The 72089-nt window shown below is 40.7% G+C and overlaps 5 protein-coding genes across 5 annotated transcripts; all 5 read left to right on the top strand.

The window, feature by feature from the left end:
• Positions 1-23349: 23349 nt before the first annotated feature.
• Positions 23350-42997, top strand: LOC110870534. The gene is made up of 8 exons (XM_022119714.1): positions 23350-23486; positions 26747-26807; positions 27668-27816; positions 28641-28722; positions 28812-28910; positions 29003-29114; positions 29315-29394; positions 42661-42997. Exons 1-8 carry the CDS (start codon positions 23350-23352, stop codon positions 42868-42870), a joined length of 930 nt encoding a protein of 309 aa, XP_021975406.1. The 3' UTR covers positions 42871-42997.
• Positions 42998-45380: 2383 nt separating this feature from the next.
• Positions 45381-48301, top strand: LOC110873681. The gene is made up of 3 exons (XM_022122673.2): positions 45381-45517; positions 45627-45862; positions 47923-48301. Exons 2-3 carry the CDS (start codon positions 45635-45637, stop codon positions 47977-47979), a joined length of 285 nt encoding a protein of 94 aa, XP_021978365.1. The 5' UTR covers positions 45381-45517; positions 45627-45634; the 3' UTR covers positions 47980-48301.
• Positions 48302-50776: 2475 nt separating this feature from the next.
• LOC110873680 lies at positions 50777-53142 on the top strand. The gene is made up of 2 exons (XM_022122672.2): positions 50777-51037; positions 52713-53142. The coding sequence occupies exons 1-2, from the start codon at positions 50860-50862 to the stop codon at positions 52964-52966; spliced, it is 432 nt and encodes a 143-aa protein (XP_021978364.1). The 5' UTR covers positions 50777-50859; the 3' UTR covers positions 52967-53142.
• A 7613-nt stretch (positions 53143-60755) lies between these two features.
• Positions 60756-62285, top strand: LOC110870533. Its single transcript, XM_022119713.1, has one exon. The coding sequence runs from the start codon at positions 60756-60758 to the stop codon at positions 62283-62285; it is 1530 nt and encodes a 509-aa protein (XP_021975405.1).
• A 310-nt stretch (positions 62286-62595) lies between these two features.
• Positions 62596-63198, top strand: LOC110870532. The gene has a single exon (XM_022119712.1). The coding sequence runs from the start codon at positions 62596-62598 to the stop codon at positions 63196-63198; it is 603 nt and encodes a 200-aa protein (XP_021975404.1).
• The last annotated feature ends 8891 nt before the right edge of the window (positions 63199-72089 follow it).

Genomic DNA, 72089 nt, shown 5'->3' with positions numbered 1-72089 from the left:
TCATAGAATTACATACTTATGTTTCTTTGTTTGAGTGGACCATTAGTCATGTATTGTAGAACTTGCAACTTTCGATACGTTTGAGACCATAGACCGAATACAAGCACGAGAATGATTAAGGCATTAGGTAAACCTTTTCTATTTTACACCATTTTTATATCCTTACCCAAAAAAAAAAATTTATCCCTTAGTAGCCAATGTTGAGCCTAACCCTTTCGTTTGACAACCCATTTAGCCCATAACCTTAAACCTTTTTCTTTTAAATCCGTGTGATGAAAATTCGATTATAGGAGTTAAGTTGTATAGTGGTGAATTGTTTCTTTGCATAAAAAAATAAAAAAAAAGGAAAAAAATCAGAAAATGTTGCGAAAAAAATAGAAAATTATTGAGAAAAGAACAAAAATTTGTGTTTCTAGTTGTGAAATAAAAGGCGAAAAATTGTTGCCTTCTAGTTTGATGTTGGTAGTTAGTCGTGCTTAGAATAGTTGTTTTGTAATAAAAATCGAATTTTCATCACCTTAGCCACTTTTAAATATCCTACTTCCTACCCTTAGCCTAGCCCCGTTACAACCCTCCAAAGACCTTTTGACTTGTGCTTAGTATTCGTGTTCGGTGGTGGAGAATGATTGAGTTGCAAGCCTATGCGGGTACGTGTTCTAATCGGTTTGAGTGATTATTTCAAAAGCGCTAATACATCAATTATTAGCCAATTCTAAACCGAGTGGAGAGAACATTGTGAGGGATGTGCATGATTTATTGGTTTCAAGGGCGGGTTAATCTTGGATAACCATTTTATATGTGATTATTCACTTTACCGTTAGATATTTTGTAAATTGTAAAAAGTTTGAACCGGGTATGACTTTAGACCTTAACCTTAGTCTCGGGAATGGGACGTGTGTTTCTCGTTCGACCCACGTAAAAGTGAAAAGCAGATTTGCTTGAGGGCAAGCAAATGACAAGTGTGGGGATGTGATGGGTTGGTAAGTTTCCAAAGCTTAACGTGTTTAATTTTATCGATTTATGTGAAATTGAGTTTTAGAACACACTACTTTGAGATGGTTTGTATTTTGCAGGCCTTGACATGTGTAAGGTGTATTTTGGAAGCTTAATGGAGATTGGGAATGAAGTTAGGAAGAACGGGAGCGAAAAAACGGAGCTAAACAACGAAAACCGGAAAAAGACTTCTGATACCGGCGTCCCAGACGCCCAGACCAGCGTCCCAGACGCTGGTCCCCAGCGTGAATTTGGGGAAAACTTTAGTTAAAACCCAATTTCGAATACCTAGCTAGGGGAACTCGATTCTGGACTTCCAGAGGCGATTTGGAGACATTTTTGAAGGTTCCATTTGATCCACTATCCTATTCCATCACGTCTTGAAGATCAATCATAAACCATGAGTGGCTAATCTCTTCAAGATCACCCCCGGGTGAAAGGTTGTGAGTTTCTAGGGTTTGTTTTTCATGTTTTGGTTTGATACAAACATTTGTTAATCTTTGATTGAAATTGTGTGAATCATTTGTTGGTATTGCTTTGAACTCGAAATTGTTAAGTTTTCTTGCAACATTGACGTTGAGAGATGATTGCTACCATTAAGTTGTGATTTATGCTAGGGTTTGGTTTTTGTTCTTGATTAATAAAGCATACTATTGTCTCATATTGTGATGGTTATCTTGCACCGGTTGCATATGATAGACGATTGTTGATGTCTAATATTAGGATTTCAAATTAACAAACTCAAGAAATCATTGGTGTTCATAACATAATCAAACCATTCATGGTGGATAGCCCTAGATACTTATTAATCCAAACCCGGGGGTGATTCTTTTCTAAATAGTGTTCATAACTTCATTTTAATTACCTTTTTGATATTCGTCATTCCAAATAACATCGTTAAACCATTTTCTACAAACCAATTAGAATCACATTGTTGGTTCGCACTTTTGAACACAATTTTAAAGAAAAATTAGCAAGCTTCATAATTACTTTGTACATTTTTGTAAATAGTCTAACAAGTCGAACAGGTCGTGCGATACTAACCACATGCTCTTCGTGGATACGATACCCGACTTACCCTAGCTACCTAGGTTTAATTGGGTTTTTGACTGATCGGGACGACACGGTCACGTCAATAACACTTACTCCACATAATACAACTAACGAAAATGCACACATAAAATAGACTAACTATAGTCAAAGAAGTCAATCTTGACTTTGAATTTGACTTTGACATTCGGTAACACGGGGTGTTACAGCCTCCCCTTGTTTAGGGAATTTCGTCCCGAAATTAGGCTGAAAGCTGCACAGTACCTCGAATCACCTTTTGCTACTTTCTCTCTCTAGACCCTTATTTGAACAACTGCGGGTACTTCGCCTTCATGTCGCTTTCGAGTTCCTAAGTGAACTCTGCCCCTCGTTTGCCTTCCCATCGGACTTTCACGATAGGTATGCGCGAGCGCCTTAGTTGCTTGGTTTGGCGATCCATGATTTCGACAGGCTTTTCCATGAAGTGTAGCGTTTCGTTTACTTGAAGGTCATCGAGAGGTACAATCAGATCATGATCAGCTAGACACTTTCGGAGGTTCGATACGTGGAAAGTTGGGTGGACGTTGCTAAGTTCCTCTGGTAGTTCGAGTCTGTAGGCGACTTTTCCGATCCTTTCCAGAATCTTAAAAGGTCCAACATATCGAGGCGCTAGTTTCCCTTTCTTGCCGAATCTGACCACACCCTTCTAAGGTGATACCTTTAGGAGTACGTAGTCGCCAACGTCAAATTCAAGGGGCTTGCGTCTTCTATCGGCGTAACTTTTCTGTCTATCCCGGGCTTTCGACAAGTTGTCTCGAATCTGGAGGATTTTCTCAGTCGTTTCTTGTAATATCTCTAGTCCGGTTAATTGCGAGTAACCGATCTCGTGCCATACAATAGGCGATCGATATCTTTTTCCATATAGGGCCTCAAATGGTGCCATTTGTATGCTGGCATGATAGCTGTTGTTGTACGAGAATTCGACCAACGGTAGGTATTTGTTCCAACTGCTACCAAAGTCTATGACACACGCACGGAGCATGTCTTCAAGAGTACGGATCGTCCTTTCAGTCTGTCCGTCGGTTTGAGGATGGAATGCGGTACTTAAGTTAAGCGTTGTACCAAGAGCCGCTTGAAACGTTTCCCACAATCGCGAAGTAAACCGAGCATCACGGTCAGAGATGATGTCACGAGGCGTACCATGATTACAAATGATTTCGTCGGTGTAGATTCGGGCTAGTCGTTCTACCTTGTAGTCTTCCCGTATTGGCAAAAAAATGGGCTGATTTGGTCAAACAATCAACTATAACCCAAATGCTGTCGTGACATGATGGCGTGGGCGGAAGTTTGGTTATGAAATCCATAGCCATACTATCCCACTTCCATATCGGAATTGGCGGTTGTTCGAGTAAGCCAGAAGGTCGTTGATGTTCAGCCTTAACTCTCGCACAAGTCAGGCAACTTCCAACATAGAGTGCGATATCCCATTTCATGCCCGGCCACCAGTACTTGTAGCGAAGGTCCTGGTACATTTTGTCGGCACCGGGATGAATAGAATACTGAGATTTGTGGGCTTCATCCATTAGAATCTTTCGCAAATCGGTCCGCTTAGGGATCCAAATTCGGTCTAGATAATAGAAGATCCCATCTGATTTGCTCACAAGCTGAGCTCCATCGTGATAGACTCTCTCCTTCTTCAAGGTGCGTTCATTGAAACAAGCATGTTGGGCTTCGCGGATAAGGGTCTTGAGGTCATGCTGGGCTTGAGTATTGCGAATACTGAGCAAATAACTCCGTCTGCTGAGCGCGTCAGCAGCAACATTTGCCTTGCCTGGGTGATAACGAATCTCACAGTCGTAATCGTTTAGAAGTTCTACCCATCGGCGTTGACGCATGTTAAGTTCTTTCTGATTAAAGATGTGTTGTAAACTCCTGTGATCAGTGAAGATCGTACACTTGGTACCATACAGGTAGTGTCGCCAAATCTTCAATGCAAAAACAATTGCGCCTAGCTCGAGATCATGGGTTGTATAGTTCTTCTCGTGGACTTTGAACTGACGAGATGCGTAAGCTATAACCTTGTCCCGCTGCATGAGAACGCAACCAAGACCAAGGTTGGAAGCATCACAATAGACAATGAAATCGTTGTTTCCGTCGGGCAACATGAGAATAGGAGCATTGCAAAGCATATGCTTGAGGGTTTGAAAGGCAGGCTCTTGTTCAGTTCCCCAAACAAAAGGCTTGTCTTTATGAGTAAGGGCGGTAAGCGGCACAGCGATTTTAGAGAATCCTTCGATAAATCGTCGATAATAGCCCGCTATTCCGAGGAAAGAACGGACTTCAGACGGGTTCTTAGGCGTAATCCAGCTCTTAACTGCTTCAATCTTCGCGGTATCGACATGAATACCTTGACTATTAACGATGTGACCCAGAAACTGAACCTCCTCCAGCCAGAATTCACACTTGGAGAACTTGGCATAGAGTTGATTTACCTGGAGTAGCTCGAGAACCAAACGTAGATGTTACACGTGTTCGGATTTCGACTTGGAATAAATCAAGACATCATAGATGAACACGATGACGAAACGGTCTAGAAATGGCTTACACACGCGATTCATCAGATCCATGAAAACCGCGGGTGCGTTGGTTAAACCAAAAGGCATGACAACGAATTCATAATGGCCATAACGAGTTCGAAATGCGGTTTTGGGGATGTCTTCCTCTTGAATGCGCAACTGATGATAACCTGAGCGTAGATCGGTCTTCGAGAAACACTTAGCACCTTGTAGCTGATCAAACAAATCGTCGATGCGAGGTAGAGGGTAACGGTTCTTGATGGTTAGCTTATTCAATTCCCAATAGTCGATGCACATCCTGAACGACCCATCCTTCTTTTTAACAAAAAGGACTGGCGCGCCCCAAGGAGAGGTGCTCTGGCGAATACGCTAGAGTTTCCTATTCAAATTACTTTTAATCCCAACCTGTTTCGAGCTGGGCTGGGAGCCTGATCGATCAACAGCCTGTTTCAAGCGTTCGGTGCGACGATTTCTGATATTTCGATTTTGATTGAAGACGATATGAATACGCTAGAGTTTCCTATTCAAATTACTTTTAATCCCAACCACTATATCTACATACAAGCATCTATATCTTGCACTGTCTCTTCTCCACCAATTATCATGATTCGATTTCGATTGAGTTCGATTGAGTTTCGAGTTTCAATTCGATTGAGCACCACACATAACATAAAGTAACACGCACAAGTAACACATAAGGCACACACACACGTATAATAACCCAAAGTTGCATAATTCGAGTTTCGAGTTCGAAGATGATTTGATTAGCTTGATTATTGATTGATTGACTTTATCGCATTGTTACTTCCTATTATTCACAGTCGTAATGCGGTTCGCGTCGATGAGTAAACTTTGATTAGTTCGATCACTTTGATTAATAACACTTACTCCACATAATACAACTAACGAAAATGCACACATAAAATAGACTAACTATAGTCAAAGAAGTCAATCTTGACTTTGACTTTGACTTTGACATTCGGTAACACGGGGTGTTACATTTCAGACAGAGATGGACGCTTTGTCTCAAGAATCTGGCAATCCTTTCGGGAAGCCTTTGGATCTCAACTAGATCTAAGCACGACATTCCATCCTCAAACAGACGGCCAGAGCGAACGAACCATACAAACATTAGAAGATATGCTTCGTGCATGTGTCATGAACCTAGGCGGCAGCTGGGATACTCACCTACCTTTGGTTGAGTTTTCCTACAATAACAGTTATCATACAAGCATCAAAGCCATGCCGTTCGAAGCTCTGTATGGCCGCAAGTGCCGATCGCCCTTATGTTGGGCAGACGCTGGAGACAAGCGAATGGTTGGCCCTGAACTTGTACAAGAGACAACCGACAATATTACGCAGATCGGAGAGCGCATTAAGGCGGCTCGAGATCGACAAAAGAGCTACGCTGATCGAAGACGGAAACCATTGGAATTCGAGGTGGGAGACAAAGTGTTGTTAAAGGTCTCACCTTGGAAGGGCGTAGTCAGATTTGGAAAGCGTGGAAAGCTGAACCCACGATACATCGGACCATTCAAGATCTTGGAAAGAATTGGTATCGTGGCCTACAAGTTGGAATTACCGGAAGAACTCAATGGAGTACATAATACGTTCCATGTATCCAACCTCAAGAAGAGTCCAACACAAGAAGACATGATCATCCCTGCGGTTGAAGTGCATATTGATGACACCCTCCGATTTACAGAACCACCCGTTGAGGTTACCGACTGGAAAGTCAACAAGACCAGAAGGAGCAGTGTCAAACTTGTCAAAGTACGTTGGAACTCTAAGAACGGACCCGAGTACACGTGGGAATGTGAAGACCAGTTCAAAGAGAAGTATCCCCACCTGTTCAAGAAAACTCTTGCGAGAGTTAGCTCAGCCTGAATTTCGGGACGAAATTCTTCTAACGGGGGGAGACTGTGACAACTGGCACCAATTTCCGTACACTTTAATTATTGCTTGATGATTACAATTATGTGCTTTAATGTCAACATTATCTGATTGCATACAATATAGGTGAATTCATGCACATTTTATACTACAAAAATTACATTATGCAATAATGAACTGCGTTGCGTCAGAAATACTAGTAAACTCACCGGTAAGACACATTGTGTCAACAATTCTACAGAAGGCAGTCAGACAATAAAATTGGAGCCTAGGTGTAGGTCCAACGACAAGAATACACTAAAACCCAAGAATACATACAAGGGTTAACATATAGACATTCCGGAAGCTAAAATACGCATTAAAAAGCACCCGAAACGCACTTTAAGTGCAGAATTTTATTAAATTCAGCTCAAATCAGCTTTTTAACCTCAAAATACCATGCAAAATTTACGTTTTATCATCCAGAGTACTTCCCTAAGTGTTGGGAATTAAAAGGGTTACAAAAGGGCACTTAACGGTGCAATTTAGCACCTTAATGAACCGGTATTTAACCGAACAACCGGACATAACCCGGAACATCAAAATATTATTAGAAGCATTGTGTTAATGTTTTTGAACTAGTTATGGTTCCCGAAAACCCTAACACCCACTAAAAAGCAACTAACTAATATATAGAAGCGCATTACTTGAAATCTAACTAGTCCTTACCATTTAGTTGGAAAAACTTACAACCAACCCCCCCCCCCCAACCGAATTCGGTCCCAAGGACCCACACAAATCACCACCACCATACCTCTAAGACTTTATTAAGATCTTGGTAGATTTTATTAGAATTACTTAGATTATATTTGATATTATACCAAGAATATTCCAACAAGATGCCATGGAAAATCCTTATAAAATCTAAGCAAGATCACCTACTTATCATCACCCATCTTCCTCCTATCTCTCCCTCCTTGCTCACGGCTACCACCCACCACCACACTACCACCATTTTCGGCTATCAACCACCCAATCCAAGGCTATTTCATGGTGCTAGAAGGTCGCTAACGGAGCTTGGTGGACTCGAATCTTGAAGAACCTCAACCGTTTGCTTTTAACCACTCAATTTTCACCAAAGTTCTTCCCTAGCTTTAAGCTAGTTGTAAGCATCTTGAACACTCTCATTTACTTCTATTTTTAGTGGTTAAAAGACTTGTCATGTTGAAAATCTTTAGAACATTAAAGAATATGAACATGAAACTTGAACATAAAGCTTATATACATGATGAATCTTGATGAAATAGTGATGTTTTGCTTGTGTGTGATGTTTGTTGTTGTTGTTTATTTGAGATGATGATTAATCATCACATGAAACTTGCTAGGTGATGTTTAAACACTTAATCTAGCAAGTAGGGGGATGATTATGTAGCATCCTAAAATAATCATCTCCTTGGTAAGACATGAACTTGAAGAATGAATGATTTCTTGGAAAAATATTAAACAAAACAAGCTAGTAATCTTGTGAATCTAAGATTCATGAGTGGTTTTTTTCTAAAAGAACCAAGTTTAAAGTATGATTTTTAGAAGAGCTTGGTTTTTACTTAAACCTACACTATTTTTATTAGAAAGACAAGTGTGTAAACACTTACGAAACAAGAAAAATAAAAAAAAAAATATTTTTAGAAAAATCATCCTACAAGTTGTAAATGACTAAATCATTCAAGAAAGTTATTTACAAACAAATGACCATGTTTTTAAAGGGTAACAAGACTTACTAAATACCCTAGTAAGTTACTTTTCATTTTTATAAATCTTCAAGTTTATGAAACAAAGAAATAAGTGTATGTTGTTGATGATTGCTGTTGAAATTGATTGATGATGATTTTTAAAAGAAAATAAACACATGTTTTGAAAACATGGGAAACCTCCATTTTTAGGGGAAACTCTGTCAAATTTTTTATAAATTTTGACATTAGAAAAATATATAAGTTTTGAGAAACTTATTCCCTAAAAATGTATACCAAGGAATTTACCAAGGTTTCTCTAATTTTTGAAGTTAAGAAACGATGATTCCTTCAAAATTAAAAATTGATATTAAGTATGTATGTTTTTGAGAAAAATATATATATATATATATATATATATATATTGATCACCAAATTTTGTGCTAAGTGTATGTAGTATGTACTATACGTGATAGTGTATTAGGACTTGAAAATGCACTAAATACTCTTAAGGAGTGAAAATACAAAAATACACATACAACATGCTTAGACACATACAAGAAAATATATTTAGGAAAATATATTTCTTCATAGAATAAATAACTTGGACAATGAAGCTTTAGACAGAATACATAACTCGGGTGCAAAGTGCAAAATACAAGAAACTTATGTTTATTTTTGAGAAAATAATATAAGTAAGACACATAGTTAAAAATACAAATTATTTTTAACACAAGAAAACATATACAAAAGATAGTGACTTGTACTTGTGCGATACAAGTCTAGTGACTAACGTTAAGAAACACGTATAGGTCACGATGTTAATTAAGCAAATCCGGTGAAGTTTACGACGCAAGGAACGCAAAGTTGTGAGTTCATGCTCCCCCTTTTCTTTTAACTGTTTTCAGTTTTATAACTTCGGGGGTGAAATACATGTTACAATGTTTATAAATGGTATGATGATACGAGAAATGATACGAGAAATGATACATGACACGAGAAATCGTGTCACGAATAGGGTACCATAAGCACCATTAGTCAACAATATACCTAGACCGCAGAACAAAAGGTTAGATCTAACGGGTGTCGGGCAGCCACACTCTTGGTGAGAACGAGTACCAAGCAGTGCTTTTGTGTCTCAGAATATGCCAACTAGAAAAATGCCTAAGGTTTGGTTGCTTCCTATGTCGTGTCACATGTTAATGGCCTTGCAACCCATTAACAACTTAATACATACATGAATACTTGATTTATACATGAATACTTATTTTACACAAAATACATACCATGTTTTTCATACAAAGTATACAAACGTTCAATACAAGAACTGCATGAATTCACACCAACATTATGTTGACGTTTTTTTTTCCAAAACTCATATGTATTTCAGGTAACTAGAAGTGGATGTGCGCGCGGCTTTACTCATGCTTGTGGATGTCGCTTATGTTTATCTTTAAATAAAGTTGTAAACTTTTAAGACAATGTTTCATGCTATCTCGCGATGTAAACGCTAACTTATGTTTTTTCAAATTATGAAATGTTTGGTATTTGAAGTTATTTTTATGAGCATGTAGTATGTTTACCTTTCTTATGCAATGAGAACCTTTCATGATCACATCTCGTGTTTCCGCCGCAGAAAGGGGTGTGACACCCTCTTATTTATCTTCTTCCCCAAAATCAATTAGGGTTCTTGATATTACCACAAAACCCACCTCCATCAACCACCTAGAAATCTGGAATAATAACCATGGTTACCGTTCACCTTCATAGCCTTCACCCCCGTCTCCTATAAAACCCACCTTTAACATAACTCAAGGTTCCAATCACCATCGCCATCATCTTCATATCGCCTCTGTTAACGGCCGACGACCTTCTCCGACACCGGAGATGTCTATTACTGTCGTGACGGAATCACTATTACCGCCTAACATACATCTCCTCATACAGTAAGAAGCTTCACCTTACCTGAAACCATCATCAACATCACCTCTGTTTCCGTCACTGTTCACTACCGTTCCAACCTCAAACCCTACTTGATAACACCGACTATAAACGAATAGAAACATTTATAGGAGCTCATCGGAACTCTAAACGTGGTCGGACCTTCAATCGAGTTAACTGTATGTCACACCCCAACCGATGGCGGAAACATCGGGATGAGACGAAAACGAGATTGCAAGAAACTTCATAGCACCATGTGACAATAATAATTAAATTCAAATTTCATTTCAAAACTAGATTGTCATACAAATTCAAATAAAAGGAACAAAATTGTCTAAAAAACAAACATAACATCAAAATAGATAAATTAATGTAGGCATGTATGTAAGTCCACCTAAATCTTTCTTCATCTTGTAACATCATCTCAACAGTCAACCTGCAACATGTATTAAAATATATCAACAAAAAGTTTGCTAGAGATTTTGTAACGGTTTTGAAATGAACGAAGTTTCAAGTATAAAATCACTGAAGTTTGGTGGACTGGGCCGCTCTCGCGGGCCGCCAGCATCGTAAATTTAGTTTGTTCACGAGAGATTATTATTGTTATTTATTGCGATAAACGTGCGAATTGTGTAACGGTTTTGAAATGAACGAAGTTTCAAGTATAAAATCACATATAAATTGAGATAACATAAAAGAGAGGCTCATAAAACATTGGATTGTTTCGGGCAGAGAAACCTCGACTATTCCAAAGTGGGTCGAAAGTCCTTTCGAATTTGAGAAAACGTGCTTTGGCCTACAGGTAAGATACTCTCATCGAGAAGCGATTAACGGTATCTTACCCTTCCAGTTACTACGCGTCTCTAATCGATTGAAACAATCAGGACTTTGGCAAGATTGAAATTCGAGGAATGGGACTTAATCGACAAGATGCGGGTTTCACCCCTAACTTGAAGATTTCGTATCCTAATGTGGTTGGTACTCGGCGGGTCAAATATAATTTCGACACTTTGACGAGGGTCCACTAGAGTTGAAATGGAAATTACCATTAAGATGTGGATTTCACTCCTAACTTAATGGTGAATTTCGTGCAAAAATAGAATCGGACGGAATGAGAGTCGTTTACCAAATTGTGGGTTTCACGCCTATTTTGGTAAATTCATCTCGTTTTTGTTACGAGTGTCTTCAAGTCTTCAAAGTGTATTATGTTAGCCTTAGGAAAGGCATGTAAGTTTAATAAACCAAAGAAGGAGAAATAAGAAGCAAATAAGGTAGAAAGCATGGAGTTTTAAACGACAAATAAGAATCAAGTTCCTAAAACTATAGGCTAGGGCAAAGCATTCCTACTTTTCCTAATTCCCCATAGTTATGGCTCTGATACCAATCTGTCACACCCCAACCGATGGCGGAAACATCGGGATGAGACGAAAACGAGATTGCAAAAGACTTCATAACACTATGTGACAATAATAATTAAATTCAAATTTCATTTCAAAACTAGATTGTCATACAAATTCAAATAAAAGGAACAACATTGTCTCAAGGGTAAATTACACTTTTCGTCCTTTATGTTTGTATCAGATTGCAACGGATAGCCTTTAACTTCAACAATTACAGTCACAGTCCTTTACTTGTAAAACTCGTTACAATCTACGTCCTTCGGCCCTAACCTTGTTAAAAAAATTCAGTTAAGTTGGCATGTGCTTTGCACATGAGGGTAAACTTGTAATTTTATTCATTTATTTATCTAAAATAAATTTAAATAATAAAAAAAATCAGATTTAAAAAAATATATACAATATATATAAAAAACACAAACCATCTCTCTGTCTCTCTCCAAAAAAACCCCCACCACCACAGCCACCACCACCACCGCCACCCCTTCAGGTGGTGGTGACCGATGCTTTTGTTTTGTTCAGTGGTTCTTCAGGTGTTGGCGCCAACTCCAATTCTTGCAACAGTAATTCTTTGTCACCAAATTCTTCGTTTTGACTTTCGAATTCTTTGACCGGCAAAGATTCAACGTCCAGATCCCGCTCAAAGGTTAAACTTTCTGAACCATCAAAAGTTTTTTTCTTGTTTTACATTTTCGTTTGTGGGATACTCGATTCCCTGCTCCATGACAGAAAACGTTCTGAACAATCAAAAGCTTTTTTTCGGTTGTTGTGTTTCATAGTCAGCAGAGACGATTGACTTTTCCTCTTCTTCGAGTTTCTTAACACACCCATCAACCATTGCAGGAGGGTCAAAACCCTAAATCAGTTTCAGACAACCAGATCTCAAATCACCAACAAGTATGAAGATACCTTGTTGCACAGTGTGTCAAACAAGGTACAACGAACAAGATAGGGTTCCTTTGCTGCTTTAGTGCGGCCATGGCTTCTACAGAGAGGGCAAAGAGAACAGTTGACGGTGGCGGTGGAGAGAGAACATAGAGGGCAGAAAGAACGGTGTTAGATGAATTCTTTGAGTTCTATTGGTTTGATTGAGTTAGGGTTAGATGATTTGAGGGTTTTGAGGAGGTCTGAAGAGGATTTGGGGAAAAGGTAGGTGTGGAGATGTGGATGGTGGTGGGAGTTGATTGGAGAGAGAAGTGAAATGAGATAAAAGAGGGTGAGTTGTTTATTTGTTTAAGGTTAAATTACATGTTTGGTCCTTTATAGTAGTAAATTACTAATTTACCCTCATGTGCAAGGTACATGTCATTTTTAACTGAAAATTTCAACCAAGTTAGGGCCAAAGGACGTAAGGTGTAATGGATTTAACAAATAAAGGACTGTGACTGTAATTATTGAAGTTAAAGGCTATCCGTTGCAATTTGATACAAAAATAAAGGATGAAAAGTGTAATTTACCCTTGTCTAAAAAACAAACATAACATCAAAATAGATAAATTTATCTAGGGTGTATCTAAGTCCATCTAAATCTTGTTTCATCTTCTAACATCATCTCAACAATCAACCTACAACATGTATTAAAATATATCAACAAAAAGTTGGCGAGTATACAACTTTTGTTACATAGCATAATATAGCATAAAATTGTTTAAAGTCTCATATCCAACATGATTCATAATATGCAAGTTTACAAGCATGCCAAAACGGTGGACTAAATGTTCAAACCTAAGAATCCAACGCGTTTAAAATAGCCTATCCCAAAAGAATAATGGGAGGTTAACATGTTTAACTTAACAATACCCCAAGTTTCGTGGGCGGTGCGTTAATCCTATAGCGCTATAATTGTTAAGGTAGGCTAGCAAAGTTAATGAAGCATATATCGATACAAATAATTTACATTAGCATACAAGTCTAAACAAGCATCATATAGTTTCATGTTAAGCATGGATAGAGTTTAAAATAGTTTCATGTGAAGTGTAATTTTATATAGCATACATGTTGCACCCAAAAGTGATAAAAGGAAAACGGGATCAAGTATACTCACGGTTTTGCAAGCTTTCCTACTTGATAATCTAGTGAGAGTTGGTTGTTTAGAGTGGACCACTGTGTCCTTCTACACGAGGAAACATAGGTGTGTGAGTTTGGGGAGTTAACAGAAGATTGTAGATTCGGAATTTAAATAACATAAAAAAATAACATATGAAAAGAATCATCTAGCACTCATGACACTTGTTCTTGACACTATGAAACTCTAAGACTTTAAATGTTTTCATGGAACAAGGTTCCATTAGAATCGTGACAAGTTATCAAAGCCTAAGATGATGTAACCTACTTTCTTGACATATGACCATTTCTTCATCATCAAAAGTTTGGTTTTATTGAATATTACATAAGTATTACATAGTATATATTATATTATAAAAGTCAAACATGAGGTAGGAGGATAAATCCACTATTTAGGAACCTCTTAGTATCATAGAAATCATGCATGAGGTAGGAAGAATCAAGTCTTCCATTTAGGCACCTCTTTGTTCACCACTACACTTGTTGTTATAAACAACAAGGAGGGTCATGAACTTACAAGTAAAGAATGGAATATGTACAACTAATATATGGAAAACATCAAGTAGTGTGTGGATTTTCAAGTGGAATAGCCCAAGCTTGTTCCATAATCACACATTCATCAAACTTTAAGCTTGAACACTACTTGTGGGTAAAACCCTAAACAAAACAGAAAGTTTGTGAGGTTTACACCTCTGATTTTACTTATCTCAGCCTTGTTTTTAAGCCCAACTAACTATTCAATTGATTATGAGCATAAGGACATAGGTTTGAGATGAGATGACTCAAGTTTAACTAAGGTTAGCAAAGTTTAAGTGAAAACAGAAAGTTGTAGTCCACTTTGGAGCCTTTATGGTGACATTCCAGAACTTGGTTTTCCATGGAAAACCTGTGGAAATGTCCCTAAGGTCAATCCAAGAGAGTAGAAAGAAGAATCAAAGCAAAAGACTAGGTAATGAGTGAGATATGCTCACTTGAAGTACTTGTTATGAATCTGATTATGTTCTGATTTCCAACAGCTTTGAGAGAGATTTGAGAGTGAAATGTGAGAGTTGTAAAGTGGAAAAAGCTTGGAAGAGGTGTGGGATTTATAGGGAAGTGATTATGGTTGGGTTTGATGTGTAATTAATGCAAGAAACATGTTTAAAAATCAAATAAAACACAAAATCCCCCTCAAAAACACGTCTGATTGAAGTTTGGCGGACTGGGCCGCTCTCGCGGGCTGCGAAGATGTTCCTGGGTCGGGTCGCGGGCCGCCAGGATGTCTGACCGGGTTAATTTTTGATTTTTGATATATTATACCCCCATACTTTCAAGAAACGTTGTTTAAAGTTGTAATTAGGGTATTTTAGGTACAAGAAGCATATATAAGGGTATGTTATGCAAAAGAATCAGAAACTAAACATAAAACAAGTATAATTATGTTTATTTGTCGAGAAATAGTGTCGAAATTGTGTAATTTAGCATATAGATTACAAGTTTGCAAGTTTTTACATATTTAGCACAAAGTATGAATAAAGTGTCGTATGAATGATATTTTTGAACGTATGAACATGCATAAGGCGTATATAGCATAAATGTAATGAAAACACGAATTTCATTATGATTTAAGTCTCGGATTTTACATTGATTACAACGAAAGAACGAATACAAGCGTACAAAGATACCAAAAATAGAATTACAAGCAAGGGTTTCTAAATATAGATGGTATGAAATAGCAGGCGTTACACTGTAACCATTGCCGGAATCGTTAATTGCAACCATTGCCGAAACCCATTTAAACCTTAAAAGTGTAAGGTTAACTGTAACCAACACCACTATCTGGTTCACTGTCCTGACCTCAGTGGTTGGAGATGGTGCACGCACCGTAGTGGTATCGTCGTCGGCCAGAATCCGTGCTGAAAATTTGAGGGTCCTGTCTCTTTCTCCTAGTTTCCTTTGTTCTCTCTCTATCACCCGTGTTCTCTATCTCTATATCTCTCTTTGTACTTTGAAGGTTTTGGAAAAAAAGGGGGAAGGTTGCAATGGTGGTACGGTGGTGGTTTCAGGGGTTGGTTGTGGTGGTGGGAAAGAAGATCTTTTAGATTTAGGGTAAATTGGGTTTTAGAAAAAGGAGCATGTGAATTGACTGTTATACCCTTCTTTATATGGAAGTTAACTAGCCAGACTAATGGGTTAGCCCTAAAAGATATAGAGTGTTACATAACATAATGATTTTGGACATAAACTGAAATTAAATCTTTTAAAGGGTACGTTTCATAATTCCTGATATACTTAAAGGACACAAAGTGTAATTTACTCTTATTATTAATATAGCAATTCACAAAAGTATAATTACTGTAGCAAAGGGAAATAGGTTTTTTTGGTCTTTTAGTTGTTTTTTTTTTTCTATTTGTTTTTTTTTTCTTTTTTACTTTACCTTTTCGCATAGACGAGTTTTACGTACTTATTTTTTATGCAGAGTTAAATGTCATTTTAGTCCCTATGGTTTAGGTCATTTTGCAAGTTTAGTCCAAAGGTTTCATTTTTCTTCCGTGGGTCCAAAAAGGTTTCATCGTTACCATTTTAGTCAACTGGGTTAACTTTATCCATTTTTTCGGTTAACGAGAAGGGCAATTTGGTCATTTTATATGGCCGAATTGTTCTTCTAGTTAACAGAATTACATATAAAATGACCGAATTACCCTTCTCATTTACTCGAAAGAAATATATTTATTTTTTATTTTTTAGTTCTACCCTAGTTTAATAATGATTCATTCTACTAGTTTCATTATGTGGAAAACAAATTTTTCTTTTAAAATACATGGTTGATAATACTATTTGTATATTTTTTATTTCATTATAAAGTTAAATGTCATTTTAGTCCCTGTGATTTGGGCCATTTTGTCAGTTTAGTCCAAATGTTTCATTTTTCATCTATGGTCCAAAAAGATTTCACCATTGCCATTTTAGTCCACTTAGTTAACTTCATCCATTTTTCTGTTAACGAAAAGGGCAATTCGGTCATTTTATATGTAGTACTGTTAACTAGAAGGGCAATTCGGCCATATAAAATGACCGAATTGCCCTTCTGGTTAACATAAAAAATGGATGAAGTTAACCTCGTGGACTAAAATGGCAACGGTGAAACCTTTTTGGACCCACAAGAAAAAAATGAAACCTTTGGACTAAACTGGCAAAATGGTCCAAACCACAGGGACTAAAATGGCATTTAACTCTTTTATGTATGTGGTAAAATATAATACTTGGTCTACGTTTTTAATAGACGCTAAAAATTCGAGTTACTTTACGTTTCGGTATCGTAGCAACACACGGTACCATTATTGAACTTAAAAACATTATTTTCTTGTGTGTTTATTTTTAAGTATGTTTCATATAAATCAAAGTTGGTTTACGTTTCGGCGTAACTTTTTCTCGGTAATGAGTCAGGTCCAATATTATAAGTTTCCATGTTTAATTTTATGTGTGATTTTAGTTAGTCTACGTTTTGATGTAAATTTTGTTTGGAAACGAGTTAGTTTGTATATCTAATTGTATGAATTCGAGATACTTTAAGTTTCAAACACGTTACGGGGTTAAAATACTAGTTTATTTATAAATATGCAAACTATTGTAGGGTAATTTGCAAACTTTGTTCTTGTGGTTATGCAAAGTTACAAATTATAGTTTCTAATATTTAAGCGTTTCAAAAATCATTCCCATTTAGTTTGTTGCAATGCTTTTAAATTTGGTAAAATTACTTTTTGAGTCCCTGTGTTATAGTGGTTTTAACCACTTGAGTCCAAAATCAAAATGTTTAACGCCCTGAGTCCCTAAACGCTTATTTTGTAACCCTCTGAGTCTAATTTTTTAACACCATCCACTAAGTCTGTTAACTAGGAGGCCAATTTAGTCATTTAGACACAAAGTACAACTCTTATATGCACAAAAGTATAAGGACCAAGTGTCTAATGCATAAGGATTTTAATATTATATATAAAATAAATTACATATACTATTATACACATATGCACACACAAACATCTCTCTATCTCTCTCACCCACACACACCTGTCTATCCCTCCTCCTCCTCCTCCTCTCTCTTTCTCTCTCATCTAGACCTACCACCACCGTTAACACCAACACACCACCACCATCCCCACTGCACCTCCACCACTATCACCACCTTTCGTTGACAGCTAACCACCTGCAAACAACACCCCCACCATTATCACCACCTTCCACACCGTCAACCATTACTGTCGAGATCATAACCAGTCAAGACTACCACCAAACTCACCTAACATGATAGAAACAGAAACAAAACATAAACAATCGAGATCACCACCAGAACTAGTCGGAGAGGTGGCGATGATGATGTCGTTTTAGGGTTTTAGTAGTGGCAGTTTTAGGGTTTCAGTGGTGGCAGCTTTGATGGTGACGGCGGTGATGTCGGTTTAGGGTTTTAGTGGTGGCGGTTTTAGGGTTTTAGTGGTAGCGGCTTCGATGGTAACGATGATGTTGTTGGAGGTGGGGCAATGGTGGTGGTTTATTGTGCTGATGGTGCTGTTGGAGGTGGGGCCGTAGGTGGTGTATGGTGATGGTTTATTGTGGTGATGGTGGTGTCGGGGGTGGGGCCGAAGGTGGTTTATTGTGGCGATGGTGCTGTCGGAGGTGGGCCAAAGGTGGTTTGTTGTGGTGATGGTGTATGGTTTCAGCCTGCAGGTGAGGTGGTTGTGGTTGTTAGGAGGAGGTGTTGTACGGTGGTGTATGATGGTTCTTGGTGGTGTTTAGAGAGAGATAGAGAGAGGGGGGGGGGAGAGAGACTGATGAGTGGGTTTGAGCGTTTGTAAAGTAAGATAATGTTTGTTATTTATTTATATTTCTATTTTTTAATATAGGGCATTTTAGTTTTTTATTAGAAATTAACAGAATATTCAAACAGAGTTAAAAAATTGGACTCAAAATGTTAGGAAAAACAAACGCTTAAAGACTTAGGACGTTAAACATTTTGATTTTGAACTCCGGTGATTAAAACCACTCTAACACTGGAACTCAAAAAGTAATTTTGAAATTTAATCCCTAAGTTAACTAGAAATTAGACTTTAACTCTTTTTTTTATTTTATTTCAAAGTCTATATACATTGACAACCCTTTAAAATTGCATAGACGTGATCCACTATAAAACGTTTAAGTAATATAAAAGCTTGGGATTGCCAAAAGTCTTATGATGACAGAAGGAGACGGTCGATTGAAGGCTTCAAAAAATCACTACAGGAATCTTTAAATACATTTACAAGATAAAACTTGAGATTTTGAGCTTAAAATGTGATACCTTATCTACTTGTTGCATGCCTCGACGAGGTGGGGGACGTTCCCCATACCCTATAGCCTTATAACCATCGCCCGAGACGATTAAAATTATTAGGAATCTTCAAATACATTTACAAGATGAGATCATGACGACGATATATTGGGGTTATTGATGAATATAGACCTAAAACCCACATGTTATACGTGTATGAGATATATCCATCATTAAAGGCTTTAAAACATCACTATAATGTATCTAACTTATTGGAATTCTATAATCTTTCATTAACATATAGTCAACTCACATACCAAGACAACTCCTTAAGTCTAAAGACGATTCACTAAGTCCGTACACTAACATACAATGCATCGATATATGTTCAAGTATAAAACACATATGTGATCATTAAATCTAGATTGCACTGTGACATACACATTGCTTATCCACTATGGAATAATCATGTTAACTATTTTGTAATTATTAGTTACCAACACTCACTTGTGACACAATTTCATTTAATATAAAGTCCTAACTGTTGGACTAAATAAGTTCGTTTTTCCTTCTAAAAATAAACCAAATAAATATTTAATTTTCAAATCAAATATAGTGGGAAATGGGAATTGGATGTGATGGACCGGTAACGAATCCTTACCTAATGCGTTAATCATTGTGGGCTTGAGTGCACCACCATTCACCATGTGGGCCATTTGGTTCGGACCTACTTGGGTGAGGTTAGGTTCACAAATCGGCTTTCTTGAAATAGTAAATGCAAGTGAGTATTAGACACAAAGAAGATTCCAATGAGAAAATAATAACCATGTAAAACCAAGGTTTTGGTTTTGGTTTTGGTTTCCTTTTATTTCAACTTCTGCTGACATGCAAAAGTTTAATTGACATCTATGGTATAGTGATATATTGACATGATTGGAACAATATATATACAAGACTTATGGGTGTGTAAAATTCTACATCGACGGAGAACAGTGGCGGACTCAGGAATTATTTGCTGGGGTGTAGATGAGGCGTTCAACCATATTTTCAAGGGGTGTGGTTGGGTTTTTTTGCCTAAAAGATAACAAAGAAGATTCCAATGAGAAAATAATAACCATGTAAAACCAAGGTTTTGGTTTTGGTTTTGGTTTCCTTTTATTTCAACTTCTGCTGACATGCAAAAGTTTAATTGACATCTATGGTATAGTGATATATTGACATGATTGGAACAATATATATACAAGACTTATGGGTGTGTAAAATTCTACATCGACGGAGAACAGTGGCGGACTCAGGAATTATTTGCTGGGGTGTAGATGAGGCGTTCAACCATATTTTCAAGGGGTGTGGTTGGGTTTTTTGCCTAAAAGATACAATAGTTTTTTTTTTTTTTTTTTTTTTCAAGAAGTGTGCTCGCTCACCCACGACTATGGGTAGGTCCGCACCTGACGGAGAAGTATGAGAGGCGGGGCAAAATATGTTTCGATCCAGTCTGGTTTTAAACCTTGTCAACTTTTTTGTTGGCAAACTTAAAGCATTTCGCATTGACAAATCAATGTTAGAACGATAAGAAGCAAAATGTGGTGACTAAGTTATCTATTTTCATTCAATACACAACATGATGCCACCTTTAGGGTGTACACGTTTTGGTTAAGTTTTACCTCATCATTGGAAGTTTTGGTTATTGAAATTGTATAACCAATTAATCAGTTAATTTCGGGTTTTGGTTCAATATAGAAAATAGCTCGGTTTGGTTTACTAGTGGGCCTCATTTATGAGCTTCGAACTTTAGTATAGGTTTGGGCTTGGACAAAAATATAAAAGAACTCAATGGATTTTATAAAGGACTGAATTCTCGGACTTTACCGTAAAAGAACTCAATGGATTAGAGGTGCAAAAAAAAAAAACCTGAAGGGGTATGGTCCCAAAAGTCGCGCGGACCAATCAGGTCATGCGCGAAACCATACTCCTAATACATTAATCTGACAAACCCACAGACCCCGCGTCAACTAAATAGGTAAATAATTTTCAAAAAAAACTAAATAGGTAAATCCTAGGTCGCGCGCAAGGCCCAAGCAGGGTTAAAGCTCAGATTCTACACTTAACGTCCTGAATGAAAGCCCTTACTCCCTAGACCTTGCGCCGGCTGTTTGGATATGCTCCAGAGGCCGCGCAAGGGTAGCGGCGCAGGTTCATTTCAGGTAACACGAAATGTACGAGTGGCAGAGGAATGAGCCAATTAGCGTCCAGCAGGCTGTATGCATGTATCCTATCGTGCTCCACGATCAACAATCGTGCAGGAGACAAAAGGTACACAAGGACTTCTACGTGGCACCAATCAGGGGGCGGCGACACCTGCCCCATGATCTACACTCACCTGCTGATGTCAGGGAGACAACAAGGACGACAACCCGGACACGTGGCTCCACTCAAGGTGCACCAGCTCCGGTGACCTTCTAGAAACACTAACGGTCGTCATAGAAGAGACAGAAGGGATATTCCTTGTTGTTGACTCCAGGCCCAAGACCCATCAGCCCATTTCCTTCTACACTACTCCGGCTATAAATAGGGACCTTCATACACAGGTTAATTCATTCGGTTCTATGCTCTCTCACTCTTAAACACACATTTATTTCCTCAAAACAAATACTTATTCTCACGCCGGAGAGTGGTTAAGAGGGAAACCCCCATATTCCCCTCTTAACGAGCTTAACGGGGTGTTGATTGTTTTGCAGGAAGGATCGAAGCTTTAGCTCAGGAAGGATTAAGAAGATTAACCTCTATGGTTGAAACATAAACCAAACTAATAAGCCTAAAATTAGTTACGTGTTTCTTCAAACCCCGAACCTGAAAAAAACCCCGAACCCGGGTATTAGAAAAACCGGGATTTTTAGACCCGAACCCTACCCTACCCGTAGGGTAAGGAGAATTTAAAATTTGTGATGGTACTTCTTCATTGTAATTTGCACTAGGCTTTATAATGTTTTTACTTAACTTAAGTACCGCGTTTAAAACAAGATGAAAATGCCTATGAATAGTTTCTCCCAACTGATTAAATGTTTCTTGGACCAATCAATCATCCGTCCATAGTGATCTTAGTTTCTTTTTCTTAGTTTTCATGACAACGTCATTATCATGGTTCAAGTCCATGACTTGAATATTAAAACAAAGAGAAAACAATTCAATAAGTAAAAAACGAAGAGAACAAATTACCTCAGTATATGAAAACAGGTTGTTGTTACTCCACTTCAAGCAATTTTTTTGAATGCTTGATAAATGGTAGATGGGTGTTTGATAAATAGGATTTTTTAAGGTAAGAGTTAATGGTTTGAGAAATGGTAGATGGATGGTAAAATTTGATCTTTTCTCCATATGGCTTGAGAATAGCTCTCCACTAATACCTTTGCAATTTTTACGAAAAAATGAATACATATTTGCTTCAACCTTCTGCAGTTTTCATGAGAATGGCTTCTTGGAGAAGTTGGCTTCTTTTAATTTGCTTCAATAGTTATCACCAACTTATGTACAAGTTGGCTTGTTACAATGTACAGGCATTAAAGCCCTTATGTGGATTATTAATCCACCAACAACGTCTTGCCTCTTCCACCAACTTATTAAATAAGGAGCAAAAAATGTAGATGGATATTTAATTAATAGTTGATTTTCCACCAACGTATTAATTTGTATCCACCAACTTCCACCAACTTATTAAATCCACCAGCTTGCCTCTTCTCCGAAAATCTATCATTTGCCTCTTATTAATTTTGCGTCAATAAGTTGTTAAAGTATTACAGTAATAAGTTGCCTCTTATTAATTATCCACCATTTGCCTCTTATTAATTATGTGTCTTAATAAGTTGTTAAATCCATCATTCTTTAATTTGTTACAGTAATAAGTTGCTTCAATAATTATTAATCCACCACTATTTGAGGGCAAATGAGTAACTTACACCCTTACACAAATAAGCTTCTTCAAATAAGCTAAAAAATCATTTTCAAATAAGCTTCTTTGAATTAGCTTATACAAGCTAATAAGCATAACCTTAAAAAGCTAAACCAAACACTAAGTTAAGCTTATTTTGTAAAGAGTAAAATGCACGGATAGTCCCTGTGGTTTTGCAAAATAACACCTATAGTCCTCAACTTTTGAAAATTACACTGGTGCTTCTTGTGGTTTGACATTTTGTTACTCGGATAGTCCCTGGAGTGGATGTCCGTTAGTTTTCTCCGTTAAGTGGATGTGAAATGAGAAAATTACCCTTCATCTTCTTCACTCTATAAAAACAAAACAACCCCACCCACCCCCACCTTTCTCTCTGATTGCAACCCTTGTTACATCCCCTGCTCCTTCTACGTTTGTTATCAGCACCAAGTTGAAATATGAGTTTAAAACATAAAACATACCTTCTGTAATGAATAGGATCAATTACAGCTTTGTATTGAACAATTTGCTAAAACAGAGGCTGAGAGATGTCAAAATGGTATTGGGGAGGGTTGCACCAGCCTCCATCATTGTTGGGTAATGCATTGTTTGGTGGTCAGAAGTTGGTTGCAGTGACTACTGTAGAACCAGGGTTAGGAATGGCAATGGGCCGGGCTTGGTCCAGGTATTGGTACTCCCAGGCCCGTACCCGGTTGAAATTCTTTGTCCCGTACCTGGCCCGTTACCCGTCGGGTATCGGGCATACCCGCGGGTATCGGGTATACCCGTTAATTTCATAAAAATACCATTGGGACAAATGTGCAATTTTTACTTTGATGTTTATATAATTTACTATTTTAATGACTATAACAAATGAAATGAAAATATGATTAATAACTTACATATCATATTAAGACCATATATACCAAACTAAATCAAAACGATTACTTAATTAAGTAATTGTATCAGGACTGTAACACCCCGTGTTACGAAAGTCAAAGTCAAGATTGAAGTCAAAGGAAGAAAAGATTGCTAATTGCAATCTGTCACTCCTTGCTAAATTACTGATTTGACTACTTGACTGGTAATCGAATCTTTTATTTTAATCGCTTTAGTTGTATTATGTGGAGTATCTATTAATAATCGAGGTTTAATCGCATATTTTATCGCTTTATCGCTTACCGCATCGCAATCGCATTTGCAACTCGAACTATGCGTTCTGGATATTGTTTTACGTGTGTGTGCTATTTATGTGTTAATTGTGCATGTTTATATATGTTTATGTTTGTGGTGAATAACCGAAACGCAATCGCAACTCTATCGCAATCTAATCGCAAACGCTAAACGCAAGTTATTTATGATGATTGTATGTTAGATATAGTGAGGGTTGGTCAAGTCATTTGTAGTACTATCGCATCGCACGCTCGCTTAAATGCATCGCGAAACCCAACACATGAATCAAAACGTCGAAACGCAACTCTTCGGAGCCACTCGATCGAGTGACCACTCGATCGGATGGTAATCCGATCGAGGTGCATCCTATCTGACACTTACCCTCCTTTCCCTTTTTGGCAACCTATAAATACCCACCTCTCACATCATTTGTGATGTGACAGCTCTCTCACTCGACCAGCTCGCTCAAGGCCTTCTTTCTCTCGATTTCTCGCGATTCTTGTAAGTTTTTAACCTAAATCTTGTACCTCTATGATCTACACACACTTCTTCATCTTTTTCACCTTTGAATCTTAACTTTTAACCGTGAAATCGGTGGATTTGAGGTGTTCTAGGGTGATGTCATCATGGAGTTCTTATGAACTTCAAGATTTGGCTTCATTCCACCAAGAACAACTTAGATCTGAAGGAATTCCACATGAACAAACAATGTATTCGCACAGATCTAAACATTTTTAGAGTTAAAAAGATTGAAAGATGGTTTTCCAACGTTCTTTCAACTCTTTTACACTCAATGCACTCAAAACCGATAGAATCAGAGCTCGTTCTGATCTTCTACTCTTTCCTAGTGAAGTGTTGGTTTGAGATCTGGTTTCTAACAAAGAGACAACCGATTTCGGATTAAACATGAACAAGCCGTCACGAACCAGTTAACCGGTCGAGCTTGGGTGATTCCTGTTCGATCGGGTAACTTGGGTCTTGGTGGAGTTTCTGTTGTTTAGTACGTTGTCAAACCGTCTCGAACAAACCACAAACTTTCAAAATAATCAAGTTCAAGACGATCAGATTCGCAGGGACGGATTGCCGTCCGATCGGATTGCCATCCGATCGAACTGCAATCCGATCAGATTGCACTTGAGGTTCAACACTTAACAATTTTCAACATGTTCAATGTATAGTCAGTTTCTAACGGTTTGCCATCCGATCGAGTGACAATCCTGCTGTGAACTTGTTCTCTAAGAAATACCTCGCCGAACGGATCGCCATCCGATCGAACTGCCTTTCGATCGAACGACCTGAAAGGTAGAAATACTTCTTTGTTTTCAAAATTCTACAACGAAAACTTTAAAGTCATCATACACAAACACATCCTTACCAAACGAATGTCAATCCGACCGAATGGCCATCCGATCGGATGACCATCCAAACGGATTGACATCCGATTGAATGACCAACCGATCGGATTGCCATCCGATCGGATTACCGATCGACACTTGGTCACTTTCCACCGTTTTACGCGTCGTTCTTCGCTTATGCTATCGTTAACTGTTCAGGCTAATCTCTCTCAGCGCTCCCTTCAATCCAAGAGAGTGTTTACTTGTTAAACGCTATCTGTGAGTATACTCGATCCCTTTTTGCTTTACGCACTTTTGGGTTACATACGTTACTTATTCAAATCACAATCGACACACAAACACAATTTATACGCTGACCGTTATTGCATGTTACGTGTTATTCGATGAATGCTTGTATGTTATGTTAACACAGTGATTGTTGCCTGACACCTTAGCAACGATAGTACTATAGTTTGGACTTAGCACCTGTCGTGGACAGAGGTTGTTAAGGGCTTTACTTCACGTGTCCCAGTGGGGATATGTGTTGCGCATTCTACAACTCGCAGTCATGTCTGTGCATATTTCTCTGTCGATAACCTACTAGCTTTCACTTTGCTACGTGTTACATGCTGGTTATGCATAAACTATTTCGAACTCTATTATACTACTAAACTTGTATGCTCACCTTTACACTATGTGTATTGACCTTATTCTAACGTATATGACAGGTGTTTGAGATGCTAGGATGTTGCTTGCTTTCATAGAATCGAGTAGGAGAGTCTAGAAACAAAGACAATTTATTTAAATCTGAGTTGTCGGAACATGTTTTGTTTTGAGAATATCTATGTCTGTAATAATTTGATTACTTGATAGGTTATGGTATGGGACATAATATTAACTATTTGGTAATTTAGTTGTTATGGAATTTCTCTTGACAATCTGTTTCGCTCAATGCCGCGCCCCGATGTTTCCGTCATCGGTTGGGGTGTGACAAGGACCACCTAATTGCATAAACATCCACATAATAAAGGGTGATAGCTTCCATATCCAATATATATGCTCAAAAATAAGTTATTTGTTTACTAAGCACATGCCAAATACATATCCACTTATGACTATAGAGAAAGTAATACGTAATATACTAAGTTTATTTATATGGAAATCTATAACATGATACTTTCGGGTATTATTCGGGTAAATGGGTCGGGTATCACTAAATCCCATACCCGTACCCGATTTTTTAAGCCCATACCCGACCCATACCCATTGGGCTTCGGGTATACCCGGCCTGTATGTTTCGGGTTTCGGGCATACCCGTTGGGCTCAGACTTTTTTGTCATCCCTAACCAGGGTGACACCATTTTGGTTCACCGCACACTTGATTTCAAAGCAAGCTCCACAGCTAATTCCATTGTTGAATAATGCTGTTGTGGTGTAGGTGGGATGTGGTTACTTGTGGTGTAGGTGGGAGGTGGGTGGTGGTTAATGGTGGGGGTTGGGTGGGGTTGTTTTGTTTCTATAGAGTGGAGAAGATGAATGATAATTTTGTCATTTCACATCCGTTTAACGGAGAAAACTAACGGACATCCACTCCAGGGACTATCCGAGTAACAAACTGTCAAACCATATGAAGCACCGATGTAATTTCCAAAAGTTTAAGATTATAGGTGTTATTTTGCAAAACCACAGTAACTATCCGTGCATTTTACTCTTTTGTAAAAGAAAAAAAAAGCTATAAGCTTTGTTAAAAAAGCGAGTCCAAACACACCCTAAGACTGCGGGGTATGGGGCGGGGGTTTGGGCGTGGGTGGGCTGAAAACGCCCAAGCCACCACCCCGGGTGGGCATGGGTTTGGGCGTGGCCCCTTTTTCGTGGGTTTGAAGCCGGGCGTGGGGCGGGCTAGCAAGGTGACATGGCAGGCTATCAATGGCTGTGTCAAGTCATGCCCCCAACCCAAGCTCCCAACTCAAGCCCCACCCCCAACCCAAGCTCCCAACTCAAGCCCCACCATACCCCATGGGCGTAAGTTTTTTTTTCCATTTTTTTCCCATTCCACGTGTCAACAAATGCCCCAACCCATGCCCCAACCCAAGCCCACCATACCCCACAGTCTAAGCAATTGGTTTTCGCAGGAAAGTGCATTTAGTGCATGTTTGGGGTTCCTTATTTTGAAGAAAAAAGTCCTTTTACATGCCCAAAAGTCCTTTTTTTGGGTGTTTGCCTTTCCTTTTTTAGCTCAAAAGTCCTTTTCCAAAGGCAAAAGTCATGTTTTCCTGACTTTTTGTTTCCAAAAGGACTTTTCCAAAAGTTGAAAATAAGTTAAGCCAACATGCCCTTAAACCCCCAAATGGTTTTGTAGGGTTTATTGGCTTCAAAATGGCCTTCTTCTTCATCATCATCATCATCAAAATCACGTTGCTTACAGTGCCATGATTCCACCACCACTTGCTTCAGAAACGGATGGAGACTCCGCAATGGCGAACGCGCTAATCTCTGCTATCGCTGCGCGTAAGCACCACTCTTCTTCTTCTTCTTCTTCTTCATGTTTAGTACTTTAGTGTATACATTTTCATACGGCTGGTATATACATTTCCTCAAAATTTCATACGGGCCGTATAGGATTTTAAACTTATACGGTATGCCATGGAGAAAGCCAAAATGTTTTGTGGCCGTGTAATCTGTTAGTGGCTTGATATTTAGCTCATGTAGTACGGATAGTTATTTGTTATATGTTTACTTGCGTTTGAAGTAACTTGTTCTTGATTTTAAGAGTTCAGCTATCCCAAGTCTTTGATAAAAAAATATATGAATCTAGCATAGCAGGCTAGCAGCTTTATCAGTACAATCAAACCTTACTTTGGTGTTGTTATCAGGAGTGTATATGATGTATCTTAGGGGGCGTTTGGACACATGAGCTAATGACTAAATGAGATGATAAGAAATGTTGAGACAATCTTAGTGGCTGTTTGTTTGCCTCTTAATGACGCTTTTAATGGTTCAACACTTAATGGTTTAGACTGTTTGTTTCACGACCAGATGTCTGAATGGTTCAGACATTTGCATCTGAATAGTTAAGCATTATACTGAGTCTGAATGGTTAAGACCTCTAATCTGAATTGGTCACATATTTGCCTCTGAATAGTTAAGCATTATACTGGCTCTTACTGGTTCAGCACTTAATGGTTCAGACCTCTTACTGGTTCAACACTTAACCATTCAGAAGTTGTCAAACAGCTCCTTAGTGGGGTGTTTGAATGAGACATTTTTTTCGCATGAATACATTGTTTGATTTACCAAAAGTTATATTAATTGGGACTTTTTGTTTCATTTAGTTGCATTTATGAGAATGGGAGATTCTGCGAAACGTTTCATTCAGACGATGATGGTTGGAGAGACTGTCAATCTTGTAGGAAGGTGAACAAGTTCATTATTATGAGCAAATATAATAATGATGTTAAAATATTCTTGTATAAATATATATTTTTTTTCACCATAATATGCAGTTGGTTCATTGTGGATGTGTTGTGTCATTCAATCAATATTTTCTACTGGATCTTGGTGGAGTGATCTGCAGGGATTGTTCAAAGAAAAATCTCATTCTGGTAAGACACGAAATCATTTATTTTTTTTATCTTTTTACTTATTTTTGAAATTGCAGAAATGAAAACTTACGCTATGTATTTTACTCGTATAGGCACGAAATCGGCGGCATGCGCATGAATTTCAAACAGATCCAACAAATTTGCTTGATCTTTCCAAGAAAGTACAGATTGAACCTCACTACAGGCCTGGTGGTATTGGTTCAGGTATTCATTGTATCCTCTAATTTTTTATTTTATTTTAATATTTCATTTACCATTTTAGATGGTTGTTTGGATATACGTTTAACCTGATAATGAAACCTAGCCCCTTTCTCGTTTTGTATATATGTTAGTTGATTAGTTGTTGAACAAAACTTTTTTTTTTCTTTTTTATCATCACTTACCTGTAATGTGTTTCATTTCAGTGACTTTTTATCGAGCGGAACCAGGGGGAAAGATGGCGGTTGGATATAGAAAGGATTCTGTTGTAAACTTACCTCACCAGGTATGACAAACCGAGTGGTTAATCGGGGATCACAAATAATATCTTTGTATATAAGCAGGCCCCAGGTTAGGGGCTGTTTGTTTCAGACTTTCAGCTCTTAATGAGCTCTTAATGGTTCGGACCTCTTACTGGTTCATACTATTTGTTTTGTGAGCAAATGTCTGAACTCTGAATGATTAAGCATATTAAGCATTATTATACCGAGTCTGAATGGTTGAGACCTCTTATCTGAATTGGTCAAACATTTACCTCTGAATGGTTAAGCATTAAGACCTCTTAATGGTACAGAGCTCTTACTAATTCAGCACTTACCCATCTAGAAGTTGCCAACCAGCCCCTAAAGTGAAGTGAAATTTCAAATATCTACCTTTTGATGAGTTTTATCATTGTATTTGGTCAATGTGTCACTTAACACAAATGTCACATTAGCCACTCAACAGAGATATGTTGGGTTTATAAAAATCTGGCCTCAAATCACAAATGCGCTAAATGAGGTTTGACCCCCGTGAATGCGGTCAATGTGGGGTCCGCATAATATGTTGCACCCTACTAGAAACCGTGAGATTTTCCTACAAAAAGGTCGCTATAGTCGCTTGGAGGGCGGAGATGGAAAGACTTCCAACTAAATGTGCACTGATACATCGGAACATTACGGTACAAAATAACCTTTGTGCTCTGTATGGTGATTATGCGGAAACGTGTGAGCACATTTTCGTTTCGTGCCAGCTTTCCCAATCGGTATGGCAGAACATTGCGGACTGGTTAAAAATCCCACCTATATTTGCGTTTGCTATCACTGATCTACTCGATTTACATGGTGTATCGGCGAACGCGAGGAAGAAAAAGAAAGCGCTACATGCTGTTATACTTGTAACATTTTGGTGTCTTTGGAAAATGCGAAACGAGGCGGTTTTTAAACAAGCGAGCCCGAATACCACGAAGATCATGGATGAAATAAAAACAATGGCGTACTTATGGGTCAAAAATCGATCGAAGATGGTGGAACTAACATGGGAGAAATGGTGCCGATTTGAAATCATTGGTTAATCTATGTAATTGTTTGTAGTTTTTTTCTTATTTTGGTGACGATAATCATTTGTAAGTTTGGCGGGTAGCTTCTTGCTACAATTAATAAAATTTTGTCGACCGTTCAAAAAAAAAATTCCAACAAAATATATGCATTGGGAATTCAAACACATTTGCCACAAAATTCATATGCATAAAAAACCCTAATTTAGTGACAACATTCCTATTGACAAAAGACGAATCCTCAGAATGGTCGGAAAATTTCTATAATTTTTTGTGTGAAGAGGTATGGTCCCAATTCCCTGCCTACATGGCAGGGACCACACCACTTTTTGTGCACACAAGGCATCCATGTCACCAGAACCTTCTAGAAGCTTCCAGAAGACACCTAGGCGGTTCACAGCTGACACCAAAGATGCTTTGCCCAACATAAAGGACAACACGTGTCACCATTGACAGAAGGCCACATAGGCCTGCGGCAATCCAGGGAGCAGGGCTGACACGACCAGTACGAGGTATCCAGCACAAGCGAATACAAGGACGCCACGTGTACCACTACACCCTTCGCGACAGAGCAGACCAAGAGGATATTCCCCTTGGTCGGACGGCTGGCGCGCACCCACAGCTGGCACAGCTGCTTCCTCCTCCTTCACCCTCCGGCTATAAATAGGACCCTTCATCATTCAGGTTCAGGATCATGGCTCTCTTTACTCACTCTATACACACACTGTTTTATTCATCTCAGAGCAGTACTTATTCTCACGCCGGAGCCTGGTTAAGAGGGAAAACCCCCTTCCCCCCTCTTAACGAGACTAACGGTGTTTACTGTTTTGCAGATCTCCGGCCTTTGATACGAGCAAGAGAAGAGGTTGAACCCCATAAGTGAAACGACCCTCTTGGTTATCCTTGTGTTAACCATTGTTTCAACATTGGCGCCATCCGCTTTTTTGCAAAACCACTCTCACCTCTTCTTCGCTTCTAGAAAACACTCGTGAAAATGGCAGACCAGAATCATTCACACCCAGCTGACGGAGAAATCTCTTCCTTTGAACTCGTTTCGGATACAGCACACGTCCAACGAGGTCAAAGGAACGAGACCATCCAAGAAGGTCAGCTGAACAACGAGTTTCCATCCATTTTTGGAAGTGCGTCCAGGGCTGCTAGCCAAACCACAACTGGACCCATCTTCCAAACACCAGCAAGAATCATCACTCAAACCACAAACGGGGCTGCTCTCCAACCTCCAATGGGGATATTACACCAAACACCGCCGCCGATGCAGACTGTAAGCCATGGACCAGGCCCTTCTGTGCCATCGGAACAAGCACAACTCAACTATTCTGCACTCTTAGGGCTACCCGAAGGAAAAACTCTGGCTTCCTGGTATGCCGAACAGATGGCGTCTATAAACCTCGTTTATACGCAGCTCAGCGCACAACAAGCCTTGCTCCAAGCACAGGCTAACCAATCAGCATTCGTAACTCCACAACCAAGGTCTCTGAGTACACACACGGCTCAGCAGACAAACGCGTGGAACTTACGACCAGAAAGAGAACCAGTGCAACAGGTCAGAAGACCCAGCATACAAGACACGCGCGATACTTATGCTGAAACAGAGAGCAACTTCGTCCAAACTTCCAATCTACAACGAAGGCCGATCCAAACCCGTTTGGGCGCACGCAACATGAATACAGAATGGGAAGAGGAGGAAGATGACCCAACTTACAAGGCAGAATCCACAGTGTTCAGCAGACTTCCTCCAGAACACGAGGCATACAAACCAACCAAGCGCGCGGGGTACAACCCCAAAGCAGAGCATGATTACACCTTGAGCTATCGTCCTGAGGACATGGCTGAAAATTCAAAATTTATTCCAGAAATCGCGTGCGCGGCCATCGACAAAACGAAGTTACCACACAACGTGGGTAAATACAATGGGTTGACGGACCCAGACGATCACCTCCAGGTGTTTAAAGGTGCAGGAGCAACAGGCGGATGGAACTTACCAACATGGTGCCACCTGTTTGCTCAGACATTCGTTGGCGCGGCGCGCATTTGGTTCGACAACTTACCGGCTGGCAAAATCAAATCATGGGTCGACTTCCGAGAGAAGTTCCTGGCACACTTCTCTCAGCAACGAAGACAAGCCAGAGATCCAGGTGACTGTCTGAACATATGGAGAAAAGACTATGAAAGTTTAGAAGATTTCATTACAAGGTATAACAAAGAATGTCTAGAGATCGGAGACATACCAGAGAAAATGATGCGTGCACACTTCATGCGAGCGGTCAAGTGCGATGATCTGGTTAAAAGAATCAAAGGGCGAGATGGAGGACCCAAAAGACTGGGAAACCTTCATTGAAGCGGCCAAGACCATTGCGCAGACAGATAGGCAACTGACCGGTGACGATCACCGTCAGCGCGCACACAACCATAACGATCGAAACAACAGAAGGGGCAGAAATCAACCCTGGAGGGCTTCTGGGAACAGAGAAAGAAGCCCCCCACGGGACGACGCACGCCATACGATCAATCAGATAGCCCATCGAAAAGAAGTAAAGCGCGAAAATAGAGAAAAGCAGTGGACTCCACTAACCAAAACACCTTCCGAAGTCTTAGCCACAGAGAACCATCAGTTCAAACCACCCTTGCAGATGCGCAACAAAAGGGGTCAGGACCCAAATCTCTTCTGTGAATTCCACAAAGATACGGGCCACTTGACCGATGATTGCTTTAGCTTAAAGCAAGAAATCGAAAGAGCTCTAAGAGACGGAAAGCTCGGTCACTTAGTCAAAGGAGGAAAGCGCGATTACCGCCAGATACAACGAAGAGATGAAGGTCCAGACAACAAGAAGCTCAGAAAGCTAGAAACTCATATGGTGCAAGGAGGTCCACGGCGACCAGGAAAAAACTACAACAAACGCGCGCAGGATGATTCATGGCGCGAGAAGCAAGTAGTGTTCCCAGTTGTCAGGGGAGGTCCAAGAGAAAAACGGCCAATAGTCATCCCAGGGGTGATCGGCCACTACCAAACAGATTACATCTTTATTGATCCCGGGAGCACCGCAGACATCATATATGAACAGTGCTTCAATCAATTCGACCAAGAGGATAAGGCGCGCCTAGAACCAGTCGATTACCCACTAACTGGTTTCTGCAATGAGGCCGTCTTTCCCCTAGGACAAATATCTTTCCCAGTATTGCTTTCTGATGGGAGAAATTCAAGAACCGTAGAAGTCACATTCATGGTGCTACCGGCACATTCAAGACATGACATCCTCTTAGGACGAGAATCGCAAGGAGATTTCAGCATGATCTGTTCCGCACCACATTCTGCCATAGGCTTTCCAACCGAAACAGGCATTGCGTTGATATACGCAAGCAAGGAAGTGCTAGCAACAGATGAAATCAGGCCGGCAAAAGCAAGCAAGCCCGCACCGTGCAAAGAGGCAGAAAAATGGGTATTGAATAGCGCGTACCCAGAACAAACAGTCACTCTGGGACCCGCAATGTCTGATCTAACGCGTGCGGCGCTAAAGAAATTACTGCATGACAACATCGACGTGTTCGCCTGGACACCGGCTGATATGGTTGGTGTTCCACGGCATATAGCGGAACACCGGCTAAATGTCTCAGAGGATGCAAAGCCAGTAGTGCATGCTAAACGACATCTGGGAGACATCAAACACGATGCAATGAAAGAACAAGTGTTAGAACTGCTAAACGCAGGAATCATCAGGGAAGTCCGGTACCAAACGTGGGTAGCAAGCCCAGTAATGGTAAAGAAACCGAATGGTAGTTGGAGAATGTGTGTCGACTACAAGGATCTGAACAAAGCATGTCCCCGTGACTGCTATGCCTTGCCAGACATAGACGAGAAAATAGATTCTTTGGCAACGTTTCGGTGGAAATGTTTTCTGGATTGCTACAAAGGATACCACCAGGTCCAGATGGCTGTTCAAGACGAGGATAAAACCGCATTCCGCACGCCAACGGGGCTATATTGCTACACCAAGATGTCGTTCGGCTTAAAGAATGCAGGTGCTACGTATCAACGGTTGATGAACGAAACATTCAGTGACGCCATCGGTAAATACATAGAGGTATACATGGATGATCTGGTAATCATGAGCAAGGAGGAGAGCGCGATGCTGGCAAATATTCAGAAAACCTTCAACACGCTGCGCAGCGTGAGCATCAAACTGAATCCAGCAAAGTGCTCATTCGGAACGGAGGAAGGAAAGTTTTTGGGCTTCATAGTCACTAAAGATGGTTTTAAGGTGAACCCAGAAAAGGTCCAGGCCATAGAGAGGATGCCTTCACCAGCAAACGTCAAAGACATGCAAAAGCTCGCAGGACGATTGGCAGCACTCAATCGATTCCTAGCCAACCACGCAGCAAAATCCTTCCCATTCATCAAGACCTTACGCAACTGCATGAAGAAAAACCAATTCCAATGGACTCCGGAAGCAGAAAGTGCGTTCCGCGAGATGAAAGACTGTCTCATCAAGCTGCCAACTCTAACCGCACCAAACAAAGGAGAGCCTTTGGTCTTGTACCTCTCAGCTTCCGACAGGGCCGTCGGAGCCGTATTACTGGTCGATCGACAAGGTGTCCAAACACCTGTGTATTACGTGTCCAGAACCTTAACCGACCCAGAAACCAGATACGCAATCATGGAAAAGCTTGTCCTTGCATTGATTCACGCGTCAAGAAGGCTGCGCCGATATTTCGCCAATCACGTCATTCACGTGTTAACAAATTACAATATTGGGAATATCCTAGCAAGGCCGGAAATATCAGGAAGGTTGGCCAAATGGGCGATAGAGCTAGGGGGACACAACGTAGTCTTCAGACCACGACCGTCGATCAAAGGCCAAGTTTTGGCAGACTTCATGACGGAAGTCCCGGATGACAAAGACAGAGAATGTAAGGCGATGGAGAAAGCGGAGAAAAAACAAACCGAAGAGCCATGGCTGCTGTATACAGACGGTGCATCCAACGAAGATGGGGCAGGCGCGGGGCTACGGCTAGTAAGCCCTGACAAACACGAGTTCACTTACGCCATACGCCTAGACTTCAAGAGCACAAATAACGAGGCAGAGTACGAAGCCTTTCTGGCCGGCTTGCGTTTGGCAATCAAAATGGGAGTCCGACACATTGAGGCACATGTGGACTCCATGTTAGTAGCAGGCCAAATCAATGGTCAATACGAAGCCAAGGGCGACATAATGGCACTCTATCTCAACCAAGCAAAGACGTTGCTGCAAACCTTCTATTCTTACAAGGTGCACCACATAAACCGCAGCGAAAACAAGCCGGCAGACGCCTTAAGCAAGCTTGCGTCGACAAGTTTCCAGCACCTAGCCAAAGACGTACGCATAGAAGTTTTAAGCAACCCGTCTGTTCCACTCAGAGAAGTCAGCGTCATCCAAACAGGAACCACGTCCTGGATGACACCCATAATCATGTACTTACAGTCCGGGATACTTCCAGAAAATAAAGCTGAGGCGCGGAAAATCCAGTATAAATCAGAACATTATCAGATGGCAGACGGGATACTGTACCGAAAGTCATATCTCGGCCCGCTGCTAAGATGTGTTGACGCCGACGACGCAAATTATCTGATCCGGGAAGTACATGAAGGCATCTGCGGCATCCACGCCGGGCCGCGCATGGTAGTGGCAAAAGTAATGAACGCCGGTTACTACTGGCCCGGAATGCACCTCGATGCCGTGAAGGAATTAAGAAAGTGCAGCGGCTGCCAACGGCATGCACCAAAAACCATGCGTCCAAAAAACGAGTTGGTGCCAGTAACAACCGCATGGCCCTTTCAGCAATGGGGCATAGACATGGTGGGCCCTTTCCCAGAAGCTCCGGGGGCAGTCAAGTTCATCATCGTCGCGGTCGATTACTTCACCAAGTGGGTGGAAACAAAAGCACTTGCGTCAACCACATCGGCAGTCGTTAAACGATTCATCTGGGAACAAATCATATGCCGGTTCGGCCTGCCACTCCGAATCATCACCGACAATGGTACAAACTTTGCAGCAGATGATCTCGAACGATGGTTCAAGGAACTAAACATTGAACATACCTTCTCGTCGGTCGCACATCCGCAAGGGAATGGTCAAGTTGAAGCGGTCAACAAGAGCATCGTCGATGGCATCAAAGCAAGGCTCGGTGAAAAAAGACGAGGGTGGGTCGATGAGCTACCAAGCATATTATGGGCCCATAGAACAACGCCCAAAACAAGCAATGGAGAAACACCTTTCAGCTTGGTCTATGGGTCCGAGGCTGTGATCCCAGCAGAAATCGGGCTTCCATCTCCAAAAATGCTCTCCATGAATCTGATCAACAACGAAGAAGAAAGGAGGATCGACCTGGACCTCCTAGAAGAACGAAGGGAGATGGCTGCAATCAATGAAGCCAAATACAAATCAAAGCTTGAAAAGTATTACAACTCCCGAGTCCGGATCTGCACCTTCAACCCAGGCGATTATGTCTTAAGGGACAATGAAGCGTCCAACGCAGAAAAACCAGGGAAACTGGCTCCCAAATGGGAAGGCCCATACATCATTGATGAGGTCCTCGGCAAGGGAGCATACAAGCTACGCACCATGAACGACAAAGAGGTTCCACGAACCTGGAATGCCCAACAGTTACGAAAATGCTACATATAAACATGTAATCGTATAGGGCGAATCGCCGACACATTTACTTAATACAAGAAGTGTTTGGCTACCTTTATTTCATGCAAATTTTTTGTCACAACTGCATTTATTACTTCGGGCGTACACGAAAACATCAATGGCTCGACCATAGGAAACGTTGTAGACCTCCAAGGCTCGTCACAACCAAGTGAACAGCCGGGTCAGAAACACAACCAAAGCCTACAAAACGCCAAAAAACATAACTTCGTGCCCACATAAACACGAAAATATCGATAGCAAGGCAACTAAACATTGTAATGCTCCCAAGGCTGTGATCCCAGCTGAGCTCACACAATAACCTGCAACTCAATCACTTCGTACGTCACATGCAAGCGCGCATACTTAAACGACAGAATAAAAAACGTTGTAGTAACACAACATCACCTGTCAGCGCCATCATTCATTCGTGACACCTAATCAAAGTAATTAAACATGCACATATTATGACGATTTCAAAATTTGCATAACCATAATCAAAGTAACACCATATCTGTCGAATACATAACACCACAGGTAAGAAATTTCAAATTGTCTCAAAAACAATCATTACAAACCCATTCAGGGCCATACACGGCACGCAGGCCGGAAGCAACCTATCAAGTATGGCTGGAGCCAGCACCTCCAGCAGCATCATCGCCTTCTTCTCCTAAGGCTTTTTTCAACAAAGCCACCCCATTCGCTTTATGAGCCAACTTACCAGCGGCTCGAACAACAGCAAAATCCAGCATCGAAAATTCTCGGCGCTTAGCAGCATAAGCACCCTCACAATCCTCTTTAAACAACTCAAAGTGGTAATCCTTCTCATTGTTTACAGCAGCACACCTGCCTTCAGCATACCCATTCTTGCGGCCACTATTATAGCCTGCCCCACCCAACTCAAACATGTAGCGGGCAAGCTCAGGAGAATGCAAGATACGATCAGCAAGCTGCATGAAAAACAAGGTCGAGAAAGATAGCAGAAATAAATACACAAAAGTAAAAATAAAAAGGAAGACAACAACAGAGCAAGCAAAGAACATTACCAATGGAACGCCACGGGATAGCAACCACCTACTATCAGCTGAGGCTTCCTCAGCAAGTAGCTCAGACGCACGGCACTCAGCCGTCTTCTCATCAAGAAGACGCTGAGCAGCCTCACATTCCGAAGCCTTCTCCTGCACAAGAAGCTCCAGCTTATCGATCCGCGCAACATACTACTTCTCCTTCTTCTCCGCAGCAAGACGCGCCTGATGAGCCTCTTCAGCAAGGGCCGTCTTCTCACCAGACAGCCGCACAATAGCATCACGCTGCGACTGCATCTCCGTATTCGTACGAGCACATGCGGATTCCCAATCCTTTTGTTTTTGCTCATTCAACTGCTTTTGCTCATTCAACTGCTTTTGCTCTTCGAGCTTCCGTTCAGCCTCAGTAACCCGCCATTGCAAACCTTTTTGCTCTGCGTTAAATTTTTCTTTCTCTTCAGAAAACGCCTTCTTAGCCTCTTCAAATGCCATAGTTTCTTCTCCCATAGATCGCCATTCGCGAAGAATCTCCTGAGAAGTGGCAAAGAAGTTAACCCCAGCCGTAACATGATCATCTATAAGAGCAAAGCGGCTGCGGTTTTTCTGAAACATTCTCTCGGCAGGAGGAAGGGATAAAGAGAAAAACTCCTGACAATTCTGCAAGTCAGTCATGCGAGAACCCTGAGTAAGGCTCCAACGAGGAACATGAGGCATATCATCGCAAGCCGGATTGCCCCATGAATCATCAGGAACACGTTCAAAGTGCGAGTCCCGCACGGTGCCAGAAGTAGCCCCACCCCCACCAGGAGGACGTTTTGTGTAAATGGTTTGTTGCGGAGTAGTCTCACTAGACTCCATCTCCACCTCAACACCTTTACCCTTATCGACTCCAGCAACATCACCTCCGGCACCGTCACCTCCAGCAGCGTCACCTCCCTCAAAAATACCTTCAAAAAGCCCTTCACCGCCCCTCACAGTGGCATCAGCACCATCTCGAGGAGGAGTCAAGCCAACAGTCCTCGAAGGAGGAGAAGTAGGTGGAGTAATCTGAGAAATATCCACCGGCCGCGGCTTCTTGCTAGTGTTGGTTGCTGCCATAAAACTACAATTAATAAAAAGAACCAAAGAAAAGATACCAGAAACATACACGGAAACTCAGTTACCAGGGCGGGGAGCAGAGGCAGCAAATATCTCCTCCAACAAGTTCCCTCGACCCCCACTAAACACACCCAAATCAACTTCAGATTCAGAAGGGGCTGGGGGGGCATCCTTTTGAACCTTAGCCCTCTTGGCCGCAAGAAGGGCAGCAGCTTGTTCATCAAGATGACGCTTATGATCATCAAGAGGAAATTCTTCATATGCTCAGTCAAAGTGGCCTTATCATCAGGATCTGACCCCTGACGCACCTCCCCAGGTCCTAGGCCAGACAATGTATCAGACACTACCACATAATCTAGATATGGAAGAGTAGAAGGTTGCTTACGAGAAGATCCAGCAGCTCCGCTTTCTTTCTTCTCTTCCCTCTTTCTAGACCTATCGGTCCGTGCCTTCTTTCTCGTCTCCAACTGGGAAGACGGATCAACAGAGGCTTCCGCATCATCATCATCCTCAACAAATTCATGTACCGGCTCAGCAACACCACCAGGCGCGGTACCTGCACGCGCGGAATGAGACATTAGATCTTCAACATCCCGGTCAGAACTTCCACTAGAAAGGATAACGACTTCCTCTCGACCGGAGTCGACAAAGTCATCCCAATCATCCTCACCAAGAACTTCATTCGCGTATCTGCTCAAACTAGCGTCGGTGGGATGCAGGAAACGGTCCCGTATCTGTTCCAACCACGTTGGATTCCCATCAGCCTGGATAGCCTCAACCATGGCACCCGCTGATTTAGGGTCCAAGGCATTTAACAAACTGTAACCAACTGCAAAATGGCAACAAAATAAGGACACATAGTAAACATAGAGGGAAATAACCAAAGGGTAAGACACGAAAGAACAATACATTTGCCTTTATGGCTATACGCAGGCTGACCCAGCGGATGTTTGGGCACCCACAGTAAACTCATCCCTGCACCAACCAAAGCCATCTCATCCAGTTGAGAAATCGCAGTCGGCTTAGCAGTTATCTTCCCATACCATTCTTGAGCAGCATAATCTGGCAACACATCCACTTTAGGGACCCCTTGACCCACCTGCCTATATGACATATCCGTCGGAATCACACCACGACGAATGTAAAAAAACTTTTGTTTCCAATCATGAATGCCCTTTATCGGCACTGAACACACCTGAGCAACTCCCATCCTAGCCTGAAAAGAGTAGAACCCGCTGGAATACGAAACGCTGTAGATAGCGTTGAACATCTCAAACGTAGGCTCAACACGGTACGACCTACAGACAAATTCGAAATAGGTAATCCGAGGGAGCCCAATCGCATTTATCTGAGAAATATGGAGCCCATAACCCCTCAAAACATCAGCAGTGAACTTCGTAATCGGCAACCTAAAATTACCTTCCCGGAAAAAAGCAGCGTACAACGTGATAAAACCAGGAGGGGCATCCAATGCAGTAGATCCAGAAGGAGGGTATCGAGCCCCCCACTCAGGACGAAAGTTATGCCCCCTCACAAGCATCTGGAATTCCTCCTCCTTCCAGTTAATCACAGCCTGGTCTGGACCAGGAGGAGCCCTACCTCTATGCTTCCTTTTCTTCTGAGTTGGATTCTTATCAGCCATGATAAGGGTCAAGAAGAAGATGATTTGAAAATGTGAAAGATAGAACAAACGAGAAGAAGATAGAGAGAAATCGCACTTAGAATTCGAAAGTGAGGGAAGAAAGAGATAACCACCCCATATTTATACCCATCGCATTTAATGCGATGGGTAGTGGGACGTCAGGGAACAGAAAAAGTGCCCAATAGATGACTGACACGTCACAGGAGAGAGAAGACGTCGGCTCGTTTTTCGGGAAGCATGGGCGACAGGGTCTGCTGATGTGACAGAAAGTCACTGCAAAAGCAACTGTTCGCCTCCGAAAAGACAGGGACGTCAGACGGTCACACCAAACACTTCCCCATAACCACCAAACTTCCAACAGAAGGAAACATAAGAGAGCCAAAACCCATGCGGCATGCGTCCATTTGGCTCACTTTTTCAAGAGAATCAAAACCCGTGCGGCATGCGTCCATTTGGCTCATTACTTTCAAAGAGCCAAAACCCATGCGGCATGCGTCCATTTGGCTCACTTTTTCAAAAGAGTCAAAACCCATGCGGCATGCGTCCATTTGGCTCATTACTTTCAAAGAGCCAAAACCCATGCGGCATGCGTCCATTTGGCTCATTTTTCCAAAAGGCCAAAACCCATGCAGCATGCGTCCATTTGGCTCACTTTTTCAAAAGAGTCAAAACCCATGCGGCATGCGTCCATTTGGCTCATTTTTTCAAAAGGCCAAAACCCATGCGGCACGCGTCCACTTGGCTCACTTTATATTCACCAACTTCAACGCGATGCATAGAAATCACAACTCTCATAAGTCCAGAATCCCTCCTAGACGATCAACTCAACTAGAAGGCACACTGGACTGGGGGGACTTGAAGAGGTATGGTCCCAATTCCCTGCCTACATGGCAGGGACCACACCACTTTTTGTGCACACAAGGCATCCATGTCACCAGAACCTTCTAAAAGCTTCCAGAAGACACCTAGGCGGTTCACAGCTGACACCAAAGATGCTTTGCCCAACATAAAGGACAACACGTGTCACCATTGACAGAAGGCCACATAGGCCTGCGGCAATCCAGGGAGCAGGGCTGACACGACCAGTACGAGGTATCCAGCACAAGCGAATACAAGGACGCCACGTGTACCACTACACCCTTCGCGACAGAGCAGACCAAGAGGATATTCCCCTTGGTCGGACGGCTGGCGCGCACCCACAGCTGGCACAGCTGCTTCCTCCTTCTTCACCCTCCGGCTATAAATAGGACCCTTCATCATTCAGGTTCAGGATCTTGGCTCTCTTTACTCACTCTATACACACACTGTTTTATTCATCTCAGAGCAGTACTTATTCTCACGCCGGAGCCTGGTTAAGAGGGAAAACCCCCTTCCCCCCTCTTAACGAGACTAACGGTGTTTACTGTTTTGCAGATCTCCGGCCTTTGATACGAGCAAGAGAAGAGGTTGAACCCCATAAGTGAAACGACCCTCTTGGTTATCCTTGTGTTAACCATTGTTTCAACATCGTGAATCCAAGTAACAGAGTTTCTTTAACACTATTATAAGATTCCTCGGAAATTTCCAACACAATTCCAACCCAACTTTTTCAAATGATTTTATCTTATGTTTAATCGGAAATTTCTCCCACAATTTTTATTTACCGATAATTATTATTGCTGTGTGTGAAAGAGAAAGAGAGAGAGAGAGAGAGATTGTTTGCTCACTTATGAAGTATGTACTCTAAGTTCACTACTTACAGATTGTTTAATTACCAACTATTATGTATCTTTTAACAATTTTTTAGTTCGCGGAATTGCAATCCCAAGTGGAAAGGCTGCATGCTAAACTTGACACAATGCAACAACAAAGGGATGCTAAGCTTGACACAATGCGACAACAAAGGGATGCTGAGCTTGACACGATGCGACAACAAAGGGAAACGTTGCAAAAAGAAATAACCATGTTTGTGACACAGTTTGATAATCTTCCGGGTAATCCACGAAATGCGTCATAGTTTGTTGTTTTCAACACTTGGGCTTATCTATGTAAATTTTGTAGTTCAGAAGTATGTTAAAAATGGTGTTGTAATTGATAATTTTTAGATTTATTTATTGTCTTTGTGGTTGAATTTGTAAACAGATATGATGATAATTATGTTTGATTTTTTCTGCATTTTTTAGCAGAAATAATCTGGATTTTTTTCTTTGTTTTTCTTTAAACCATTTGCAAATGCATAGCAAACTAAAAAAAAGCGTTGGAAATGCGTAGGAAAACATGTGTCTGTAATGCGTAGCAAAATAATTAGAAAAAAAAGGATGGTTGGAAAAATGTAGCAAAACTTAGATCAGAAATTCGAAAAAACTGTTGGAAATGTGTAGTAAAACTAAAAAAAAGGTCATTGCAATTGCATAGGAACTTCTGACTAGTCGATTGTCACCAAGTTTTTCAAACTAATGTTTTTGACAAAATCATTTTTGTCGCAAATGAGTGTTTGCTACGGATATCCGACCCATTTTTGCGTAGAAAACCCCCAATAGTGTACTAAGTGGGTTGTTTGGTTTATGGTTATCTCATATGGTTTAAATAAAAAGTATAGTTGAAAATGAGGAATGGATCAAAATTCGTTGAACGAGTTCAAAATTCACCAAAATAAGTTTTAAATGGATACATAATAACTAATAATAAGATCTGCGCGCGTTGCGGCGCGGGTACATCGTAAACGTCGAACGGATTAGTCCAAGCGTTATGTGATGCGTTAACCACATGAAAACGCGCTTTTCAGACGTATCCTACTCATCGCAATTCGTGGATTGATCGTAAACCCACTTCATACAAAATCACCAAATTAAATTCTACACCTTACCACGTGATTATTAGCATTAGATGGTAAAGATTCTTCATTCATGCATTGATTTCAATATCAAATTTGGTCTTCATTTGGCTTGAACTTGATAAGTTGAACTAAAGAGTTCTTTCTCTCTCTAGACATCGAGTGACACATACACACACACACTAAAGAACACATAATTTTGACTTAAATCCGCTTTTGTTGACCATTTTCATCAGTTTCCAAAGATGTCACAATTGGCCGTTGTACTTTCCTTCATTCTTTCTATTTAACCTTTTATGTTACGTAGGTTGAACCACCTAGTTAAGTTATTTCACACCATGTATCTAGCAAATGCCACATTTATTAAAATATTGGATTTCGGGGCATTACACAAGCCGATTTGCAGCTTATCACACAAGACCACTCGCAACGATCTGAACCGATGTTGGAGCTGATTTTCTAAAAGAAGCGTGAAAAAACAAATCGTGGGGATGTCACTAACTCTTCTAGGTTTTTTTATGTGGTGAAATGTTTTTTTTTTTAATTTATGTGTGTGTTTTTAAATCTAGTAAAATTGATTTTTGTTTTTGTTTTAAGTTTAATTTTATTTTTTATTTTTTTGAATGGTAGATCAACTGGATTTCCAGCTGACTCCAAAGGGCCTGCATATGCCCCAGGAGAAAACCATGAAAAACCCCTACCAACTGGGCTATATCATATTAAGTTTATTATACGAAGATCTTTTATTTTTTTTAAGTTTTATTAAAATTATTTAAATATATTAAAGTTTACGTTAAATTAAACTATTTTAGTTTTGGGAATTGTGTAGATAACTAGGATGACACAATGTTTTGGAAGAAAATAGTGAATATAACTTATGTGACACACCGGAAAATCTGAGAAAAATGGAAGGACTCCCTCTCATTGGACACGAACTATTAAGGAACATTAATAAAACAACCGTCTCTTAAACATGATATAAAAATATTATATAAAATTATATTTAGCAACGAGCTATCTAGCACAACAAATAAATACCAGCTCAACCGTTAGCGCCACACTACATCGCCCTATAGGCGTTATATATTTAGCAACGAGCTATCTAGCACAACAAATAAATACCAGCTCAACCGTTAGCGCCACACTACATCGCCCTATAGGCGTTAAGCAAGGAGGCGTGATACCCTTACCAGGCGCGAGAGTGTAAGGTGATGCGACCCACCCTCAATCAATCAACCACACTTTTTCGTTTTATCTTTTCTTTTATTTAATTTGAGTTAAATGTCATTTTAGTCCTTGTGGTTTGAGTCATTGTGTTAATTTAGTCCAACGGTTTTATTTTTCGCATGTGGGTCCAAAAAGGTTTCATCGTTGTCATTTTAGTCCATTGGGTTAACTTCATCCATTTTTTCTATTAACGAGAATGACAATCTGGTCATTTTATATGTAATTTTGTTAACTAGAAGGACAATTCGACCATATAAATTGACCGAATTGCCCTTCTCGTTAACAGAAAAAATTGATAAAGTTAACCCAGTGAACTAAAATTGCAACGGTGAAACATTTTTGAACCCACAGACCAAAAATGAAACATTTAAACTAAACTGACAAAATAACCTAAACCGCAGGGACTAAAATGACATTTAACTCATTTAATTTTTAGTTAATCCATAATATCATATAGTAAAATAATCGGTTAAACGGCGAGGAAGAGTTGCGTGAAACAAAAATCACAACGCATCTCCCCTTCTTCAAGGGTTTTAACTCTCACCCAAGAACACACCAAAGTACCAAACCCTAAGGTTTGCCAAATCGAAATCGAAGCCTTCAGGTGAGCAAAATTCAAAATTCTAATCAAGTGAACACAAATTCAAAACCCTAATTTTCAACACTCGTTCTTATTTCCGCTTTAAACCCTAGTAATTTATCACGTTTTGCAGATTCAAGCATGGAGCGATTCAATCTTCTACAGGGCAGTGGTTCGTTTAACGATCCTACGATGCAGAATGATCGTATGGTGCAGATGAAAAGTGGGGGGAAACAGTTGGGAAACGAAGAGAAGAAGGCTGCAGTTCATGAAGAAATCAAGAAAGTGAACCAGCTTCCTGCACATAGCAGTTATGCGACTCATCGAATGCGGGTTCTTAATAAAATTCTCCAGCTTTTGTCTGTTCAGGTATGGGGACACAAAGTTGTTTATTTTGGGTGATATCTGTTGATGCAATTGCGCTTATCAGATAGGTTTTCGGGTTACTAGGATCGGTTTTAGTGAATTGGGAATGGGATGTTTTGGAGGTGAATTTGGGTTAGAGTTGGAAAAAAGTGATTTGAATTTGAAATTTCGAATTCGGGTTGATTTGGGCAAATAGAATTAGGGGGAAAAACTTAGATTCGTAGTTCGGTTTGGGTTGATTTGAACAAGACACTATATATGTAATTCAAATTTTGAATATTTGGTTTCGTTCATAGCTGTCAATAGTGAGCGTCGTGATCGCTTTAGCGCGCTACGTAGCGTATAGGTCTAGGCTTGCTATTAGGGTTGTAGCGATAGATAGCGATAATAGGGACACAATTTATTTTTTTTAAATATAAATATCAATTAAATATAGCTATAAGATAGCTGGATTTTAGACTTTTGTTAAATATTTAATATACATGTAAAATAGCATATATACTAGGGTATTTTGATATAATATACATATAAGTTTTTTATTTTTTTTTCATCTAATGTATCGCTATTTATAAAATAGCTGCCTGCTATTTATCGCTATTCGCTATGTAGCATATAGGTACCTTATCGCTATTCGCTAACAACTATGGTTCCGTTCAAAACTTACAAATTCGTAAGTTGTAACTCAATTTGGAAATCGTATTTTGAATTTGAATATGTCTCTAATCCAACTTAAACCAAAAACCGAATTCAATTTCCTCGATTTTTTTTGAAGTCCGGTATGAGTGTTGACACCCCTAGTCATAATCAACTTTGTTAGACTTTTTTGCTTCAGCCTTCAAATGTGTTTTGGAAATTGAATATGTGAGTAAAAGATGCAGGAATTATAGACTTTAATATGATATTTTCAGGAATATATTACATATTTTACAATTAAGTATATAGTATCCTAAATTCCTAACAGATATAAATGCATAATTAAGCACTCAAACATCATATATTCATATGTCAACATTAGAAGCATAAGAATCATAATTAAAGCATGTATAGACCACAAAAATTTAAACCAAGTTTACTCAAATTTTAAAGCAGCATTCAGGCCACCCGAGTATCGTTTTGGTTTCGTTTATGCCAGTTTGGATAGAAATCCGCCAAAACTTGTAACAAATGGCCACTTACTTTAAAGTATCAAAATTAAAAAATAAGTTTTTTAATGTGGCGAACTTAATTATTTACATCAACCCTACACCCGTAAGTCCTTGTCTCAGTTCGCATTATTAAGGTCATTTTCATCATATGGAATGTTTTGGCCGGAACTACATAAACGAAACCAAATTTACGTGGACGGCTTGAAATGCTGTTGGATATTTGGGTGGCCTTGGTGTTTTCTGTAAACTGCTGAATACTCCTATTTATACATCACCCAATCATTCAACAACTAACCAAGGTTTAAAAGAACAGAAACGAGTTTTGAGGCGTTTTCCCCTCGCCTAACGAGGCGTAAGCCTCGAGGCGAACCGAGGCGTAAGCCTGAGCCGGAATTAAAAAATAAATATAAAAATATATATCTTATAAAAATAATAATATTAACTAAATTCATCATCAAATTCATCAAAATGATCAAAAACACACATAAAAAAGACATAAATTGCTTGAAGTTGACACAAAAATTCAAAAACCCCTGAGGCGCAGCCTTTTTAGCGCCTCAGCCCTTCTGAGGCGCACGTACAACGTAAACCCCCTGAGGCGTGCCTCAGAATCGTTTTTTGGGCGTTTCGCCTCGAGGCGCGCCGTGAGGCGCACGCCTCAGCCGTTTTTTAAAACTATGCAACTAACACTAATACACAAAACAAGGGCCGTTCAAAAAACAGTAGTATTTAGAAACGGATGGTTGATCTTCAAAAGCTAAGTGTTTGATCAAATAACAAAATAATCAAGGGTTGGAAAAGAAAAGTAATTGAAAATAGGTTAACTCGACTGTTTCAGATTTCTTTTTTCATTTGTTGAGTTAGGTTAACTTGTATGATGCAATAAACTGATGATGTTCTTTTTGTTTTTTAATTCAGAGGACCGTATCACAAGATGAGGAGCTAGAGTTGCTTTTTGCAGGGCTTTCAATCTGAACATATTTGTTTAGCCGGCCAAGCATTGGTCAGTTAGCTAAATATGTCTCACGATGCTTACGATGTAATCACATGCACACAGAAACCGTTTGCTGACATAAACAGTTGTTATGGTTCTTACTACACTCGGTAGTTTTTGTATACTTAATTGCAGCTCGTAATATTGTACTCGGCTTTGGTTTTATGGTAACGAAATGGCTTAGCTTGTGGAGGGCTGAACATTGCCAACACTTGCTGGTGAATGTAGAATATGGTGGAAGTTTGGTTTGGAAGTGTGAATGCTGTATAATATTTGTAACAAGTTACTTTTGGTTTTTTATGATGTTAATTGTTACAACAAAAGACTTGTTGTCACGCTTGATTCGGAACTTCACTTGTGTTTGAAGGTCCGGATGTCAGGTCCGTGACAAGAAACTACACCGTTAGCCTTGCGCGTGTAGGTGTGAGAGTAAGTAGTAGAAAATTTTCAAAACTATTTACCTTTTTTAAAGTATCATATTTATCCCTTCAAGTTCCCCATATGATTTGATTTCTTCATTTATCTTCTCGGATTTCGAGCCGGGGGTCTCATTGGAAGCAACCTCTCTATTCCTACGGGGTAGAGGTAAGACTGTTTACATCTTACCTTCTACCCTACCTTAGCTTTGCTATTTGGTGGGAATTACTGAGTATGATGATGATTTATTTTCTCGGAGGACCTGCAAATCGGTGCTGTGGGGAACGACAATGAAGTTTCGAGTGAGGGAGAAAGAGAGTGTGGTCGGTGGGTTTCGAGCGAGGGAACAGTGATGGTCTGGTCGGCTGGAAGGTGTAGGGTTGGGTAATATATATTTTTTTCTTGTTTTTAAATTAGAAGGGGTAGAATAGTAACTTTAAATAAATTTAACAGAAAAGTTAACGATGGTTGGTGAAAAGAACCATCTATATTGCGTATTAATTTCTCAAACTTTAAGTATCAAATTGAATCTTAGCCTTACCACACATGGACTATCCTTGTAATTTTTTCAAATCTTAGCCATAAATTCCAACTTCTATTGAAATTGAGTTTCACTATGTATCATCAGAAAGTGATTATGTAATTTTACATTTATTTATTAGCATTATATAATATTTTGTTTTGTAATAATAATATGTCATCTCACCCCTGATAAGAATGTTATAATAGTTTAATCACTTGCACAGTGCAAGTCACATTAAGAACCCATTGTTTTCAATAGAATTAAAATATTTTCAAACTATAAATTAGAAACATTTTTTTGCTTTATATACTTGTAACATATGCATTGAGAGCTTTTCAAAAAAAAAAAAAAAACAATTTGTATTTTTCACTTTCAACCCAATTGTTTTTATCTTTCACATTTTAACCCCTTTGGCTTTTTTAGTTTTAACCCAAAGCTTTTCAACTTTTCAATTTAAAGCCAATACATTTTTATTTTCAACTTTGGTCTCCTCATACTTTTCATCTTTCACAAGTTTTTCGTTTTACGTCTCGTTCTAAATTTTGCGAGTCAAAACGCAGCAACATGCATGTGAGATTCAACGTTTTTTTGCATGTTTTTCCCGTTTGATAGACCAGTCGCAACGCGTCTATTTTTCTCCATTTGACAAGTTCGTCGCAACGCACGGATCCTAGATCAACTTAGTTATTATTTTCTACATTTTACGTTTTTGTCTAATTGCTTCGCATTAACACGCCACAACGGGCGTGAGTGGTTCAACGATTTTATGTATGTTTTTTGTTCGGTCTTATGTTTTACTTTTTTATTTTTACAAGCTCTTCTGATGGTGTTCGCTGGTAGTGGTTTGACATTAGTGCTACTTGGCACAATTTTATAAACGTATTTAACCTATTAAGTTTTTTACTAATAATTTGTTTTGAGTTTACCGTTATACCTCCTTTACTTAAGAAAAACTATTTTTCAAATGTATATTTTTATTTACGTACCGGTATAAATTCGATTTGCTCTACGTGTCGATATACAGTGTTTCTTGAAACGAGTTAGGTGAAATATAATACGTTTTCGTTTAAAAAACATTTTTTACGTGCATATTTTTATGTACATTTCGGTATATATTTGAGTTGGTGTATGTTTCGACGTAAACTTTTTTAGGAAACAAGTCAGGTAATGTTTTGTAAAATTTGTTTCGAACCGAGTGAAGTCAAATTGTGGTTTCTTTTTTTTCCATTTTATCAAAAGCTATAATTCATCTCTTTTGATTATACGTGTAAGCTTTTCCATTATACCCGTTACATTTTCCATGTATGACTCGGCTCACATATAATACGTTATGATTGTACGGTATAAATGTGATTTACTTTATGTTTGATCAAATTGCAATGCTTATATAGGTTACATTAAGTTCAATAAGATACGTCGAAACACGTGTTTTCATATGGTTAACGCATCACATGACATTTGGACTAATCCATTCGATGTCTGCGATATACCGCGCCGTAACGCGGACGGATGTTATTGCTAGTTACCTATAAATAACGTTATTACCTTTTTAATAGACTTAAAATGTTACCTATAGATAACATTATTACTTTTTAATAGACGTCTTGCACACGTAATTTACGAGCATCACGTATCATTTTTTCCAGATAAAACATATCAAAACGCAACACGAGTCTTAAAAACCAAACATAAAAAAAGTCCTAGTAATTCAAGTAACAACATCCGTCTTAAAACTTACCTTGTCTTTTTTTATAAACATTTAACCCTACACGTTTCAACATTTTATAACTTTTTTACAAACTTATCTTTCAAAGTTTTTATATAAAAACCCAGACTGCTTGTGACTTGTAATAATAATAAATAATAATAATCTTAACCACTGACGGTGGATAGATAGCGAGCCAGAACCACCAACAACACCATGGGTATCTGGAACGACCTCAGATCGGTCGCCGCCCGGTTTATCAACCGGAACTCCTCCGATTCACGAAAACCGCCTGTCGAGTTGCCGGATCCGGTTCGCAGAGAGACGATAAGCCGTGTTCTAACCGGTTTTGGCAAGTTTGCTGTTGATTCTGCTGTTTATGATCCTCTCAAAGGTTAGGTTTTCGTCTATAAGGTTCTATCATTCTTAACGCTTCATGATACTGTATCGAATTGCTAGGGTTACGGAAGCTAGAGGTTGTGATTTTGTTTTGTTTTGTTTGTGTTTGATTAACTGATTGAGTTCTAGTTTTAGGTTTTACAGAAATTAGAGCTCCTGACTCTGTATGTTTCATTGATCAAATTTTAATCATAGGTTCTAAGGAAATTAGGATTATTCAACAATTGAATCTGTTTTTATGTGTTGTGTTTCTGAAAGTGAAATTAGGATTATTCGACAATTGAATTTCAGTTTTAGGTTTTACAGGAATTAGAGGTCCTGACTCCGTTTTTCTTCGTGTTTTGGAAAGTGAAATTAGGATTAGTCAACAATTTGATTTACTGATCTGATTTTAATTTTAGGTTGTACAGAAATTAGAGCTCCTGATCATGTGTTTCTTCTTGTATGTTCGTATTCAGTTGTTTTTAGGAAAGTGGAATTAGGATCAGTAAGCGAATATAATTCGTTGTTTGAATTTTAATCTTAGGTTTTACAGAAGTAAGAGGTCCTGACTCTGTTTTTCTTGTGTGTTCGTATCAATCTGTGTTTAGAAAAATGAAATTAGGATTAGTTAACAATTTGAATCATCGGTTGAGTTTTAAATTAGGTTTTACAGAAATTAAAACTATTGGCTTTGTTTTTCTTTTTGTGTGTTCGTATTCAATTGTGATTAGTAAAGTGAAAGTAGGATAAGTCAACCATTTGATGCACTGATCGAGTTTCGGTTTGTGTGTTCGTATTCAGTTGTGTTTAGGAAAGAAATTAGGATTAGTCAACTATTAGATTCACTGATCGAATTACAATATGAGGTTTTACAGAGTTCGTGACTCTGTTTTATATTTTATATGTTCGTATTCAGTTGTGTTTAGGAACGTGAAATTCGGATACTTAGACAACTTAGTCAACAATTCGTTCCCCGATGGACTTTTAATTTTAGGTTTCACAAAAATGAGAGCTCCTTACTCTGTTTTTCTTCTTATTTGTTCGTATTCAGTTGTGTTTAGGAAAGCGAAATTAGGATTAGTCAACAACTAGGTTCACCGATTGAATTACAATTTTAGGTTTTACAGTAGTTAGAACTCCTGTCTCTGTTTTTCTTCTTATGTGTTTGTATTCATTTGTGTTTTAAGAAAGTGAAATTAGGATCTGCCAACAATTCAATTCAAAGATCGAATTTCAGTTTTAGGTTTTACAGATGTTAGAGTTCGATTCAACTGAGTTTAGGGAAGTGAAATTAGTGTCAACAATTTGATTCGCTGATCGAATTTAATTTTAAGTTATACAGAAATTAGAGCCCCTGACCTTATTTTATATCTTGTGTGTTCGTATTCCATTGTGTTTAGGAAAGTGAAATTAAAGGATTATTCAAAAATCCGATTCACCTGTTGAATATTTGAATTTCAATTCTAGGTTTTGCAGAAATAATAGCTCTTGGCTTTGTTTTGTTTGTTGTGTGCTTGTATAAGATCGTGTTTAGGAAAGTGAATTTAGGATCTGTCAACAATTTGATTCAGCAATCAAATTTCACATTTAGGTTTTCTACAGGTTGTTTCGCGTATCACTTTCAGGTCTTTCATATGGTTCATATTTGGTTTTCAAATCATTGATCATTCTCATTTGGTTATGTGAAGGGTTGAAGGATCAATCTTCTCTAGAACCTGCAAATCTGCATGATATTCGTCGACATACATTAATGATGGAAGAGATGCAAGCTCGAATGGAGAAAATGCAGGAAGATTTGCATATTATAAGACTTGACGATGAAGATTCGATCTTATGTGCCAATGATTTGGATCCTTGTAAGGAGGATCCAGATGAATCCAATGAAAATTCCGCTGCTGCAAAAACTGATCCCAAAAAGATCTTCATTCGATCGCGCTTATGAAGTGAGCTTGATATGGGGTTGTAAAATACATATGATGTTACAGGTATAAGGTATTAGATTGTAAAATACTTGTGCCTTTCGCAGTTTTGTTGTTTTAAGTTGCATCTGGTGTGGAATAAACGCTAATACTTTCTATCTGTATGTTAATATGTGGTATCTCAATTTTCGTTTCACTAGACGCTATATTGGATAGACTTGTACCTAAATTAACATCACTGAGGGTTTCATGTGCGCAGTGGTCTAGAATTAGGGTTTAGGGGTACTCTACCTACCAACGATCGTTAACTACAAAAGAGCTACAACGTTAAATGTCACTGTTAATAGATGCTAAGATACAAGGGTAGGCGTTACAACCTATACCTAAGTTAGGTCATAGGTGACGGTAAATATCACTCATTTAAGGTTTGGGCGTTCATTTTTTAACTTTTAAGCCAAAGTCTCTCCGAACACAAGCACGGGTTACTGGCATTGTGATACATAGTTCCCCATAAAGGAAACCTTATCTGCATCTTTTTTTTTTTTTTTTTTAAATTATATCCATATGGTTTATGATAAGTTAATGGTTGGTCTGTTCTGTATGTGCTCCATTTTGATTTTAGATGTATTTAAATTGCTGATGAATAGAAGTGTAAATATCTGTCACGACAATGCGTGGATTTGGGCCAAGTATAAACAGTTGAGGACATTTTCGAATTGAACTTGCATACACATTTACCTAACTGATCGTGTTTGGGTCTACTAGCGGGATTGTGGATTGACCCGCATCAAGTTGTATCGTTTGAAGATAATTATTTTATATACTTTTTATTCTTTTGGATGGGCCAAAGCCCTTAAGTCTATGAATTCGCGGATCAATTCCACTGTAGCAGTTATGCGAGTCAACACGTGGGTCAGAACTCAGACCCAAACCAACTAGAGTTGTGTTATGCTGAAAAACGCAAACCACCCCCTTCGGGTTGGATCCAACCTGAAAATCAATGGGTCTCCACGAATCCATATTCTCTTTTTGTGTCGAAACAAAAGGGTTTACGACCATATCCATTGTGTCACTGCCAAAACCATTGTCGAGTGTCCCCTACGAAGAACTACAATCTTCTCGTGGCTACCTGAATTTTTAGTAATAATATTCGACAGAAAAACTGGAGGAAGAAAATCTGGGTTCTTGACAGTAATGGTCAAAAGAAAAAATGGGTATATACATTCCATCTAATTGCCTCTTTGCAAAAGCCATTTGGTGGCGGGTTTTAGGTGGATAAAAGTGCCGATGGGCCCAAACCTTAACTCGCTTGCTGCCATTTTTAACGGCTTTCACTCGTGCCCGGGGTTGCAACGCTGGAAGAAGATTGTTCACATTGTTGTGATGGTGTGGAGGATTTGGATAGAGCGGAATAAAAAGGTCTTCGGGGACTTTTTTATTCCGGTTCAGAAAACGGTTGATGCGATTAAGGAGATGCTTTCGTATGGATATGTCATAGAGCAAAAATCCCATCCCTTACATAGGACCACTGGATAGATTTTGACGTTTATGACTTATTGTAACCTTGTTAGCGTTTTGCTTTGTTTTCCGGTCTTTTTTTTTTCCAGTTTAGTTTCTTGCTGGGCTCTATATCAATATATAGAAGTTTTGCCATTCAAAAAAAAAAACAAAGAAGAAAAGATGACACAATCACGTTCGCATGTTGACAAGACATGTCATGCAACAAGTTGTGTGCCTTTCAATGTCGGTCAAGGGATGCATGCAAGTTTTACCATGATGCCGTTGCACGGGAAAACAAAACTTGTTCTAATATGATACCGGGCAACTACTTACCTAAAACTTAAGGTTAATTACTTGATGTTGTTAGGATTCATAATTATTAGATAATGTTTTATGTGTTTTCATCATTGGTTACGTTAAACACGTCACTAAAACTATAGTTTACCTACAATGAAAGGATGAAGCATGTATTCAATTTCAACCGGGTTTGACTCGGGTCAGATGGGTCGATTGATCCGGTCCACAACTTTTTAATGATAAGCTAAAGTCATATTCTTTCTTTATTTATTTTCATTTTGGAAATAGTTTGTATAAATTTTCATAAGTTATTTAATATCAGTTGATTTATTCATATTTCTCGTTAGATGACCGATTATAAATACCAAAAATATTCTACATTAGTAGGGCTGTTCAAATTGCTCGGCGCTCGACGCTCGTTCGGAAAATGCTCGGAATTTGCTCGTTCGATTCAGCTCGATTAAAAAAATGCTCGGTTCGGATCGGTTCGATTCGGTTTGTAAGCGAACCGAGCATGAGCAAAGGTCCGCTCGGTTCGGTTCGGCTCGGTTGGCTCGATTTATTTTTTAATATATATATATATATACACATATATTTGTGTTTGTGTGTGTATCACTTTTAATGAAATGACTAGAGACCAATATTAACAATGTTTGGTCCAAAATCCAAATAAAGCTCATTTAGGTAAATAGAATTGAAATCCAATACCAGTAGTCCATTATCCAATACTAAAATGTGAAGTGTCTATCAATACTCAAGTCTCAGCCCGCCATTTGATTCAGAAGTGCAAGACCCTAATCAAAACCCCCCATTGGCCATCGTTATTCGATTTCTCCATTGCCACTGGCCAAGACGCCAACTCGTCAGGGTTTTGCTTCAATCGATTCATTCAATTTCAAACTTCCGATAGAATAAGGGTATGTTTCAATCGGTCGACGATTTATCTTCTCGCTTAGTTAATCTCGATAGAACTAGTTGAGTGTTTTTGTATTCCTTATTATTTGTTAAATTTTTACTTGTGTTCTATTGGACGAAACATCAGGGACGAAAACTGCACTTTATTCTAATAACTAGCATTCCCATCGTCACTTTCCTTGTTTATTCTGCGACGCTCGATACTCGCTCGACGTTCGTTCGAAAAATGCTCAGATTGAAAGACGCTCGCTCGACTTTGGCTCGGTTGAAAAAACGCTCGGTTCGGTTCGGATCGGTATGTAAACGAACCGAGCACGAGCAAAGGTCTGATCGGTTCGGTTCGGCTCGTGAACAGCCCTATACATTAGTTACATTTTATGTGAAGGATATTTCTTTATTATATACCTTTGCGTAATTAGAGTAAATCAGTTAGGTTAATAATAAATATGATCCTTTCTATCATAATCATATCTTTATAATTATGAAATATTTGAAAAACGAAATATTATTCGATTATAAAAGTGTTGCATTAGTTTTTGCATATAAGGAGTAGCAAGTAGTTAATATCCTCAAACTCATACGCTTCAATTGCCCTTTCATGATAAAAATTGAGAGGAAGAAATATACTCCAGAAGAACACAGGTACATTATTATATTTAATTACTCATATAGTTATTAAATATGTAAAATCTTATTAAGTTTGTTTGGTATAGGATGAAAGGTGTTACTTACAGTCGTTGATTTTGCATGAATTATGTTTTGTCATCAGTTGTGGTCAAATATATGTATGCATGTGTACGCTTTGAGGAGAATTCATTGATTTCTTATTTCATCTTTATTATTGACTTTATGATAATTCTTAATTGGTAATTATATGTTAAACTTAATTTTTTTTTTTTGATATTTATTGACTTCATGTTAAACTTAATTAATTTGAACTTTCGATGAAAGGTGTTCCTTAGAAAAAATCTAAAACCTACATCCGTTGTTGAATAAGTGATTAAGATTTAAGCATGGGTTCTCTTTTGTATAGTAGTTGCACTTTTCAAAATTGACATTCCCATTTGCATCGTTTGACCTAAATCAATCACATTGATTCTTGATTGAGTTGTTATTTTATTGTATACATTGTAACACATTTGATATGTTCACAGGCGAAGATTTATTGCAAGAAAATTGGAGCAGCAATAGGTTGATAGGGTGAGAGGTCAAACATTCATGACTTCACTACTAGCGATTCTACCATGGTGGTGTAACTGGCACCAAAACCACAAACACCACCATCATTCATGGCCAAGGAGGATCGCCAATAGTACGTTTGTGATCAAGGAGGAGAAAGAAGAGGTTCGCCATCTTTTGTTGAAATTCACAATGCGTTTGTCGTGGCGGTGCTCCTTTTTCTCACGCTTGGTCACCTTGGTGTTTGCGTTTTTGGTGACAGTTTCATCAACATGGTGCATTGCTGGTGGTGACGTCATTAATGTTTGACCTCTTTTTCTCTTCATTTTTGTATGTGACTACATGCAATCACGACACCCAGCCACAAGCCGCAGTTTCATTTCTTCCTAAACATTGTGATGTCACATGTTCGATCTTTTCTTTCGATCAAACACGATTTAAATGTAAAAAGAAAACCAAAAGCTATTTAATACCGTCTTTCATCATGCCTAAAACTAATTTGTTGCTAACTAGTGGGAGAAGTGGGATTCTCTCACGCTTCGTGGGGGAAATTTGATTGCTATCGGTTTAGTTTGTTATATACTCGCTATCATAATCAAAAGAGAAAAAAATCAATATGCCCAAAAGGATACCGACACATGTTTTACATCGATCCAAATCATAGAAACGAATATTTGTGCTGGTATCGGTTCATCATGGTACTTGGACGCAGTATAGCAACCAAAGGATAAGGATATCGATACGTGTTTTTCATCGATAAAAAACTATAAAATGAATAACTGTTTTTTTTAAATTGATTTTTAACAAATTAAGTTAACTGTGTTTGTCATCGTCGCGCGCTGCGCGATTTACAATACGTTTTTTTCCTTGTTATTTAGTGGTTTGTATTATCTATAAAGCACCAAATTAATACTACATATCCAGCTAAAAATAGAAAGTGTAATACTTAACAATTCAATAAATGAACCTTGGTATTTTTGTGCTTTTAATAATACTTAATAGTACATGGCCTGTAAAACATTTTGCTAAATAATTGTAAGGGTGCTAGTGCAACGAACCATTAACTGATCTCCATAAACTGATATGATCAAAGCAACGAATGTGGTTTGCAATCTCATGTCATCAAACTCTGAAATTGATATTCAACACATGATGTTAAGTACTTCATTGAATGAAGAAACACACTTATAGATCCTTTAAAAACATTAGCGTTATCCATAGGGGTTTTTCATAAAATAGAAAATCAAAGTTGACATTTGATAGTCAACATGAAATTGGAAAAGAAAACTTACAGGCATCGCCGATCTTGTTCTAGATTCCGTTGACGAAACCATAGACCGTTTGGCCAGAAAACCGTGTGGGTCGGTTTGCTTCTTCGTTGCTGCGTGTTATATTAGTTGTGGCCAAATTCGAAAACCTTTTGATATTAGTTCTCGTCCAAAATTGTTTCGATATTACTCGGTCAAAAGCCCCAAGCATATATTGGCATGCCATCAACCCTGCTAGAAGTGCTTATTGGTTTCCATAATTGTTTTGATAGTAGGGTATCTTTATGATCAAACATAAATAAATTACAGGCCACAATAAAAACTATTGTACCTTTAATCTATTCTGCAATAATGCTCATCTTAAAAACAACTTTGTCGACTTGCTTGGTTGATACCCTCTTCGTAAAATCCCCTCGAGGCCTCGATCCAAATTTGAGAACCGTTTTTCCAACCATTTCTATATGATCTATGCACCATAGTTTCACACATCCCATGATATGGTTCATACCCCTTTCGCCATATATTTTGAAACAACATAGAAGCATCATCCAGTTGTTTAATACATAATTACATCGAGCGAAAAACAGTTTCTCACTACCGTAATCGTTTAGGCTCAGAATTGGGTATATCCATTGTGGCTGCAAGTTGTAATACTTGCACGCCTAAACAACGAAAACGCAAATTTTTACATCATCACAGCCTCTAAACACCGTGTCTAGCTTCGATGGCTTTGGATGCCAAACGGAAAACGTTTCCGTCTCTAGACGTGTAGCAACACATGTACCTTCACACAACAGCCATGTTAAGATACTGCCAACAGGTACACTAAGAAGAGATGAAATGTAAAAACCCCAAATGCCCCCAAGCAAATGCGAAATACCAAAAATGCCATTAAACACTATTCATTCACTTTCTCTATTATTAATACCAAAAAATGAACAGAAACTAAACATGACCGTATATCGTTTATGCTCAGTATCGGTTATCCATTGCGGCTGCAAGTAATAATGCTTGCGACGCCTAAACAATAAACACGCAAAATTTTATGCATCATCACAGCCTCTAAACACCGTGGCTTTTGATGGCTTTGGATTGAATTTATATCTTGTATTATTAACCAATGACAGAAAATTCTCATCATCGAGCCAAGTAACAGCCCAACATTCAGAAACTAATTTCTCACATATGAGTTATGCTTCATCATCATCGAGCCAAGCAACGGCCCTATCTCATCACCATCCATTTCAAGTAATCTATTTCTATAAGATGCGTGAACTTTTATCATCATCGAGCTCACCAACAGACTAAATCAGAAAGGTAAACATGCAACTAAAGATTCATGCAAAAAAATTACTTGAGCATCATCAAAACCCAGTGGAAAAAACCAAATAATGTCGAGTTTAAAATATTCATAAAACATAACATAAAAATCATAAACACAAACACGAATGTTGCATCTAATTCTTGATTTGCGAAAATCGTTACTCGTAACTATTAATAATCTGTATTAGCGAAGAGTAAAAAAATCATAAAACTGAAGAGGTATGGTCCCAATTCCCTGCCTACATGGCAGGGACCACACCACCTTTGAGCATACAAGGCGTCCACATCAGCAAAACAATCCAGAAGCTTCTAGAAACTTCTGGAAGACTTACAGCTGGCGCCAAAGATGCTCTATCCGACATAAAGGACAACACGTGTCACCACTCGCAGAACGCCACATAGGCCTGCGACAAATCAGGGAGCAGAGCCGACAATACCAGTACGAGGTCTCCAGCGTGGGAAAATGTAAGAACGCCACGTGTACCACTACACCTGCCGTGACAGAGCAGACCAAGAGGATATTCTCCTTGGTCGGACAGCTGGCACGCGCCCACAGCTGGCACAGCTGCTCCTTCCTTCTTCACCCTCCGGCTATAAATAGGACCCTTCATCATTCAGGTTCAGGATCTTTTACTCTCCATACTCACTCTATACACACACTGTTTATTTCTCTCAGAACAGTACTTATTCTCACGCCGGAGCCTGGTTAAGAGGGAAACCCCCTTTCTCCCCCTCTTAACGAGACTAACGGTGTTTACTGTTTTACAGATCCCGAGTCATTGATACGAGTAAGGAAAGAGGTTGAACCCCACAGACGAAATAACCCCATCGATAAACCTTGTGTTAATCGGTGTTTCATCATTGGCGCCATCCGCTTTTTGCAAAACCAATCTCATCTCTTTTCCCTATTGAAAAACACTCATCAAAAATGGCTGAACAAACTCCCTCACACCCAGTCGACGGAGAAGTTTCTTCATTTGAACTCGTTTCGGACACATCACACGTCCAAAGGGGTCAAAGGAACGAAACCATCCAAGAGGGACAACTGAACAATGATTTTCCTCCTATCTTTGGGAGTGTATCCAGGGTTGTTAGCCAAACCACAGCTGGACCCACTTTCCAAACTCCACCAGCAAGGATCATCAGTCAAACCACAAACGGAGCCGCATTCCAAACTCTGACCGGGGTGTTACAACAAACACCACCATCAGTGCTGACACCAAGCCATGGAGCTGGCCCCTCAGCTCCATCGGAACAAGCACAACTCAATTACTCTGCACTTTTAGGGCTACCCGAAGGAAAAACTCTAGCTTCCTGGTATGCCGAACAGATGGCGTCCATAAACCTAGTTTATACGCAACTCAGCGCACAGCAAGCTCTACTCCAGGCACAAGCTAACCAGTCAACATTTGTAACTCCACAACCAAGGTCTCTGAGTACACATACAACTCAGCAGACTAACGCGTGGAACCTACGTCCGGAGAGAGGACCAGTCCAAAATGTGAGAAGACCAAGCGCGCACGACACGCGCGATACCTATGGCGAAACAGAAAGCAACTTTGTGCAAAATCCCAACGTGCAAAGAAAACCGGTCCAGGCTCGTTTAGGCGCGCGCAATATGAACACAGAATGGGATGAAGAAGAAGACGACCCAACATACAAAGGGGAAACCACAGTGTTTAGCAGACTTCATCCAGAGCATGAAGTATACAAGCCCGCAAAGCGCGCAGGGTACAACCCAAAGGCAGAGCATGATTATACCTTAAGCTATCGTCCAGACGACATGGCTGAAGATTTGAAATTCATCAGGGAGATTGCCACAGCTGCTATAGACAAAACCAAGCTGCCGCACAACGTTGGCAAATACAATGGACTGACAGATCCAGATGATCACCTCCAGGTCTTCAAAGGCGCAGGAGCAACAGGTGGGTGGAACCTACCAACTTGGTGCCACCTGTTCGCACAAACGTTCGTGGGCGCAGCGCGCGTCTGGTTCGACAGCTTACCAGCAGGAAAAATTAAATCATGGGTCGACTTCAGAGAGAAGTTCCTGGCACACTTCTCTCAACAGCGGAGGCACGCCAGAGACCCAGCAGATTGTCTAAACATATGGCGCCGAGACCACGAAAGCGTGGAAGATTTTATCACAAGATATAACAAAGAATGTTTGGAGATTGGAGATGTGGGAGAAAAAATGATGCGCGCGCACTTCATGAGGGCAGTCAAGTGTGATGACCTGATCAAGCGCGTGAAAGGTAGAGACGGAGGACCCAAAGATTGGGAAACTTTCATTGAGGCCGCCAAGACAATAGCACAGACAGACAAACAGTTGACCGGTGATGACCACCGTCAACGCGCACATAACTCTAATGACCGACATGGCAGAAAAAGCAGAGGCCAGTCATGGAGGTCTTCCAGTCATAGAGAAAGAAGCCCATCGAGAGAAGATGCGCGACACACAATCCATCAGATAGCACACAGAAAGGAAGTAAAGAAAGAAAACAGAGATAAGCAGTGGACGCCATTAACAAAGACCCCTTCGGAGGTCTTGGCCACTGAAAACCACCAATTCAAACCACCCTTACAGATGCGCAACAAAAGGGGTCAAGATCCCAATCTCTATTGTGAATTCCATAAGGATACGGGTCACCTCACCGACGACTGTTTTAGCTTGAAGCAAGAAATCGAAAGAGCTCTAAGAGATGGAAAGCTCACTCACCTGGTCAAAGGCGGAAAGCGCGACTACCGCCAAATCCAAAGAAGAGACGAAGGGCCAGATAACAAAAAACTCAGGAAGTTGGAAACCCACATGGTGCAAGGAGGTCCACGAAGACCAAAGAAAAAAGCACGCACAAGATGATTCGTGGCGCAAGAAGCAAGTCATCTTCCCAGTTGTTAGAGGAGGCCCAAGGGAAAAACGACCAATAGTTATTCCAGGAGTGATTGGTCATTATCAGACAGACTACATTTTCATCGATCCAGGGGGCACCGCGGATATCATATACGAACAATGCTTCAATCAATTTGACCAGGAGGACAAAGCGCGCCTGGAACCAGTAGACTACCCATTAACTGGTTTCTGCAACGAAGCCGTTTTTCCCCTGGGACAGATATCATTCCCGGTGTTACTTTCGGACGGACGAAACTCAAGAACAGAAGAAGTCACGTTCATGGTGCTGCCTGCACACTCAAGACATGACATCATCCTAGGAAGAGAATCCCAAGGAGACTTCAGTATGATTTGCTCTGCACCACATTCAGCCGTTGGATTCCCAACGGAAACAGGCATCGCACTGATATACGCAAGCAAGGAAGTCTTAGCAACAAATGAAATGAGGCCTACAAAAGTAAGTAAACCAGCGCCACGCGCAGAGGCAGAAAAATGGGTGTTGAACAGCGCTCACCCAGAACAAACAGTTACCCTAGGGCCAGCGATGTCCGAACTAACGCGCGCAGCGCTCAAGAAATTGTTACACGAGAATATGGACGTGTTCGCCTGGACACCATCTGACATGGTTGGTGTTCCACGGCACATTGCGGAACACCGTCTAAACGTCTCAGAGGACGCAAAGCCAGTGGTACACGCCAAGCGCCACCTAGGCGATATAAAGCATGACGCCATGAAAGAGCAAGTACTAGAACTACTGAATGCAGGCATCATCAGAGAAGTCAGATACCAAACATGGGTAGCAAGCCCAGTGATGGTAAAGAAACCAAACGGCAGCTGGAGAATGTGCGTCGACTACAAAGACCTAAATAAGGCATGCCCATGAGACTGCTACGCCTTACCAGACATAGACGAAAAAATCGACTCTCTGGCAACATTCAGGTGGAAATGCTTCCTTGATTGCTATAAGGGGTATCACCAGGTTCAAATGGCCGTCCAAGACGAAGATAAAACGGCGTTCCGCACGCCGACGGGGCTGTATTGTTACACCAAGATGCCTTTCGGCTTGAAGAATGCGGGCGCGACTTACCAGAGATTGATGAACGAGACGTTCAGCGATGCCATTGGCAAGTACATAGAGGTGTATATGGACGATCTGGTAATTATGAGCAAAGAAGAAGGCACGATGCTGGCTAACAACCAAAAGACTTTCAACACGCTACGCAGCGTAAGTATCAAGCTGAACCCAGCAAAGTGCTCATTCGGAATGGAAGAGGGAAAGTTCTTAGGCTTCATTGTCACAAAAGATGGTTTTAAGGTGAATCCGGAAAAAGTCCAAGCCATAGAAAGGATGCCTTCACCATCAAACATCAAAGACATGCAAAAGTTAGCAGGACGACTAGCTGCGCTCAATCGTTTCCTAGCTAATCATGCCGCAAAATCTTTTCCGTTCATCAAAACCTAGCGCAATTGTATGAAGAAAAGCCAGTTCCAGTGGACTCCGGAAGCAGAGAACGCGTTCCACGAGATGAAAGATTGCCTCATCAAACTGCCAACCCTAACCGCACCAAACAATGGAGAACCTTTGGTACTTTACCTTTCAGCTTCCGATAGGGCAGTCGGAGCTGTGCTGCTTGTTGATCGTCAAGGTGTCCAGACACCAGTTTACTACGTGTCACGAACCTTGACCGATCCAGAAACCCGATATGCAATTATGGAAAAGTTAGTCCTTGCACTGATTCATGCTTCAAGGCGGCTGCGCAGATACTTTGCCAATCACGTCATCCACGTGCTAACAAACTACAACATCGGCAACATCCTTGCAAGGCCAGAAGTATCAGGAAGGCTAGCCAAATGGGCAATAGAACTGGGAGGTCACAATGTGGTTTTCAGACCACGACCATCAATCAAAGGCCAAGTCTTGGCAGATTTCATGACAGAAGTTCCAGATGACAAAGAAAGAGAGTGTAAAGCCATGGAAAAAGCCGAGAAAAAGCAAACAGAAGAGCCATGGTTGTTATATACTGATGGAGCGTCTAACGAAGACGGCGCAGGCGCAGGGCTAAGGCTGGTAAGCCCAGATAAACATGAATTCACATACGCAATACGCCTGGATTTTAAAAGCACAAACAACGAAGCAGAGTATGAAGCTTTCCTGGCTGGCTTACGATTGGCAATCAAAATGGGGGCCGATACATCGAAGCGCATGTGGACTCCATGCTGGTAGCGGGGCAAATCAACGGCCAATACGAAGCCAAAGGGGATGTCATGGCACTCTATCTCAGTCAAGCAAAAACATTGCTACAAACCTTCTATTCCTACAGGGTGCATCACATAAACAGAAGCGAGAACAAGCCAGCAGACGCGCTGAGCAAGCTCGCATCAACAAGTTTTCAACACCTAGCAAAGGATGTGCGCATAGAGGTTTTGAGCAACCCATCTGTTCCACTCAGAGAAGTAAGTGTCATCCAGACAGGAACAACGTCCTGGATGACACCGATAATCATGTACTTGCAGTCGGGGATACTTCCCGAAAACAAAGCCGAGGCGCGAAAGATCCAATACAAATCAGAACACTATCAGATGGCAGATGGGATACTGTACCGGAAGTCGTATCTCGGCCCGCTGCTAAGATGCGTCGACGCCGAAGACGCAAACTACCTAATCCGGGAAGTTCATGAAGGAATTTGTGGCATTCACGCCGGGCCTCGAATGGTGGTAGCAAAAGTGATGAATGCCGGATACTACTGGCCCGGGATGCATCTGGACACTGTGAAAGAGTTGAGGAAGTGCAGTGGCTGCCAGAGACATGCGCCCAAGACCATGCGCCCCAAAAATGAACTAGTACCAGTCACAACCGCATGGCCTTTTCAACAATGGGGCATAGACATGGTAGGTCCTTTCCCAGAAGCACCAGGGGCAGTCAAATTCATAATAGTCGCAGTCGACTATTTCATCAAATGGGTGGAGGCGAAAGCACTTGCATCAACCACATCGGCAGTCGTCAAGCGATTCATATGGGAGCAAATCATATGCCGCTTTGGCCTACCTCTCAGAATTATCACCGATAACGGAACTAACTTCGCAGCAGACGACCTCGAACGATGGTTCAAAGAACTACATATCGAGCATACCTTCTCTTCGGTTGCGCACCCGCAAGGGAATGGTCAAGTAGAGGCAGTCAACAAAAGTATCGTTGATGGTATCAAAGCAAGGTTAGGCGAAAAAAGAAGAGGATGGGTAGACGAACTACCCAGCATATTGTGGGCCCATAGGACAATGCCAAAGACAAGCAACGGCGAGACACCGTTCAGCCTAGTCTATGGGTCTGAAGCAGTCATCCCAGCAGAAATCGGGCTATCATCTCCACGAATGCTCTCAATGAACTTAATCAACAATGAAGAGGAAAGGAGGATCGACCTGGACCTCCTAGAAGAACGGAGGGAGTTGGCAGCAATCAACGAGGCCAAGTACAAAACAAAGCTGGAGAAATACTACAACTCCAGAGTCCGAGTCTGCACTTTTAACCCGGGAGACTATGTCCTACGGGACAATGAAGCTTCCAACGCAGAAAAGCCCGGAAAACTGGCGCCCAAATGGGAAGGCCCATACGTAATCGATGCAGTACTCGGCAAGGGAGCTTACAAACTGTGCACCATCAACGACAAAGAGGTTCCACGAACCTGGAACGCTCAACAACTCCGAAAGTGCTACATGTAAAACAACTATGTAATCGTAAAGGGCGTACTACCAACACATTTACTATAATACAAGAAGTGTTTGGCTACCTTTATTTCATGCAAATTTCTTGTCACAACTGCATTTATTACTTTGGGCGTACACGAAAACATCAATGGCTCGACCGTAGGAAACGTTGTAGACCTCCATGGCTCGTCACAACCAAGTGCACAGCCGGGTCAGAAACACAACCAAAGCCTACGAAACGCCAAAATAAAACTTCGTGCCCACATAAACACGAAAAAATCGATGGCAAGGTAACTAAACATTGTAATGCTCCCAAGGCTGAACACAGCTGAGCCCACACAATAACCTGCAACTCGATCACTTCGTAAGTCATGTAAACGCGCGCATTCAAACGACAGAATAAAACGTTGTAGTAACACAACATCACCTGTCAGCGCCATAATTCATTCGTGACACCTAATCAAAGTAATTAAACATGCACATATTATGACGATAACAAAATTCGCATATACACAAACAAGCGATAAAATATGCATCAAACAAAGAAGATCAAGTGCATATACACACAAAAGGTAAATAAAAATAAAATTGTCTAAAACAGTCAACACTACACACCCATTCAAGGCCATACACAGCGCACAGGCCGGAATCCAACCATCAAGTTTGACTGGTGCCAGCTCCTCCCGCCGCATCGGCATCGTCTCCAAGGGCTTTCTTCAGAAGAGCAACCCCATCTGGTTTCCGAGATAACTTTTGCGCAGCCCGGACGACAGCAAAATCAAGAGTCGAAAACGCCTTGCGCTTAGCAGCATAAGCACCATCACAATCTTCTTTATACAACTCAAAATGAAAATCTTTCTCCTTGCTGATAGCTGCAGCCTTGCCTTCAGCATATCCAAACTTACGACCGCTATTATAACCCGCTTGGCCCAATTCGAACATATAAGTTGCAAGTTCAGTTGAATGTAAAATACGATCAGCAAGCTGCGTAGAAAGGAAGAATAAATGAAAAAGAAGTCACAAAAACAAAAAGAAAGGAAAGAACAAAGCAAACACAAAACATTACCAAGGGCACACCACGAGAAAGTAACCACTTGCTGTCAGCAGATGCCTCTTCAGCAAGAAGCTCAGAAGCTTGACACTCCGCCGTCTTCTCAGCAAGAAGGCGCTGTGCAGCCTCACACTCAGCCGCCTTCTGCTGCACGAGCACCTCCAACTTATCAATACGATCAACGTATTCTTTCTCTTTCTTCTCCGCAGCAAGGTGCGCTTGATGAGCCTCATCAGCAAGTTGCGTTTTCTCACCAGACAAACGAACAATGGCATCACGCTGAGACCGCATCTCATCATTGGTACGCTCACACGCGGCCTCCCAATCTTTCTGTTTCTGAACATTCAACTGTTTTTGCTCATCAAGTTTTTGTTCAGCATCAGACACCCTCCACTGCAACCCTTTCTTCTCGGCATTAAACTTCTCCCTCTCCTCCGCAAATAACCTCTTGGCATTCTCAAACTCAACGGTTTCTTCACCCATCAATCGCCACTCGCGTAAAATCTCGTGAGAGGTGGCAAAGAAGTTCACTCCATCGTGAACATGGTCGTCCAGCAACTCAAATCGATTCCGCCTCTTTTGAAACAGTCTTTCCGCAGGGGGGAGAGACATAGAGAAAAAATCATGACAATTATCCAACTCAGTCATCCGGGAACCCTGAGTAAGATTCCACCGAGGAACGTGCGGTAGGTCGTCGCAAGCAGGATTACGTGTATCCCATGAATCAGCATGACTTTTCTCAAACTCAGGATTACCAACAGCACCAGAGGTAGCACCACCACCACCCGGAGTACGTCGAGTATAAATTGTTTGGCGTGGAGTGGTTTCACTCGACTCCACCTCTGTTTCGATGCCCTTACCCTTATCAGCACCATCAACAACTCCAGCATCACCACCACCTTCACCCACATCTTCAGTAGCCCCCTCTCCACCCCTTTTGTCCGCCTTAACATCATCACGAGGAGGGGTCAGACCAACCGTCCTCGATGGTGGGGAAGTGGGCGGCGTGATCTGAGAAATATCCACCACACGAGGTTTCCTGCCAATCTTGACTGCTGTCATGAAACAAGAATTAAAAACAACCCGAAGAAAAACGAAAGAAATATACAACTAAAAACAAGTTACCAGCAGGAGGAGCAGACGCAGCATAGATCTCCTCCAGAAGATTTCCACGACCTCCACTAAAACAACCAAAATCAACCTCAGATTCAGAAGGCGCTGGAGGAGCCTCCTTATGAAGCTTAGCTTTTTTAGCAGCAAGAAGAGCAGCAGATTGCTCATCAAGCTTGCGCTTGTGGTCCTCGAGGGCTTTCTTCCTCATGTGCTCAGTCAAGGTAGCACTATCATCAGGATCCGACCCCCGACTTCTCTCATCAACCCCTAGACCAGACAACGTGTTAGAAACTACCACATAATCCAGACAAGGAAGAGTAGAAGGTTGCTTACGAGAAGAACCAACAGCTTTACCCTCAGCCTTCCCCTCTTTCCTCCCAGACTTATTAGTCCTTGCTTTCTTCCTCGACTCTAACTGAGAAGAAGGATCAACAGGCACTTCTGCATCATCATCATCACCAACAACCTCATGCACGGGTTCGACAGCATCACCCTACGCGGTACCTGCACGCGCGCAATGAGAGGTTAGACCTTCAAGGTTTTGGTCAGAACTTCCACTTGAAAGGACAATGACTTCCTCTCGACCCGGGTCGACAAGGTCATTCCAAATATCTTCACCTAGAACTTCGCTGGCATATTTACTCAAGCTCTCATCAGTTGGATGCAAAAAACGACCCCGGATCTGGTCTAGCCACGTCGGGTTCCCATCCGCTTGAATGGCTTCAACCATGGCACCCGCCACCTTGGGGTCCAAGACATTCAACAAGCTGTAACCAACTACAAACAGGCAAGAAAATAAGAAAACATCACAAACATAAAGGAGAATAACTCAGAGGTAACTTATGAAAGAAACATACATTTGCCTTGATAGCTGTATACGGGTTGACCCAATGGATTCTTAGGCACCCACAACAAACTCATCCCAGCACCAACCACGGCCATCTCTTCCAGCTGGGAAATGGCAGTCGCCTTTTGGGTTATCCTCTTGTACCAGTCCTGGGCACCATAATCCTCCATAACGTCGACCTTTGGAATTCCTTGACTCACCTGTCGATAGGACATATCTATCGGAATTACACCACGGCGGATGTAGAAGAACTTCTGTTTCCAGTCATGGAGACTCTTCAACGGCACAGAGCACACCGGAGCAACACCCGTTCGTGCTTGAAACGAATAGAAACCACTGGTATAGGTAACACTATAAAACACATTTAACATCTCACACGTAGGCTCCATACGGTAAGCCCTACAGACATACTCAAAATGAGTAATGCGTGGAAGCCCAATAGCATTAATTTGTGAAATATGAAGCCCATAACCCCTCAACACGGCAGCAGTAAACTTCGTAATAGGCAATCTGAAACTACCCTCCCGGAAAAACGCAGCATACAAAGTGATATGGCCCGGGGGGCGTCCAAGGCAGTAGAACCGACAAGAGGATACTGGGCTCCCCATTCGGGACGAAAACCCATACCCCTAACCAGATTCATGAACTCCTCCTCCTTCCACCCAATAATCGCCTGGTCAGCACCAGGAGGAGCCCTCCCCTTATATTTTCTCTTCCGTTGGGTAGGATTCGTACCAGACATGGTGTAAATACAGAGAAGTTAGAAACAAGAATTCAAAGGAAACTATTGAAACAAGAGAGAATGAAGGGAGAAGTTAGAAGGAAAACAGACTTGAAATTTGAAAAGGTGAAAAAGAACGAGTAACCGCCTCCTATTTATACTCATCGCATTTAATGCGATGGGTAGTGGACCGTCAGAGCACAGGAAAAGCAGCCAATAAAGGAGTGACACGTCAGAAGAGAGAGAAGACATCGGCTCTTTTTTCGGAAAGCATGGGCGACAAGGCCGGCTGACATGACAAAAAGTAACTGACAAAGCAACTGTTCATCTCCGATGAGACAGGGATGTCAGATAGTCACGTCAAACACTTCCCCGTGACTACCAAGCTTCCATCAGAAGAAAACAACAAGGAGCCAAGACCCATGCGCCGTGCGTCCACTTGGCTCATTTTTTACAAAGTGCCAAGACCCACGCGCCGTGCGCCCACTTGGCTCATTTTTTATCAAGTGCCAAGACCCACGCGCCGTGCGTCCACTTGGCTCATTTTTTACAAAGTGCCAAGACACACGCGCCGTGCGTCCACTTGGCTCATTTTTTATCAAGTGCCAAGGCCCACGCGCCGTGCGTCCACTTGGCTCATTTTTTATCAAGTGCCAAGACCCACGCGCCGTGCGTCCACTTGGCTCATTTTTTACAAAGTGCTAAGACGCACGCGCCGTGCGTCCACTTGGCTCATTTTTTATCAAGTGCCAAGACCCACGCGCCGTGCGTCCACTTGGCTCATTTTTTACAAAGTGCCAAGGCCCACGCGCCGTGCGTCCACTTGGCTCATTTTTTATCAAGTGCCAAAACCCACGCGCCGTGCGTCCACTTGGCTCATTTTTTATCAAGTGCCAAGACCCACGCGCCGTGCGTCCACTTGGCTCATTTTTTGTCAAGTGCCAAGACCCACGCGCCGTGCGTCCATTTGGCTCAGTTTTTATCAAGTGCCAAGACCCATGCGCCGTGCGTCCACTTGGCTCATTTTTTACAAAGTGCCAAGACCCATGCGCCGTGCGTCCACTTAGCTCAGTTTTTTAACAACATGCCACTACTCTCATAAGTCCAGAATCCCTCCTAGACGATCAACTCAACTAGAAGGCACACTGGACTGGGGGACTTGAAGAGGTATGGTCTCAATTCCCTGCCTACATGGCAGGGACCACACCACCTTTGAGCATACAAGGCGTCCACATCAGCAAAACAATCCAGAAGCTTCTAGAAACTTCTGGAAGACTTACAGCTGGCGCCAAAGATGCTCTATCCGACATAAAGGACAACACGTGTCACCACTCGCAGAACGCCACATAGGCCTGCGACAAATCAGGGAGCAGAGCCGACAATACCAGTACGAGGTCTCCAGCGTGGGCAAATGTAAGAACGCCACGTGTACCACTACACCTGCCGTGACAGAGCAGACCAAGAGGATATTCTCCTTGGTCGGACAGCTGGCACGCGCCCACAGCTGGCACAGCTGCTCCTTCCTTCTTCACCCTCCGGCTATAAATAGGACCCTTCATCATTCAGGTTCATGATCTTTTACTCTCCATACTCACTCTATACACACACTGTTTATTTCTCTCAGAACAGTACTTATTCTCACGCCGGAGCCTGGTTAAGAGGGAAACCCCCTTTCTCCCCTCTTAACGAGACTAACGGTGTTTACTGTTTTGCAGATCTCGAGTCATTGATACGAGTAAGGAAAGAGGTTGAACCCCACAGACGAAATAACCCCATCGATAAACCTTGTGTTAATCGGTGTTTCATCAAAAACCTAACATACAAAGCATCAACACAAACACAAATCTTGCAGCTACTAATTATTGGTAGTTTACTTACTAAAGTACAAAATCTGAATCTTTGATATGCTAAAACACTTATTCGTCAAAATGTAGTCAGTGTCACCGGAAAATCCATATCGGTTCAGCGTAACAGAGACGTCATACCTGCAAATTTAGCTAGCGAGATTTACTAACCGTTGGATTGAAGCCCTCATCCGTCTTTTTCCTCTCCTCACTGTATCAATTCTGTTGGAAACCTAGATTAACATAATAATTAATCAGTCAACAAATTAGTATACACAACACCAAATTATCAAATGCAATTAAAGAATTCGAAACGCAAAGAACACCAACAAATAATCAAAAAGAAAAACAACAAAGCCTACAAAGAGCTTTTCACCGTAGAACACCGAGCAAAAGAAGAGAGAGCTGTGTGAGAGATGGGGTCTGTAGCGTGGTTCTTGTAAACTAAAAGGTAAAGAAACATAGGAGGAGGTGATGAGCCGTAGGGCCGCCATGG

Source organism: Helianthus annuus, chromosome 8, assembly GCF_002127325.2.
Source record: "Helianthus annuus cultivar XRQ/B chromosome 8, HanXRQr2.0-SUNRISE, whole genome shotgun sequence".
Lineage (NCBI taxonomy): Eukaryota > Viridiplantae > Streptophyta > Magnoliopsida > Asterales > Asteraceae > Helianthus > Helianthus annuus.
This window is presented reverse-complemented; position numbering and strand designations above follow the sequence as displayed.

What these genes read in the sequence shown, in the direction of transcription:
- LOC110873680 (XM_022122672.2), top strand. Translation starts at nt 50,860, where the DNA reads ATGGGTATCTGGAACGACCTCAGATCGGTCGCCGCCCGGTTTATCAAC. An exon ending in TGTTTATGATCCTCTCAAAG is followed by an intron (nt 51,038 to 52,712) that starts GTTAGGTTTTCG and finishes GGTTATGTGAAG; the next exon opens with GGTTGAAGGATCAATCTTCT.
- LOC110870534 (XM_022119714.1), top strand. Translation starts at nt 23,350, where the DNA reads ATGTCAAAATGGTATTGGGGAGGGTTGCACCAGCCTCCATCATTGTTG. An exon ending in CAAAGAAAAATCTCATTCTG is followed by an intron (nt 28,911 to 29,002) that starts GTAAGACACGAA and finishes TTACTCGTATAG; the next exon opens with GCACGAAATCGGCGGCATGC. An exon ending in TTGTAAACTTACCTCACCAG is followed by an intron (nt 29,395 to 42,660) that starts GTATGACAAACC and finishes ACAATTTTTTAG; the next exon opens with TTCGCGGAATTGCAATCCCA.
- LOC110870532 (XM_022119712.1), top strand. Translation starts at nt 62,596, where the DNA reads ATGGTGCTGCCTGCACACTCAAGACATGACATCATCCTAGGAAGAGAA.
- LOC110870533 (XM_022119713.1), top strand. Translation starts at nt 60,756, where the DNA reads ATGGCGTCCATAAACCTAGTTTATACGCAACTCAGCGCACAGCAAGCT.
- LOC110873681 (XM_022122673.2), top strand. Translation starts at nt 45,635, where the DNA reads ATGGAGCGATTCAATCTTCTACAGGGCAGTGGTTCGTTTAACGATCCT. An exon ending in TCCAGCTTTTGTCTGTTCAG is followed by an intron (nt 45,863 to 47,922) that starts GTATGGGGACAC and finishes TTTTTAATTCAG; the next exon opens with AGGACCGTATCACAAGATGA.